General features: G+C 41.8%; 3 protein-coding genes across 3 annotated transcripts; 2 read left to right on the top strand and 1 right to left on the bottom strand.

Moving 5' to 3' along the window:
* Positions 1-2,658: 2,658 nt before the first annotated feature.
* Positions 2,659-11,979, bottom strand: mthfs (5,10-methenyltetrahydrofolate synthetase (5-formyltetrahydrofolate cyclo-ligase)). The gene is made up of 3 exons (XM_080729459.1): positions 11,700-11,979; positions 9,683-9,953; positions 2,659-3,244 (listed from the first exon to the last, which is right to left on the bottom strand). Exons 1-3 carry the CDS (start codon positions 11,808-11,810, stop codon positions 3,018-3,020), a joined length of 609 nt encoding a protein of 202 aa, XP_080585585.1. The 5' UTR covers positions 11,811-11,979; the 3' UTR covers positions 2,659-3,017.
* A 5,653-nt stretch (positions 11,980-17,632) lies between these two features.
* Positions 17,633-33,133, top strand: zfand6 (zinc finger, AN1-type domain 6). The gene is made up of 6 exons (XM_080729291.1): positions 17,633-17,677; positions 21,278-21,435; positions 23,796-23,916; positions 27,171-27,253; positions 29,702-29,818; positions 31,734-33,133. Exons 2-6 carry the CDS (start codon positions 21,285-21,287, stop codon positions 31,880-31,882), a joined length of 621 nt encoding a protein of 206 aa, XP_080585417.1. The 5' UTR covers positions 17,633-17,677; positions 21,278-21,284; the 3' UTR covers positions 31,883-33,133.
* A 922-nt stretch (positions 33,134-34,055) lies between these two features.
* On the top strand, positions 34,056-70,916 carry fah (fumarylacetoacetate hydrolase (fumarylacetoacetase)). The gene is made up of 14 exons (XM_080730518.1): positions 34,056-34,243; positions 34,889-34,999; positions 36,451-36,572; positions 37,139-37,188; positions 38,298-38,388; positions 40,351-40,448; positions 41,461-41,513; positions 43,657-43,756; positions 52,786-52,916; positions 55,611-55,686; positions 57,888-57,934; positions 63,220-63,321; positions 64,054-64,171; positions 66,695-70,916. Exons 1-14 carry the CDS (start codon positions 34,079-34,081, stop codon positions 66,769-66,771), a joined length of 1,341 nt encoding a protein of 446 aa, XP_080586644.1. The 5' UTR covers positions 34,056-34,078; the 3' UTR covers positions 66,772-70,916.
* Positions 70,917-72,089: the final 1,173 nt, after the last annotated feature.

Raw genomic sequence — 72,089 nt, 5'->3', positions numbered from 1 at the left:
TTAGGGTTAGAATGAGGGTTAGTTTTAGTGTCGAATACCGGCCCGTCGGCACACTGATGCGGACCCTGTACGCACATGCATGTAACTGTGCATGTATGCAATAACATCAATGTCAGGGCTTTTGACGTTTCCTATCAAGAAAATGAAAGCTAAACGTACAGGGTATGAAATTAGATGATCGCTGAAACTGATTGCTTTCTATCAATTTCCCCCTTTCCTTGTTTAGTGACAGAGAATGACAAGCAACTTGGCCTGGCAGTCTAGTGCAAGTGGGGTCCATGTGGGGGGCACCAAGCACAATTAGTTGATATAGCCTCCCAATCATTTTAACCACTTCAGACATATTTTTACTTTGGCTATTAAAAAATAGCAGATATACAAACTCGTAAAAATAAAAAACATCAGATCTACAAGCTCATAGCGTGTCATTCGTGCCGTGCTATGAGCTTGTAGATCTTCTAATTTAAAAAAAAGTGTGAAATTCTTTTAACATATATAAGCATATTCTTTAAGACAACATTTTCAGCTCAAGTCTTTGCTTCTGGAGGTCCCTGACTCCCTGGCACACAAAATAGTTTTGAGATGGTTCTCTAAATGACGTCAGGACACCTCTCCAACAATGGAGAGGTGTCCTTACTGTATCCACCTGTTTACGCAGGAGTTTACTGGAGATTATTTGTACCATACTTCCGGTTTAACAGCAGACATACAAGCTCACGTCGCGTCGCAGATGCAGCCCGTTGTGAGCTTGTAGATCACACTCGGCTGCGGCGCCGGAAGCTCGGTACAACGTCTGCGCAATGCACTATGGGGCGTTGGAAACCCGTGGATATGTTGGATAGGTTTTAACAACACAAACATGAGTTGGCGGGAACCTACTGTATAAAAAGCCATTCCACTATCACCTGTGAGCCAAGTAGGGCATTCACCAAATATTCGAATATCAAAGTCACTATTCGACATTGTTCACCGAAGTCGAATATTCGCTTATATTATTTTATTGTTTTCTCTTTAACCCTATAAGTGCCTATCCCGAACAAGTTCGGCTTTATTTCAATCCAATACAATATTTTATTTGCTATTTTACTTACCCCGAGCTGCTTGGAGCAACGTGGGTGGTCCTTGCTCGTCCAGCGCTAGCCAACGAGAGACGCTAGATGGTCCGACGATTTATTCCATTGAAAATGGTTTAAAATAAAGTTTAGAGCCCCCCAAAAAAAACTCAATATATACTGTCGGCGGCGCGACGTATTCCAGGGTGCCTATCCCGAACTAGTTCGGGATATTTAATAAAATGAATTATTTAATCGGAGGCCTCAACGAAGCCCCGGTCTAAACGTCCATCCATGGTCCAGGCCAACACTCGGCCATACACGGGCCGTAGTCGCGCTAACGGCCGCATCGCGCCGCCCACTCCAATAATAAATCACATCTTTAGACAGGATTTTCTCCGGATTGTGTTCCCAGACCCAAAGAATTTTTTTTTTGCGACTGAAATAGCTTCTAAATGGGTTAGCATTTTGGCTACGTGTCAGCTAGCTTCCTCCTCTCGTCACCCATAGCATTGGCTGGAGTGAAATCCCAAGGCACTTGGGACAGTGTCGACGGAAGCTAGAGCGAAGGTCTATAGAGAAATTTCTGGCACTCTCTTTCTGTGCCCCTTGTGGCCGGCGGCACTGTATGAGTTAAAAAATATATCGTTTATAAAACTTGGCTAGATAGGAAGTCATAAAAATTAGTTGTCAATGCCCCTGGTGGATGAATTTGTTAACGCTCTATACCAGGGGTTCTCAAACCTTTTTAGGCCGTGACCCCCAAAATAAACATATTTGAACTGGGGAGTGGGGACCCCCCCACCCTGACAAAGCACTTGGCATTGTAGGTATTACATTTAATGTGACTAGTTTCCGCAGAAATATATTGTGAAAATAGCAGATCTACGAGGCGTTGTGAGCATGTAGATAGGCTATTTTCACAATGTTCGCCTCTTGCTTAGTTAATATTTAACAGTTTGGCCAGTCCTGTCGAATATTCGACTATTCAAAGACTTTGAGGTTGAATAATTTGAATACTAAGAATCACTATTCGTGAATGCCCTAGAGCCAAGATGACAATTTGAGCAAGTTTCCAGTTTTGTTTATGACCTTCAACATAAACAGTAAGTAAATACAGAGTCTTTGTATAGATACAGACTACCAGACAACCACATCATGCATGGTGACATGACGTCCCTATTTCACATCTTTGGCAGTACAGTACGTGGATGCCAACGTGTTACAGTAGGTTAGACCATAAATGAGACCATTACACCACAAATGTAACTATAATGTGCACAAAAATGGAAACGCAGACTATACCGTTCGAGTGTGGGCATGGCACAGCACACATATATAGGAAATTAAAAATACATGAAAGCATCCTCAGGGTCAATTTATACTATAAAGTGTTAGGGATTGACTGCTTCTTGTGATAAAAAGTAGGACTGAGAATTTTAGATAATTTTCCCATCACTTGCTATACTTTCCAGACCTGCAAAGGAAAACTGTTTGAAGAGCAGAATTAAGACACAATTTTGCCAAAGCTTACTTGAAAGGGTTTGGAAGATTAACACAAGTTGTCACAGTCAGTAATACTTTACTCATGAATTACAGTCGAAACTTGTCATGTTCTCACTGTATTTATTTTTCATATTAATGAAAATGAAACCAGGGCTAGAGTAATCTTGTAGGAACACTGACATGTCAATGGCAAGCTTTCTCTTTCAGCAAAACACAATAACTGTACGGCAATCATTTGTACTCACAGTACTAGTAGTAGCCCATTGATACTTTGTCCTTAAGGATTCAGACTTGGACTTTGAACTTCATATGTCCAAATTCCTAAACTTTGTCAACAGGCACTTGTAGATCTTTGGAAGCCCAGAATAAGGCCCCAATGATGAGGCAAAGGATTGATTCTGCCCAGCAAAATCCTGGAAAAAACAGACCTGTCAAATTCACCACCTCTGGGAGAGCCAACTACACCAGGTCCTCATACAAGACTTCGTCTATGAGCACATCATTGTCATCCACGGGGATATCCTGGCACAGCTGCTCTTTGAAGGCCAGGGCGATGGTGTAAGGCTTTCCTTTAGAGTGTCTGATGCAGCGTTCTAGGTATGTGTCATAGAAGCCCTTCCCTCGTCCCAGACGATTCCCGGCACTGTCGAAACCCAGGCCTGGCATCAGGATCAGGTCCAGGCCTCCTGAGGGGGTGCAGAGAGAGAGAGAGAGAGAGACAGTTAGGGCTGTCACAATTATTACATAATAATCGGCTAATCGTGATTTTTTGACATAATCGTGATTATTTTTCATAATCGTCATAATCGTTTCCATGTTGAAAAATGTTCATATATTTAAAAAAAAAAGGTCAAAAACAGTGGAAATAGCAGATCTACAAGCTCACTTGTAGATCGGCTATTTCCACTATCAATGTTCTTTTCTAAGTAAGAATTTCTTTGTATATTTAGGCTCCTGGCTGGGATTGAATCCCATTTTTTTTCCGCCAACCACGGACAATTTTATTTGCCGATAAAAGTAGAGTTCGCTTGAGACTGCACACCGTCTCAAGCGAACTTGAGCCATGTGAGGCCCTGCTGAGTGCGCTATAGCGAGCAAGTCACTAGGCCGAGTCTTACAAAGTTCGCTTGAGTGCCATTTGAGTTGCATCCTGATAGGGACAGAATAGTAATTGTTGTGGGTACTGGGTGCAAGGGGTTGGACTCTGCATGTCTGGCTGCCAGGGTGATATCTCCTGCATGCAATGCAGACAGGGTATGACATATATATATATAATACAATAGTTCCCCCGTCACGGACACCACACATGGTTGTTATCAGGGTTCCCACACATTTTTACCAATTCATTTCCAAAACTTTTCCAGAATATTTAACCCAATTTCCAGGACTATCTAACAATAATTCAGCTCAATAACAGGTCGCTTACTCCTATGCGCAATGCCCAAAGACAGGTAGTGTATGCCAGTGGTTCTCAACCTTTTCAGGCCGTGACCCCCGAAATATTCATGTTTTAACTGGGGACCCGGCACCCTGACGAGCACTGAGAGTTGAGGAATTTTGTATAACACGGTTCTATTGTGAAAATAGCCGATCTACATGCTCACAACGCCTCGCGTTGCGAGGCGTTGTGAGCATGTAGATCGGCTATTTTCACAATTTCTGCCTCTATATATTTGACAATTTGGTCCATGTTTAATTTGTCATTTCAGAGGTATTAACAAAATTAATAACCAAAGACAATGCATAGCTATTTTTCCCAGGACCTTCCAGGACCCTTGATAAATTCCAAAACTTTTCCAATACTGGAAAAATATTTTTCTAATTTCAAAATATTTCCAGGAATTTCATGAACGTGGGAACCCTGTGTTATGATTTCACCACGTTGGGATTTGTGTTGAAATGTAAACATACATATTCATAGATAATGAAATATTAAATGAGGGCGAAGACAGAGCAAAAAAAATAAAAAAAGATACTGTCAAGCTACTTTAGGGATGTTTATTTGGGGAGTGAAAATACTTGTATTTATTGAACAGGTATGATTTTTGTAACCACACCAGGGGACATGTGGACAGGGAATTTAACACGGAGTGCATAGTCTGCATACAAATGGCAAAAAAAGATCACTGAGAATTTTACTATGCATCAGATGTTTCAGCTATGTTAGTGTTGGGATGCAGTGTTTTATTGTAGCTGTAAAGAAAAAAAGCAAAGAAAAGAAAAATAAACTCAACTGGTTTGAGACTTAAAGCCTCGAACAGAGTCGGGTCCGCGGTGTAGTGTGGTGTAGTCTTTTTGAGTCATAAAACTACAACGTTAACGCTCAAAAAGACTACACCGCACTACACCGCGGACCCGACTCTGTTCGAGGCTTTAGGGTCCAAAGCTGGAGAACACAGGCTCATTAATAAAGTAAAGGAAATGTAACATTAGAAGTACAATCCTTTTACAACCGTTATCAATAGGGAGCAACTTTGAATGTCAAGGCTGAAATATGAATAATTTAACATGCCAGTGCCAATTCTTCTTTCTTTTTTTTCATTTACTGGCACTAGGTCCCTCTATGATACATACATTCATTAAAACTCTGTCAAGTGTACAAGTTCCATTTGAGGCATACAAAGACCAGGCCTGTCCATATAACACAGAGCCCATTGATTCATTTCTAATAGGAAATTAATGACTTTTTTTTAAGAACTTTGTGGATTTACATAACAGACTAAGGTGTAGGGTGTAGGCCATACAGTCCAACCATATGCTAGGATAGTGACTAGGCTATCAGTTCAAGGTGCCATTTGAAATACATGAATCTAATACTCGTGGCTTTCTAAGAACACCTCAAATATTAGGCCTAATCTCTACCTCTTAAAGGACAACTCCGCACTAAATAACATCTAGGCTCACTGTCTGATCCCAAATGACTGTCCATGGGGACAGTAAATGCCCCTGTCAACCATCATTACCCAGCAGAACCCAGCAGCATAAGCATAAGTCCCGGAAAAGAAGCGCTGTGATTGGCCAGTACAGTCACTTTGATTGGCAGTTGTGCCGAATGCTCACCCCAAAACATGATTTATGAGACTGTGACGACTTGTGTGGGACAACCAAGGATGTGTTTATAATGACAACTAGTAACACATTCATGGGAGGCAAAAAAAAGCACTTTTGACCGCAACAAATAGTGTAAAAGCGATGGGCTTATGGGCTCCACTCCATGCTATGCGGGCTGCTGGGTTCTGCTGGGGAACTGGACAACAGGGGCATTTCTGCCTAATAGACCCCATGGACATGTCTGCAGTCATTTGGGATCAATAAAAGTAGGAAAATGAGCCTAGATGTTATTTAGTCTGAAGTTGTCCTTTAAGAAAATCACTCTCCCCTTTCCTTTGCATGCCTTAGGTTACTTATTAATGAGTAATGTAGATTAAAGCATGACATTATGCATACATTTCACAGCATCAATACATCAACAGACTGGCCGTGCCATTCAGCCATCTCCAAAGTGCAGAGTACAATACATTATTCATTATTAATGCAGACATAAAGCTCCATGGTGTATACTATCAATTCTGCCCAGAATTGTAATTAGTCTTCAAGGCATCATCGTGGTGTAGCTAACTACACCCTCAACAGCTCTTCTCTTAACACAGACTGATTCATTGTCTCTGCCCGACTATGTTTTTTAGGTTTCATGTTGTTCTGTCTGGGTGATTGTCTGCGGTTAATCTCGCAATCTTCTACGTCATTCACATCAGCATCATGTTTCTTGTAAGTCAATAATAATTGTTATTTTTGTGAATTAATATCCTCATACACAACATCCCTCCAGGCTATGGTGTACGTGTCCGTGAGGCTATGGAGCGTAAGATTTTTCTTCATGACCGGTACAATTGGAGTTGCCTGGCTGACATGAACCAGCACCCCGCTCTTGATCAAAGGTACCACCAACACTGCTTCGTCTTTTGGCCTTATTGCATAGGGAACTGGTCTGGCTTTGAGGAATCTTGGTCTACTCTCAGGCTTAGACATATGCTGCTTACTATTTTACATAATATTTGACATCCTTTTATCCGAAAAATATAATGATCTAATGCCTGGCTAACCATTGTGCAGCCCACTGAGGTCAGCTGGTTGCGCAGAGAAACGCAATTCAATCAGGCTGTCTGGAAAACTAGTATTCATGAATGACATTAAGTGACGTGTACGTGTCATTCCTCAAATGATATTTTGCCAACCTGAGCAGCACCCAAGTTATTACTATGTCCTTCACTGAAAATAAACCCCAAATCATGGACTTTATTTTAATCAAAGTTCCCCCGAGTTTCTAACACCTTTCAGATGGGGGACGGTCGACGCTCCCTAGTAATTCATTTTCACCGATTATTTGGTTGAGGCGCAGAGAGGTGAGCGGGCGCGGTCCCGTGAAATTCTCGCACGCATGCTCGTTCATGCATGTGCTCGTGGCCGGCAAGAGCTGGATTGTGGTCATCTTTGTAAATATCGCCCGCCGTTTACTCGCGTAGTGATTGTGGCTGACATGAACCAGCATGCATCTTGATCAAAGATACCAACACTGCTTCATCTTTTGGCCTTATTTCATAGGGAACTGGTCTGGCTTTGAGGAAAATCAAAGCCTGTGCTGTATAAAGGTCATGTCAGAGATAGTATTCTTTCAAACATCAAAATGTATAAATGCAGTATGAAACCGTATGTCACCAAAATGGACATATGTACATTATCGTCCTATACTGTAGGGACTATAGCACATAACAACGGACATCATGTCGTATTATAGCACACAATGGCCCCTTAATTATAAACCATTAACGAGTTTTGGTTAATGGTTATGAAAAACGTTCAAAATGGTCATCCTGGTACCACCCATCCAAGATTGTTTAATGTTATAATTGTTTTATATATATATATAGATATAAATGAACGCAAACTTGATACAGGCATTTCCCCACACCAGTCTACTCTTATACATTCATGAATTATACAATTCATGTTGTCAGGCAGGCAGCTAAGACTCTTTCTTTAGAGGTGGGACATCTACTGGTCAAACAGTGTACTAACATCCCTGGAATGACACATGGGCGTGTCAATTTAAACACAGAATAAAGTCAAGATTTTTGTGGTTAGTGTGAGAGAGAGTGTATATATTTGTGTGTGAGTGCGTGTGTGCGCCCGTGTGTGCATGTTTCCATCCACTAATAAAATGCCAGGCTACTTTAGATAAACATAATATGCTGCATACTATTTGACATGCATTAATATTTGATATCCTTTTATCCGAAAATATAATGATCTACTGCCTGGTTAACCATTGTGCATTGAGCAGCACCCATTATATTACTATAATGTCCTTGACTGAAAATAAACCCCCAAATCGTGGACTTTATTTTTTATATTATTTTAATCAAAGTTCCACCGAGTTTCTAACACCTTTCAGACAGGAGGCGGTCGACGCGCCCGAGTAATTCATTTTCATTGAGAGGCGGGCGATTGTCTGGTTGAGGTGCAGAGAGGCGAGCGGGCGTGGTCCCGTGAAATTCTCGCGCGCGTGCTCGTTCATGCAGGTGCGTGTGGGCGGCAAGAGCTGGATTGTGGTCATCTTTGTAAATATCGCCCGCCGTTTACTCACGGAGTGATTGTGTTTGTGTCTCCAGCGCGGTGCGACCCCCGCTGATCCAAGCGAGAACGCCGGCGTTAATAGTCCCCCATCTGAAAGCCGCTAAAGATGGATAGTTATTAACATCACAGAGTGCATCTTTTAGTCCAACTCGTAGCGACTGGCAAGACTACACTTCTCCAGCATTTAAATAGGGATTAGGGAAACAAACAGGGGAGACCAAAACAAAGCGACGCCGCTTCTTCTGTCTGTTTCTAGTTTAGGCCACGCCTAGACCAAATCACACGGCCCGTTTAATACAAACACCAGGCTTTCCTCCGAGGTGGAAAGTCTGGTGACGCGAGGTTAATATGATGAGAGATGATCTTATGATTAAAATCTTACATTAAAGTGTAGTTTATAGAATGTTCAATGTGTCCACGAAATTACAGCATTCGTTAGGCTAATTTTATCTCTATGTGGCTATTACTTATGAATAATAACTACTAGAATATAGCACTAACTTCGGGTGCGTGGCTGTACCCAGTAGAGTTATGGACAGAAGTAGTATTTGTTTGAATTCGTAATTGTGTAGCCTACATAAAGCGAGTTAAGTGGTTGTTTTTGAGAAGATGGTGTCATTAGTGAAGTGTTTTGCTTACATAGATGTGTTTGGGTAAATCACTTTGCAACGAACCTGCAAGGGCTTCTGTGTGTTGTCTTGTGTTGCTGCTTGTTTTCTCCCACTATTTTAGATTTTTTTTACTTTTTAAATGTATGAAAATTTTTAACATGGAAATGACTATGACGATCATGCAAAAAAATAACCATGTTTATCTCAATTGCAATTAGGCGACTATGTAATAACTGTGACAGTGTGTGTGTGTGTGTGTGTGTGTGTGTGTGTGTGTGTGTGTGTGTGTGTGTGTGTGTGTGTGTGTGTGTGTTAGGGCATTCACCAAATATTCGAATATTCGAATATCAAACTATTCAACGTTGTTCAGCGTAGTCGAATATTCGCTTTTTTATTTTTTTATTGTTTTCTCTTTAAAAAATATATAGTTTATAAAGCTTGGCTAGATAGGAAGTCATAAGAATGAGTTGTCAATGCCCCTGGTGGATGAATTTGTTAATGCTCTATACCAGGGGTTCTCAAACCTTTTTAGGCCGTGACCCCCAAAATAAACATATTTGAACTGGGGACCCCCACCCTGACAAGCACTTGGAATTGTAGGTATTAATGTGACTCTGTTCCACAGATAAATATTGTGAAAATAGCAGATCTACATGCTCACAACGCCTCGCAACGCGAGGCGTTGTGAGCATGTAGATCTGCTATTTTCACAATGTTCGCCTCTTGCTGACTTAATATTTGACAGTTTGACCAGTCCTGTCGAATATTCGACTATTCGAATACTAGAAGGTAGAATAATTCAAATACTAAAAATCACTATTTGTGAATGCCCTAGTGTGTGTGTGTGTGTGCGTGCGTGCTCTGGTGCTAAGTGCTAACCAGTGTCCAGCGCCTCCTCTCTGCTGGTGTCCTCGTCGGCAGGCTGTCTGATGTTCCAGGAGGTGAGCGGCAGAGCCTCCATGTCCTGCATGCTGCTCAGCCTCACCATGTCCATGTGGTTGCTGTCGTTGCTGGTCAGATACTTGGGGATGAAGCACGCCTTGCCGTCCTTGAACACGCGCAGGAGGATCTCCTCCGTGCGCACCTCGTCGTGCATGCTGAGGAACACGGCGATCCGCTGAGAGGCCACGTACTCGGGGTGTTTGAAAAGCTGAAAGAGACGGCGGGACGTTTGTGTTGTTGATTGTCGTGCGGTCAAGTGTTGTTGTTTTTCTACTCCCTGTATACAGGGTTCCCACACATCTTTACCAATTAATTTCTAAAACTTTTCCAGAATATTTAACCCGATTTCCAGGACTATATAACAATAATTCAGCTCAATAACGAGTCGCTTACTCCTATGCGCAATGCCCAAAGACAGGTAGTGTATGCCAGTGGTTCTCAACCTTTTCAGGCCGTGACCCCCGAAATAATCATATTTGAAGAGAGTTGAGGAATTTTGTATAACCCGGTTTTATTGTGAAAATAGACGATCTACATGCTCACAACGCCTCGCATTGCGAGGCGTTGTGAGCATGTAGATCGGCTATTTTCACAATGTCTGACTCTAATATTTGATAATTTAGCCAATGTTTAATTTGTCATTTCAGTATTAACAAAATCAATAACGAAAGACAATGCATAGTCATTTTTTCCAGGACCTTCCAGGACCCTTGATCAATTCCAAAACTTTTCCAGTACTGGAAAAATATTTGGATGACCTACTTTGAGCAATTGTTCAACAATGCAGTGTTGTCAGCTTGTATGCAAAGAGGAATACATTGTCTGCATCATGTGTTGTGTTAGGCGGCTAGTTTGTTGTAGTTTAGCCCTACAATGTCTGTTATCATTTACAATTTTTTTCATGTATTCTAAATACAGTACACAGCCATAGATCGGTCCTATCCGCTCATGGTTAGCGGACTGATCACTGCAGCAAGAAAGTGCTCCACACTGCATGTGTACTCACCAAAGAATAAATTCCTAAGACTTGGGAGTCAGATGTTGTCCTTTAGTTTCATATCCATTTGAAGGTTCTGGCAGAAAATGTGTGTTTAGTCAAATATCTCAAATATTCCACGAGCTTCACACAGACGACATTCTCTCTGGGCGAAGGGATCAGAATGGGTGCAGGACTGAATCAAAACTTCCTTTGGGAAGCACAAATGTATTAATTACCCCACACCAATCGCAACGCTGCTTTCAACTGTGTGCCCCATACGTTTGTGCTTCCCTAATATCGTCTGTTGAAGTTCCCAAAGGAGGTTTTCATATGTTCAGTCCAGCTGTCATTTAAGGTCCGGCCTCGTCGCCCTGAGAGAATGATGTCTGTGTGCAGCTTGTGAAAAAGTGGAGATATTTCACTAAACACACGTTTTCTGCCAGAACTTTCAAATGGATATGAAATGAAACTAGAGGACAATATTTGACCCCAAGTCGTACAAATTAATTATTGGGTGAGTACATGCCCAGTGCAGAGCACTTCATTGCCACAGAGATCAGTCTGTTGGCTGTGTATCTGGAATACATGAAATGTATGTAAGATCATAGACATTCTAGGGCTAGTTGTAGATCTGCTATTTCCGTTGCATAAAAATCCTATGATGGAGGCTGAAGCATAATCAAAGCATTATGGAGATTATTTGCAGACAGCTGTTGTGAAGAGCTTCCTCCCTCTAGTCTTATTTCTTTGCCATCTACAGCTTCTTTCAGAAGAGTTGGCCATACAAGACTGCACGTTCCCCTGCGTCACCAGCAGATGGCACCCATGCACAATATGGGGCATGACCATGGGCAAGACTGTTGTTTAGTTTGGTAAATCAATACAATTACACAAGTAGTTATCGCCAAAGACAACGTTGTCACAATCTGATGTATTGACAAATCCAAGTATTTGCATTAATGTACCACCACTCACCTTTTGTGAAATCACCTGAGACTGTCGCTGTTTCTCGTTGACAGATAACTCTGCAACCCGTCTTTTAATTTCTTTTCTCAGAGCTTGCTTAGCGGCACGCAAGGCTGCCATCCTGGAAGAAGAAAGTGGAGCTCAGCTTCAGCTAAAATAATAACAAATATATAATGATCTGTCTTTGGTCGGTTCAGATTCAGAACTGGGGTAGCGGTTCAGAGACGTAGCAGATTGCTGCCTTGGTCTTGTACAGAGCTGTTTTCAGCATTTGACCTGAACACCAGCAGCCAAACGATGACTGAGCAGTTAATCATTTATAGTTACATTGACCCAGTAGATCGGTGTTTTCTCTGTCCGAGGACATTTGGCATTTAACCAACCGTAGAAAATTGTACACATGGCTGGTGTGACGTCACGCCAGCAGTAGCCTACAGTGAGGCGCTGGGGTCAAACCGAGCGAAATGCACTTGTTACAGACAATAAATAAACAGAGGTAGAAAGAGGCAACAGACGCAGTAATCATAATCTAGATAGAAAGTAACAAGTAATAACTAAAGTGGTCAAATACATTTAGTGGGGAAAAAAGCCTCTGGGAGTAGAAGTAAGTATAAGTATCGGAAGTTGGAAATACTCAAGTACAAATATTTTCAAGAACAAATAGGGTACTTCAAAATTGCACTTAATTTACACCACTGGACAATTGAGCCAAGCATTAAATATCTGCCTGCATGGTTTTCTCTTACCAAATATCAGACGTATGTTACGTCTCAAAGAATAAGATAGTAGTGGGGTTCCGTGTACATGTCATTTTAGGTTTTCATTTTACATTTGTGTGAAAGTTTATTTTTCACTTCCAAGTTGTAGATTATGGTCTATAGAACAATTTTGGTTCGAGTGTCAAGACAGTAGATTGAAGAAAAATATATTTTTTGCCCTATTTCCAAAATGACCAAAATCAGAATTGTGTTTTTTGAACAGTGTCTTAGTTTTCCCACAATTGCTGTGTAATATATATATTTTATTGCTATATGAAGTCAATACTGTGTGAGGAATCAATTGGAGTCAAATGTTTGTTTTGAATATTATGGTATTATATGATATTTCACACAATGAGACAATAACATGGTTATTACACTCATACAATACAAAACAATACAGTTACATCTTTTTCCTGTACCACAATATAGTGCCATTGGCTTTAACAACTACTAGAACAATATTTTAACAAAGACAAAAAAAAAATCTAACACCTATATACAGTCTGCTCTGGTCTAGCTAGTTCTCACAAGTAGGCCTACATTTGCACAGATCTGTGCATTTCAACTTTTCTTTCATGTAACTGCAACGAGTGCAGGTTGGCATACAAGCACTTTTACAAGTGCACTTCACACTTTAATATATCCTTGGCAAGGGGCAGAGTGGTCCAAATGGGACCACTAATCCCATAATCAGTGGGACTGTGGACGGGCATCATGGACCTGAATGAACCAGTAAGACTCCCTAATCGGGAGATAAGCGACCATCATGTTGCATACACAAACTTTAGAAGGCAAAGGTAGCCAATCAGGAGGGAATATGGGAAATGGGACTGATCTATGTTGATGACATGACTATAGAGATACTGTGTACCGCTTTGTGTGATTTTAGCATCAGTTGGGGGTGGAATTCTTTCCACATTCCTAGTTTTCTGTGAGAATTGTGTCATTCGAACACGATCAACATCATTGCCCTCATTTGAGTCATCAGGGTACAGCCTACACACAAAGTTTGTCGCCAGTTTTTGTAGCCTTGGAGATGCTTATGTTGGAGTGTCGGCGATGGTTACAGATTCCTCCATGAGGGATGGCACTTTGCACATCACCTTGCAGCAGGATCGCTTACCCTTGAATTTGAATGACGATGTGCTGTCTGAGCCAGTGAATGCATGGAAGAGAGCCATGCCCTTGCATGTTGTCATGCCCAGGTTTGTGGCGATGGTATACAAGGAGATCATTCTAGTAGTCTTTACAGCTTTGAAGGAGATCCAGATTTCCACAGCTGATACTAAACTGGATTCGGCATGACATCGACCCTCACCTGAGGGAAAACCCAGATCTTGGCCTTGAGGAGACTAATCGAGGAGGTGAAGAAGAACAACCTGACGGCTGTATTGTGCTTTATTGACTTCAAAAAGGCTTTTGACTCAATACACAGAGGCACCATGATGAAGATCCTGAAGGCCTACGGTGTGCCCAACCTACTCCGGGCAATAGAGACCATGTATGCAGGAACACGGACCAAGGTGGTGACCCCAGATGGCAACAGTGAGGAGTTTGACATCAGAGCCTGGATATGATGAAAATTACACAGAAGCACTACAACAACATCTGTGTCTCCAGTATGCACCATCCCAAGTGATGATGTTTGGAGGGCATAGAGAAGATGTAGGCCTATTAGGACACGAGTGTCAGCTTCCTCATGGTTGCATTGATCCATTGGTGGACTGTTTCCAACGTGGTGGACTTGATCACCTGCAGTAACGTAGACATCCTTGTCATCTGGAAACTGTGTATCTGTTAACAACTTACTTGAAAGGAATGAGTACAGCTCCTTCTTACTTAACAGCTCCTTCTTGTTGTCAATGTTTGCCAGAAACGTTTGCATTTCCATGATGCCCGTCCACAGTCCCACTGATTATGGGATTAGTGGTCCCATTTGGACCACTCTGCCCATTGCCAAGGATATATTAAAGTGTGAAGTGCATTGTAAACGTGCTTGTAAGCCAACCTGCACTAGTTCTCACAAATGTACTTGTGAGAACTAGCTAGACCAGAGCAGTATATATGTGTTAGATTTTTTTTTCTTTGTTAAAATATTGTTCTAGTAGTTGTTAAATCCAGTGGCACTATATTGTGGTACAGAGGGGAAAAAAGTGTAACTGTATTGTTGTGTATGATTTGTCTCATTTGTGTGAAATATCATACAATACCAGAATATTCAAAACAAACACTTGACTCCAATTGATTCCTCACACAGTATTGACTTGATATAGCAATAAAAAATATATATTACACAGCAATTGTGGGAAAACTAAGACATTGTTCAAAAAACACAATTCCGATTTTGGTCATTTTGGAAATAGGGCAAAAAATATATTTTTCTTCAATCTACTGTCTTGACACTCGAACCAAAATTGTTCTATGGGGAACGTGCGTATGACGTTTTGTAGGCCGATTTGGAGTTATCGGCCTACAAAACCAGCGCCATTGCTGAGGGGGACCAGTCCAAAAAAAAAAACATTTTCCATTGACTAAATATAAAATAGCCTACAATTTAAAAAAGTGTCCCCATTATGCAAGTAAACAACATTCGATTGTGGTTTAATAAATAGGCTTAGGCCTAAAGAGATTATATTTTAATTGGCAATGCAACACAGGTCCCGTCTTACTCACAATACAAAGTGGAGCTCACTCGACCATTTCTCTCTCTCTCTTTCTCTCTCTTTCTAGCCTACAACTATTACAAACAAACGGAAGATGACTTACCTCTATAGAAAATAGCCTAAAAGCTTTCCTTTCTCCCTGGCTTTTGTTTCAATGTTAATATTATAGATTCCTAGGCAACCAACCAGCAGCATTGGACAATAATAAGTCTACATTATTACATGATTTACACCGCTCTGACTTCTGACAGTGCCTGTCAATCAGTTCACACAGCTGCAGACAGTATGTTAGATTGAGTAGACCTCACCACATGAAAGGCAGAGGCACGCATGGACTTTTAATAGCCTAATCATAAGCTAAATGCTCGGGTCTCTCTGAACCTCGGAAATAAAGGATTTCAGGACAATGTCACAGGTCTCAACAAAAAAAAAAAAAAAAGGAATCAGAACGGGACGGAACTGGACAAGACAATTACGGGGCCACTCGGGTTTGGTTTTGTAATTTGGCATAACACATGTATTTCTATTTAATATATTATAGGCTTGAGCATTTCTCTCTCTCTCTCTCTCTTCTGTTGGATAATTAGAGAAAGCGCACCTCTCTCTCTCTGAATAAAAAGTGATCCTTGCTTGACCACAATGTTCTCTCTCAGATGATCTGCGTAAAGTGGCAGAGTTGACTTAAGTGTATAGGCTAATACACATTACAGGAGGTTGAGGCCAGTAAATCTGTCATAAAAATATATTATAGGATATAGCCTACAATGAGATTGAGCAAACAGTTTTGTTTAAAGACAAAATATGAACAAGGCTGTCTGTCTGTCAGACAGACCCATGATGTTTACCAGGATAAGAAATAACACTAGAAAAGTTGTTATTTTGAGAGAGAAATGTCCTGCACACTTTGATATGGTTTATTTTGATGATAACTGTTGTAGCCTACAACAATCTATCTCAATACATACAGTAATAGGATCGTCATGGAGGTTGTGTAAACGTTGTAGTGCACTTATTATTATTATAAGTGACGTTTTTTTTTTTTTTTTAATTATAAGTGACGTCCCTCGAGGATGGCGACGGGAAATACGTCATCTGGAGCGAAACTCCTCCCTAACTCCGCCTTACGCTCGAATTCTATAGACCATAATCTACAACTTGGAAGTGAAAAATAAACTTTCACACAAATTTAAAATGACTGGGTGTCCAGGCACCCCACTATAGGTGGCTGATGGCCATATATAACCTCTGTGAAGTTGGCACAAACTATCTTAGACGCCCATGGCATCCAGATGTCGACGACTGATTGTTGACTGAGAGCAGAGGATAAGATTTAAGGCCCATTCCCACTGGGCCAGATAACAGATATCTGGAGATATTTCTCCAGATATTTCTCCATGCAAAGTGGATGGTAGATACAGATAAAAAAAAAAATTGCCACATAAAAGTATCTGTGGCAAATATCTGTGGTATATATATTTTTTATCTGTATCTACCATCCACTTTGAATGGAAAAATATCTGGAGAAATATCTCCAGATATCTGTTATCTGGCCCAGTGGGAATGGGCCTTAAGATTGATAAACTCAACACTGACTGAACAATGATAGTGCAGTCAGCATGCAGTGGACCAGAGTTCATAGGTATCTTCTTCGTCGGTAAACATCAGTGGTGTAAAGTATAAGTAGACCTATTTAGTCCTACTTATTTACTGTACTACACTTTTGAGGTATTTTTGTACTTTAGTTGAATATTTCCAATATTTGTATAGCCTAGTCCACGAGTCCACCTTGGATCCAAATATTGTAGCCTACTTTTACTCCACTATTTGAAAACTTTAGTTACACGTTTCTTTGTAGATTGCGTCACACATGCTACACATTATTTCAATACATTTTGAAAACCTGAAATGGGACGTTTCTGCATATTGAGTAGGATACGTTTACTTTTGGTAGGTCCTACTTACATTCATTTGATGCCAAATTTGCCAAACCCTACTTTTGTACTTTTACTCCAGTACATTTTGAATTCCGGACTTTTACTTTTAGAATATTTCTACATTGCAGTATTGATACTTTTATTTAAGTAAATAATATTAGTACTTTTTCAACTGCTGACTGTTGGCTCGGCTGGCCTAATTAAACACCATAATGTTGTTTTCATGTCAGCTGTCAGCATGGAGCAGGCCTACTTTCCCCCTTCCCCCAACCAGCTGTTTACCAACGGCGTCGATGACTGACGTCCCGTCTGGCCAATGACTGCGTTGACGTGGGCGTGGCTCGCGCAGGAGCTAAGCCAATGACAGCGGGCGCCTGTGCTACTACGCCTCGCAGATAGTTGCGCGGCAGTGTCGCGCCGCGAAAAGGGCAGATCTACAAGCTCGCTGTTCTACGCGACGGGACGCCTTTCGGAGCTTTTAGATCTGCCATTTGCGCAGGCGACGTAGGCGCGCAACGGTGTGAGGTTTTCTTTTTTGGATTGAGGATCCTTATCTGTGTGTGTGAGTGTGTGTGTGGAAACGATAAAGAGAGAGGAGCGGTGAGAGGGGATTTGGGACGATTATTGAGGTTTGTCGAACAACACACGAGTTTAATTTACCACAAAGAGAGAACCCGTGTAGACATTTGTTCTGCGGAACGTCCGCGTTATTTATTGTCAATGACTCGAACTTATTTTTTTCAGAATGATAGTGCTTTTATCAGAACAAAAGGGTCTGTTGGAAGCAGGAAATGAAATGATGTGTGCTCACTGTGCTGCCTGGGATTGGGAATTGGCATTGTGTAGAATAAATATGTTGAAACACCAGTTTGTTTCAAAGTAATTTAGAATGATAATCATGCTAGTAGGCCTACCATCATGTTTGTATCAAGTCAAGTGTGCTTTAGGGGAAAGGGAGGTTGATTGTTTGCTGTTTGCATTCATTGTAACGGTATGCATTGCAAAATCTATGAATAATTTTTTGAAAACATCTGGCAAGAAGATTGTTACCTTGATTGATTGATTGATTGATCGATTGAATACTTTATTTGAAGTTCGCGTAGGAAAGGCACAACACAGACAGTACAGTACAAGTCTAATAGGATTTAAACATAAGAAAGCATATGGCTTGTTTACAATGGGGTCCCTTTGGACTCAATTCATATGGAGGTTTTGGTAGCACTAAAAAAAAATAACAGTTTGCTCACCAATAGCTTACATGAGCTTTATGTCTCGTACTAATGTACCAAAAACGATCTACCAGTATGTTATCCTAATACTACACTGTTTCTTCAAGTTGTGAAGCTCCTATTTTGTTCACATGGCTTTATTGGCAGTTTTAAACAAGTAGGCTAGCTATATGAAGTCATTTGATCATTCCAACAACCTCATTGAATGTTCATAGTAAAAGAAGAGCCTTAAACGACACATGGCTATTGTGGTCCTGTTGAGGCAAGTCTGTTATTGTTTTAAACTAGATTGGTGTTGAGTTATTCAACATGGAGGCAAGAGCCAACAAAACATAATGCTTACTGTAACAATAGAATTCCTCTGATACCAAACCTAATTCCAATTGGCTTTGACATAATGGTTGTTATGAAGTTGTTACACACCAGTTTTGAGATTGGATATCATCATGTTTGGTGTTTGCTTTCTGATCTGGGGAGGGGGAAAACGGTATCTTTAGAGCCACTGCCATTAATTGAGGCATTATTTATCACAGTGAGAAGCCATAGGCTTCTGCTGTGCTGTACATATCGCACACAGGTTGAGAATTCACTGAGGTAATTACACATAGCCTGTGAGAACTCTTCATCTTCGAGGAGTTTAGCAACAGTGAGACAATGGGGGAACACTATCACTAATGTTTTGCGTCTCAGGCATCACAGCAACGCATAGGCTACCACATTAACAGCTTTCTGCTGTGTCTATATACTGTAGGCCTTCCACCAGATTACATATATTCCAGATTAACACTGGATTGGGCTAACCCGGTTAAAGTGGAAGATCTAGCTCAGAATTACACCAGATCCGTGATAATTCCAATGCTCTCACTTTGAGCTTCTGGGCTTCTCAAAATGTGCTCAGTCTCTCTTCACTGCAAAACATTTGAGTGTCAATTTAATTATTGAAAAAAATAATTGTAAAAAAATAAAATAATAATACAAATGTTTTTGACCACCAGTAGCAGTGTAACCCACTGGATCCACATGTGGTGATAGAAATGAATGATTGGGTTCATTTGCAGGGTCTACCTTTTCCTGTTAGAGATCATTGAAGAGACACTGATAACCATTATAAAACAGTATGACATCATGTTATTAACACTTGTGTTTCCATGTAACTGTTAGTAACCTGCCTAGATGTGGACTGACTGTTAGGCTCCATTTGAATAAATACAGAATAAGCATAGGAGTAGGTCTATAATCAAACACTGGCCCACTAGAGTTGGCCCTCCTGCTCTCTCCCCTGGCTCTCATGGAGAAAATGCCTGTAAAAAAGCAGCACCAGATGTCCCTCTGAACAAATACACTGTTACATCACCAGACAGACCAGTATTATATTCGAGGAGGCACAAGGATATATATTATACACCAGAATCCTCAAATTTCATCTGTGTTTAACTGCTTCGGTGGTAGTGTCTACTTGGTAACAACCACAGAGCGATACATGATCAAAGAGGGATGGTCAAGTTGGGTTCACTTGATATATGAACCTAGCTGGGCCTAGTACATTATACAGGCCCTTTGCAGCCTAACACTTTTGTCCCAAGAAGCCGAAGTCTTACGTGACACATTAGGAGGAAACAGACAAGGCCTGTCAATGAGCTGGATTTCATATTTTCCATTCCGTAGACTAGTCCAGAGAAGCAGAAGTGAGAAAGGCCAAGTATTTGGCAGAGCAAGAGTTGTCCTTTTATTGATACATAATTAATGCAGCTACTGAGGAAGGCAGAAGCCAAAACCTTTGGCTGCTTTGCAAGTGGGCTACACCATGGTATTGTAAGGGATGAAAAAAGATGATCCGCCACCCCGAGTGCAGTTCATTTAGAATTATATGGTGTCATTATGATGCCATGCCACTTCAACGGAGCTTATAATTCATTATGACCAGCACTTACAATACATCATAAACCTTGTTATAAGTTGTTATGCATAATTATAAACATTTATATCAAGTGTTACAATGTCTTATAAGTGCATTATTATGCATTATTATAACCTTAATACACAGTCGTTACAAATTTGTGTATACTGTATATTAGTAGTAGCCTAGCCGCGATAAAGCCAATGCTGCAACTTTTTGTCCTGAAAATAACATCTAAATGAAGCAAAAACAATTGTCACTGAACATACTAAACATGAGTAATAATACTAAACACTGATTAGTATTTTATTTATTCTGAATCCTTCGTTTTTATGGGCACCTGCCAATTGTATTTGGTTCCTCGATACCCAATCCTAGCCATGTCAATAGCCAGACGGGCGATTGTTCCAAAGTACCATTGGTCCGACGGGCGGAGCACGTTATAAAGCCTAACCCTAACCTCACACAGTCACAGTCACACTGATTTTTGATATTGCACTATTAGGTTGTGTTAGTAGTTTCAGAGTATTCTGCTTTGTATAACAATGACAGTGAGATACTTGTTAGTTGCACTAACTAGCATTGACTGCTATGGTCTCTTTGGACTCTGGATCTCCGTGGACACTGTACTATTTTGATATTTGTGCCCTAAGACACTTTATGTATATATATATTTATATATTATTCGCCCCCCTCCTCTTGATGCACCTTCTCTTTACTGTTACAGTACTGTTCTTGTTTCTTCCTACCTTTTTCTTACTTCTCTGTAACTTTGTATATAACTGTATACTGCTGTGCTACCACTGGGCAACTGAGTTTCCCCCTTAGGATAAGAAAGGTATCTATCTACACTACCTAACATTTTTTCAGACTATTGTTGGGACGTCAGATTAGTGGGCAGACCCTTTTGCATCGCTATCTTTACTATTACTATCTTGTTGCCACCCATAGCTGTATGTTTCCCCTTTTCTTCTGTATCTGTTTCTTGCTGCTGTACTGCAGTTGGCAACTGAATTTCCCCAGTGGGATCAATAAAGGTCTATCTGAGTGTCTGTCTAGTTGTGTGAATTTGATATTGACCTTTACCCACCTTGCTCCTTTAGGAGGGATATGGCACAAGAGACCAACCAGAGCCAAGGACCCCTGGTCTGTACGACTGGCTGTGGTTTCTATGGGAACCCACGGAACAATGGCATGTGCTCTGTGTGCTACAAAGATTTCCTCCAGAAACAGAACAGCAGTGGGCGACTTAGTTCACCAGGTGAGAGAGCAGGAATAATATTCACTATGTCGTATGTCATTTGTCATATTGGTGTTAAGAGGGGTCAAATGCAACAGTTGTTCCAATGTCTCATGCTTGCATGTGAAACGGATATACAGTATCCTACCATCCTTCCTATACCTTTCAAATTATATTTTGTGACCAAGTTCTTCTTGCACACATATTCCACTTAATACTATAGACCAGGGGTCTTCAACAGGGGGTCCGGGAACCCTAGGGGGTCCTCAGAGTTACTACAGGGGGTCCTCCAAATCTTTGTGTGATCGAAACTATTTTTCTTCTTTTTTTATATTAACCAATTGAACCCTAGTGTCCTTATTCTGAGAACCTCAGCCAAAAATAGCAGATATACAAGCTCACAACGCCTCGCACTGCGAGGCGTTGTGAGCTTGTAGATCGGCTATTTTTGGCAAAGAACTTTGGTGTAGAGGGGGAAAAGTGCAGCCTAATTACACGGTGAAAGGCTATTTTTGGCAAAGAACTTTGGTGTAGAGGGGGAAAAGTGCAGCCTAATTACACGGTGAAAGGTCAAGTTTATTAAGTGTTGATGGTTCAAGTGGTTAAATATCTGAAAACACAAATTGACATGAATCCAAAATACACTGATGATTGTGCTGTCAAACAATGAAACTGGAATGGAATCTATGAAAAGGTTGTGGGGGTCCCTGCTTCATTTCTGGCTCAACTAAGGGGTCCTTGGCCTGAAACCTTTGAAGACCCCTGCTATAGACAATCCAATTATCTCCATCTTCCCTTCAGCCATACCACTCATAGCCAGTTCTTTAAACCCAGAGATTCTTTACTCTGGACTACTCACATTTCTTTTGCCACCTCCTCATCTTGCCTATCCACTTGCTTCTAATCTAAAGGAAAACCTAAAGGATCCCAACCCTAAGTATCGGCCATGCACTTCCGTTTGAATTTCTCTTATTTCAATGTAGATTGTTTAGGTGAGCAGAGAGCTTTGGTTTCACCCGTGTCTCCTGACATCATTATATCACGTTATCAATAGATGTTAAACTTGTGGTGCTTCACTTCATGCATGACATGTTTTTGTTGCTTGGAAAGCATTCTGTGCTCTTTTGACGATAGCACTGTGCTTTGTGCCGGGTGCAACATGTTTTTAAAGGTCATGGCACCCGACACGCTGATTGGTTTTATTAACGTAATGCCCAAGACTAGGGATACAATAATACGATATTTTCCCAAGCTGTATCACGATACACGATCTTAACTCATTTTGTGCCCGCGATTTTCGGTCGCAATGATGTCCAGAGTGCCTCACGCAGGCTCCATCCGCTTGCACTCTCTTATTTTGAAAGCCAGAAGTGCCACAGCGTGATCACTTCCGGTCTGACGTCATCGGGTCGTGCGCCGGAACCGATCATTGTTTACGTGGTGCCATGCTGGATTGCAATGGAGCGTTTATACATGTGTTATATAAGCGAGCATCTGCCTCCATCTTCGCTTCTAAAGTGTTGTTTTGAGATAATGGACATTAAAGATGAGATCGGCCGTCCACCTCAATGTTATGGGATGACTATTGTGTGCTCGTGGAGCCGTGATGATGACAAATCAGCGCGGATTTTCGTCTCCGGACATCCGGCCATTCTACTCGGTAATGTACTCAACGTTACAGTAATTTATTACTTTTTGCGCGACATCACGCATTCGGCACTGTAAGTACTCTAGTACTTATTGCGTGACATCACGCAAACGGCACTAGATGAGTTAATACGATTCCTTTTCACATAGTTTTTTATGGTTATTTTTCAAGTTACTTGACAAAAACTAGACTCTCTGGGTTCCTTTTGGGAGGTCTAAATTGAACTTTACAAGTATGTAACTCTGACAGTATACAAATGAAACCAAATGGACCCTTACGGGTCCATTTGGTTTCATTTGTATACTGTCAGAGTTAACTGGAGATGTTGACATTTTTAAAGTTTGAGAACTACTGATTTAGACCAAAATGCAGGTTTAAATTGAATTCTGCAATGAATCTCTGTATTAACGATTAAACAGGATTCATTGTTTACAAGGCTCTCTCAATTGTATCACGATATATATGATACCTCTGAAAAGGCATATGGTGGAGACATTCTATCGTCTCAACGATAATTATCACCATATCGCCCACCCCTACCCAAGACACACCCAGGACTAACTCATTCAGAGCTGTGTTAGCGCAATGGCCATTTTAGCGTAGTGTAAATAGCAACATTGCACTGGACACATCCACACGGAATATGTTAAGACCTTAATTAGTGTAGTGAAAATGTAGCCGTCAATGTGCATTTGTGGATAGAGGGGTTGAGATGTGTTCTGGTTTGTTTCAGAGTCATCAACTACGGTCAGCAGTATTGGAGAGTCTCTCCTAGCACAGTGCTCTGAGACTTCAACTGTACCCGTGACAACATCCACCTCACACAAGGATGACACAACATCCGAACATAACAGGTACCAACGTCTTCCCACGTGTCCTTCATTTAACGCTAAATCATTCAGACTTGCTCTAACCCAGTCCCCTTACTGCCATGTTTATCCAGTAATAGCCTCTTAATTTAAAGACCCAATGAAATGACTATTTTGGGTATTTTATTTTGAAGTTTCAGTTTGAAAAGGAAGCCTGTGTGTTTCTGAACCAATCCGAGGGGACCAGCCCTTCGGGCGATGGGATTTAAAATCTGAGTAATGGGAGTAATGGGAGCCAGCAATGGGAAACAAACAGGTGAATGTAATCAAAGGTTCATTTATATGCAAGCGGACCTGTCAATGTCATCACTTTTTGAATTTCTGTTCACAGGAAATAATTAAGAGTGGCCTATTTAGGGACCTTTGATATAAATATACACAAAAAATGTTGGCATCTAGTGTCAGGAATGCCCATATGATTACCACGGATAAGCTCTAAAAGTGTGAAAAACGTATTTTTCATTTCACTGGGTCTTTAACTCTTGAGTGTACCAATGGGTGATCCCTTACTGGTCCACTTGGTTACATTAGTAAACTATCTTGAGTTACAAATGGATAAATTAGTGCTAAGGAGTTTGGACAGATTGTTGCTTGAACCAAACGTCCACCTTTGGAGAAGTGTGTCAAATGGCAATGTTCCACTATCCCGGGAAGTTGCGTCATGCCCTTTTGTGTTATCCCCACCAGAATGCTTTGTTTGTATGTGTTCTGTCGTGTGTGTGTGTGTGTGTCTATTTATCTTTGTAGTGTGTGTGAGACGTCATGTAGCCTGAGGCCTGTGTGTGTGTGTGTGTGTGTGTGTGTGTGTGTGTGTGTGTGTGTGTGTGTGTGTGTGTGTGTGTGTGTGTGTGTGTGTGTGTGTGTGTGTGTGTGTGTGTGTGTGTGTGTGTGTGTGTGTGTGTGTGTGTGTGTGTGTGTGTGTGTGTGTGTGTGTGTGTGTGTGTGTGTGTGTTGTGTGTGTGTGTGTGTGTGTGTTGTGTGTGTGTGTGTGTGAACCAGTGGCATGACATTTCTTCCTGGCTAAATTGCGTGTTAGAAGACGCTGTCAGTGTAAGCGGAGATAATGGGTATGATGATGAGATGGTAATTCCTAGGATTTGGAAAGAATCCTTGCTCTCCTGCCACTGTCTGCCTTTCTTCACACACAATAAACAGGAAGAGGAAACGTTCTTCAGTTGATACAGAAGATTGGCAAAATAAAAATATATGAAAAGAAACTCATTTCTCGATTAATTACCAATTTAGACAAAGGTCCTTTTCATGTAGTGTTGTCTTTGGTGGTCTTTAGAAGAAAAAGACAAATGTTCATCAGATGCTTTATTTTCTACTGGCAAGATTGAACATGATCTGACATGATTTGTATGCAAAGTATTATTCTTTAACATAACAGCAACTAATATGAGCTTGTTTGCTATTTGCATGATGAGTAATGGAGTATTAGTGGTTCTGTAAGTACACTTTTGACAACATTCCAGTAAATTAAGAGAACGGTTTTAGCTGCTAGATGGCAGCCAAGTGATGGGAGCAAACTGGCTAATTGTAATTGGGTGGACTGTGTTGTTGACATTTCTCCATGAATAAAGGCTGATAAACAAATTGCTCCCTCTGACAATTTCTGCGTAGTGTATAATGCTAATAGGACTGCTGTCTTAATGTGGGGTTGCATCAGGCTTTGTGCAATCCCTGTCTCATTTGTGTCAAAGCTTAGAAATTTGGCTTAGCCCTCATCTACGCTTAGCCCTCATCTACGCTTAGCCCTCATCTACATCTCCTGACATTTATGTTATTTTTAACTAGGGGTGGGCGATATGGTGATAATTATCGTTGAGACGATACAATGTCTCCACGATATGCCTTTGCAGAGGTATCGTATATATCGTGATACAATTGAGAGAGCCTTATAAGAAATCCTGTTTAATCGTTAATACAGAGATTCATTGCAGAATTCAATTTAAACCTGCATTTTGGTCTAAATCAGTAGTTCTCAAACTTTAAAACGTCAAGGTCTCCCCTTAACTCTGACAGTATACAAATGAAACCAAATGGACCCGTAAGGGTCCATTTGGTTTCATTTGTATACTGTCAGAGTTACATACTTGTAAAGGTCAATTTAGACCTCACAAAAGGAACCCAGAGAGTAAAGGTCCATTTGGTTTCATTAGTATACTGTCAGAGTTACATACTTGTAAAGTTCAATTTAGACCTCCCAAAAGGAACCCAGAGAGTCTAGTTTTTGTGAAAAATAACCATAAAAACCAACGTGAAAAAGAATCGTGATAATATCGTGTATCGTGATACAGCTTGGGAAAATATTGTGATATTGTATTTTTCCATATCGCCCAGCCCTATTTTTAACCACATCAGAGCTTGACACTAATGTCTCACAAAACACGTACAGGACATGTTCTACTTGCCCAAATATTGTGTTCACTTGCCCGACATTTTTAAATTGTGCATATGTGTGTACACAGTAAAGCTCTGCTCCCTTCACGTCTGCTAGTTTTTACTTTACTCTTTACAGTGAGTTTTTACTTTACTCTTTTTTTGGAAGAACCCAGGGCTGTAATCGGTGTAGCTCGGCTATTTTCCACAAAGAGATTTGATGTAGAGTGAGAGAAATACAGACGGACGTCATCCACGTTCAATCCACCTCTTGTTTTTAATTATACAATGTTTTATTGCGACCTTCAGGTCGCAGTTACTATCAAAACCTCCACTGGCTGACAGTCTGTCTGTCTGTCTGTCTGTCTGTCCGCCACACATCACGTCACACTTTTGCCCTACTGATATCTCCGCCACCGTTGCCCCTATCCATGCACACACACTCCTTGGCTTCCAAACCACAACCTCCACCCCTCATTTCTCACATGGCCCTCTTCTAGCACCACCTTGGGGCCGATTCTTGCAAAACACATTTTTGGACACTGCTCCTAAAGATTTTGCCCTAAAATCACGCAAAGCAGTACACAGTATCTCTAAAGTCATGTCATCAACATGGATCTGTCCCATTTCCCCTATTCCCTCCTGATTGGCTACCATTGCCTTCTAAAGTTTATGTATGTAGCGGTCGCTTATCTCCCGATTAGGGAGTCTTCAAGGTTCAAGTTTATTAGTCTCCCTCAGGAGAAATTTGTCTTGGAGACAGAGCCACATCTGCATTGTATATAAAAAAAAAACTGGTAATAATTCAATGTTTGTATTTATTCAACACAGTGTATCGTTCTTGTGATGTTTTTCAGTGATGCAACAGCCTTGGCAACTATAACGAAAGAAGAGAGCACCTCGGAAGCTGAAGTCAGCGTGAAAACCGAGGAGTTACAGAGTATGGCTCAAGTTCTCGTCTCTCTCTCTCTCTCTGTCATGTTACTGTGCAACCTCCTCTGCTGTGGTGGATTCCCTGAGAGAGGGCATGGTCACACTGTCATAGAAACATGTAGTCACACTTTGAGCTGAAAGAACTCACACCCAGAACTCGGGTGAAGTTTCCTTATTTATAAAAAGTGTATATTAAGGTATTACTTAACAGTAAATCCAGTATCACTTGTAAGTACATGGTGGATGTACTTACAAGTACATCAAGCCGCCTCATGCTACTGAAACAGGAGTTAGGCTCCTGCCCTATGGGCCATACTGTATGGCTCAGGAACTGTTGGTTTCCAAGGTTTACCACTAACTTATACAGGGTTCCCACGGGTACCCACGGTCATGAAATTCCTGGAAATATTTTGAAATTAGAAAAATATTTTTCCAATGGAATAAATAGCTATGCATTGTCTTTGGTTATTGATTTTGTTAATACCTCTGAAATGACAAATTAAACATGGGCCAAATTGTCAAATATTAGAGGCAGAAATTGTGAAAATAGCCGATCTACATGCTCACAACGCCCCCCAACGCGAGGCGTTTTGAGCATGTAGATCTGCTATTTTCACAATAGAACCGTGTTATGCAAAATTCCTCAACTCTTAGTGCTCGTCGGGGTGGGGGGTTCCCAGTTAAAACATGATTATTTTGGGGGTCACAGCCTGAAAAGGTTGAGAACCACTGGCATACACTACCTGTCTTTGGGCATTGCGCATAGGAGTAAGCGTTATTGAGCTGAATTATTGTTATATAGTCCTGGAAATTGGGTTAAATATTCTGGAAAAGCTTTGGAAAGGTTTTGGAAATTAATTGGTAAAAATGTGTGGGAACCCTGCTTATAGTTTGTCAGGGGGGTATATTTTGGGCTGTTTGACCAGCTTCCCATCTGTGAAGATGGCCATTTGTGTTTGTTGGAGCGCCCTAACCCTAACATTTTAAACTCCACCCCCCCCCCCACCTCCTCCTCCTACATAGATTAGACCTGATATTGATCATCTTTTCACATTGCATAAGTTATCTACTATTATGAACGTTACCTTATTGTTGAGATAATTGCCAACGGGAAAGGGATTTTAGATTTTCTCAGGCATATCGGCCATCAGTAACTGTATGTTGCACTGAATGGCCAGCAGTATTACGCTCATTGTGTATAGATTACCACTCATCTGTACAAAGGTGTTCTACAGTATTAACCCATTTAGGCCTGAACACAATATGACGCAATATTTTATGCTTTAAATATAAAAAAATAGCAGATATACAAGCTCACAGCGCGGCACCGAGTGCCGCGCTGCGAGCTTGTAGATCTGCTATTTTTGAAAAATCGTGAAGAATTGAATTTTGACACGATTCTATAAGTGTCTTTTGAATCCTTCTAAGATTTTTTGAAAAAACCCTATGTTTCTATGTCAGCAATCTGGCCAGCCATCGTCAAAGAAAAGCTCCTTTTCACTTAACTGGAGCTCAGTTAGGCTGTTCTTGAGAGACTACTATGTCAGTGGATCTCAAACCTTTTTCATGTGAAGGACCCCCAAAATGATATTTATTTGGCCACGGACCCCCATTTCAAAATATCTAGTTCCAGGGACCACGCAGAAGCAAAATTTGAGTTAAGAAACGTTCGCTTTGAAAATACATATATTCAAAGATTTGCACACATTTTCATGACTTTTTCAAAAATAGCAGATCTACAAGCTCGCAGCGCGGCACTCGGTGCCGCGCTGTGAGCTTGTATATCTGCTATTTTTCACTGGTTAAAGCATTCAATCATTTCTAGGCCCTAAATGGGTTAAACTGGAGCGGCTCTGACAAAAGGGATGGTTATTTATACCAGAGAGAAAGATGAGATATGATAAGCTTGTCTTCTCAGACCTCTCCCTATCTAGGGCAGGAGAAACCAGTGGTGTTGCTGTTGTTCTAGGCAAACATCTACAAATATTTCTTTGTCTACAAGGAAATAATGAGGGCACTAGAAGCTGTTAAATGACTATATATGAGGTCACAAAATGACATTTCCATGTGCAAATACACTGGTCAACAAAGTGGTTAAAATGCTCGAATTCTGACAGTTCTTGTGTAAACGGCGTAGGAAATAAGAAAACAAAATCCTCAAACCAGTTAAACCAGCAGTGTAGTCCGCCTGGGACGGGCACACTAGGCTGCATTGTCAGCCTGACAGCGTGTCGCGGGTTCGAATCCCAATCCCGACGACCTTTGCTGCGCGTCACTCCCCATCTCTCTCCCCATTTCCTGTCAGTCTACTGTCCTGTCAATAAAGGCATAAAAGCAAAAAAAGAACAGCAGTGTAGTGACATATTGTTCAATATGTGACGCTTTAGTCCAAATATAGAATACTGCTCAGCTTTTCAACAGATATTTTCTGATTGCCCCCTGTGTTCTGTTTCAGCATCGGTAGATTCGGTACCACAGGACTCCCCCCAGGTAGCAGTGGAGGAGACTGAGGACAAACCCAAAGCTAAGAAGAACCGCTGCTTCGCCTGCCGCAAGAAAGTAGGCCTCACAGGTAAAACATAGCACACAACGTGACATGAGGAAGCGAGGCTTATTTATAAGGCCCACTGAAGGATTTTACTCCTGTAAACCTGATATGGGATGTAACAGAGAAAAAAATATGAATTTTAAATCTTGACCCTCACAGACAGCACACTGCCCCAGGACCGTATAAAATGAAATCAAAACACATACAAGCCTTCCAGATCGGCCCATATCCTTGAACCTGAACACATCTAATGTTATGCTTCTCCAAAAATTGTTAGTTCTGGCCAGGAAATGCATCCTTTTTAATTGGATTATGGATAAACCACCAACAGTGGCACAGTGGTACCAAGATATATATAATATCTTACCCATGGAAAGAATGAGTGCTAGATCTAAAGGCAATCAGAACATCTTTACCAAAATATGGAAACCACTACTTGATCACTTACCATCTGATACAGTTGCCCCCCTCCCGACAGATAGTGACTGAAGTGACATGTCTGACAACCTATGTTGGCTGGGGCAGTAGTGGCGTTTCCATAAAGCCACTTTTTGCGCATTAACAGCTTAGTCGCAAAATGTTTTTATGGAAACACTTCAAAATGCGAATAAACTTTCATTATCCGCAAAAAAGATTATCCGCTTGGAGGAGGAGGATTTTGAGGCTTAATCGAATAAACTAAATGCGCAAAAGTGAATGGAAACGGGTCAGACAATACATTCGAATAAAGTATGACGTTCTAGGTCCATTTCCCCTGCCACTTTGTCCATGGTATAGCGTTAGCCCACAAAACAAACCTGTTGTTTGTTACACACGGAGTGACACGGACCATGTGTAAATTCCTCCCGTTTTCACCTCAAGCCATCGGTGGCGAGCGAACCCTTCCTCATCCCACGGTGTTGCGTGCCTGAAGTGCCCAATCTACAAGCTCACAGGCACAGCAGCTGCAGCTCGCATCCACGTCTCCGCGCCGCGTTGTGAGCTTGCAGATCGGCCACCTGACCTTCCAGAGGACGCTGAAACTTCCACTGTGCAGCGACGTGACTGCGGTTTTCCCGGTGAATCGGTAGCTTTATGTATTGAGAGGAACTCTTGCCAATTTCGTAAGAGACTCGTCGCCAATTGTAATATATTTAAAAGTTATTTGGGGCCATGATGATGACGACTGATAATCCCTTCTTCCCACTACTAGACAGCGACCGAGTGACAGCAGTCAGACGTGCAGACGGTGCAGTGCTCAGGTTCGGTCTGAAAAAAATCAGCCCGATCAACTCTTGCGACGACGCTAATTCGAATGACACCCGCAAATGGAAACATGCTAAATTCGCTTTGTCTTAATGCGTATTTATGATAATTCGCTTCCCTAATTCGATTAAGTTTATGGAAACGCCACTAATGATTCACTGCCACACCAGGAGGGAAAACTAGACATGTCTGTGGACTGTTGTAGCTGATGTGACCCCTTTCTTTCTTTTTTTGTGACCTCTTTTTGTTTTGTTTTGCTTCATTTATTTTAGTATTTGTTTTTATTGCATGTATATCTTGTTGCATTTGTTTTATGTCGTGTCCAGCTCTGTCTTATGTGTAGATGGTGTTTGTTGGAAAAAAAGAGAAAAAAATGGGGACACAGGGACTAAATTATATATTGAAACCCTAAATCAATGCATGTACATGTAACCTGTTGTACCCAAATAAATAAATATATATAAAACACCACACTTGCAACCACACTTGCATTAGTTGCAATTTCCCAAAATGGCGAATTTTCTAGTTATTTTATTAATTGATTTAAAGTGTTTCTACTGCATTCAGTCCAATGCACCAACCTCACCAAGAAAAAATCCTTGTATGCACAAAACTACAGTATCTGAAAAGAATTGTTCTGACTGTGATTGCATTGACAAGCAAGGTTTCACCCTTCACCCCTCTTGTGTCCCAGGCTTCGATTGCAGATGCGGAAATGTGTTCTGCGGCGTTCACCGATACTCGGACATGCACAACTGCACCTTTGACTACAAAGCCGACGCGGCGGAAAAGATCAGGAAAGCGAATCCCGTCTGTGTCGGAGAGAAGATCCAGAAGATCTAAAGGGCGTTCATAGCAGACCTCACCACAAGCCTACGATTCTCAACATCAAACATTTCTTTCCGTCGCAGTTCTGCTCCTGACAAGTTGCTGTTGCTTTAACCCATTTAGAACGGGTACACATTTTGTGTATCATTATTCTATGCTTTAACTATTGAAAAATAGCAGATATACAAGCTCACAGCGCGGCACTTAGCTTGTAGATCTGCTATTTTTGAAAAATCGTGAAAATTAGAATTTTGACCCGATTCTATAAGTGTCTTTTGAATCCTTCTAAGATTTTTGGAAAAAACCTATGTTTCTATATGTCAGCAATCTGGCCAGCCATCGTCAAAGAAAAGGTCCTTTTCACTTGACTGGAGCTCAGTTAGTCTGTTCTGGCCACGGACCCGCATCTCAAAATATTTAGTTCCAGGGACCACCCAGAAGCAAAATGTGAGTTACAAACGTTCGCTTTGAAAATACATATATTCAAAGATTTGCACACATTTTCACGACTTTTTCAAAAATAGCAGATATACAATCTCGCAGCGCGGCACTCGGTGCCGCGCTGTGAGCTTGTATATCTGCTATTTTTCACTGGTTAAAGCATTCAATAATTCTAGGCCTAAATGCTTTAAGCAACCTTTCTGTCTACTCGGACCCTTAAATTATACACGCAGAACTGTTCTTGACCTTTTCTTTCTGCAACCGATTGCTTTATTACAATCCTTAGTTTTAACTTTGAACGTTTATGGTTTGTGAATTCTTAAATAGACAAAGGTTTTTTGTTTTTATTTTTCCGTTACTAATAGGGCTTTGATTATTATATTTTAATTTGGGGCTACTTGAAGGGCTGTGCTTTGATTGCATAATCTAAAAAATGCATGTAAAACCCATCAAAGAATTTTCCTTTCCTGACTATTTTGTACTGTATGTAGCATTGTTTAATAATAACCGAATGTATTGGGGGGGGGGGAAACACCAGACGTTTTTACAGCATATTGCATACATTTGCTCACCTTTAGTATAATTTATAGTCATTTAACATGTGTGATGATCTGCCATATAGACGTGTGTATGTGTCCTTAATGTCTCTAACCCAAGTCATTATGAATAGCTTGTATGCACATTGTTGCTGGTTGTGAGTGGGAATACCGTTCATTTATGGGTGCACAAGAGAAGAATGAACAGGAATTATTGTGACGTATTTATGTTGGTTTATTCACTGTTAAGATTTTAATCATGATTACAATAAAAATCACACCTAGTGTGAAGTGATCTGTGCTATTTCGGAGTTAATTTCATTAACGCTTCAGTATACTTATAAGCTCAGACATTTTACACAACAAACTTTGAGCGGCTTGTGCCAAGATGTAGGCAACAAGTAACCTCGCCCGCCTGGTGATCGTTAACAACGGGCGGTTTGATCCGGTCTAGGCGGAAACCACAAGCTGCAAAGCGGCGTCGCTTTGTTTTGGCTCCCTCCGTTTGTTTCCCCGATCCCTATTACAATGCTCGAGTAGGCTAAGTATAGTCTTGCCAGTCGCTACGAGTTGGAATAAAAGATGCATATCCAAACAATTTTTTCAAAAGCAAAACTACGCCGCATCAAGGAGTTTATTAGGTAGGCCCTAAAAGTATGTCCCTGAGCGCAGGGGAATTATTTTGGGTTAAAACTGAATCCGGTTTGATAGTTCCGGCAAATTGTAGTCCTTTGAGTACTACAATATGACGGTGGTTTCCTCTCCCGTCCGGATCAAACCTCTAAAAGTGAAGTGATCCCAGACTAGGCAACAATAGTTTACTTATTCCCCAGACATTTCAAATCCACCCCTCACTTCAAACTGGGTTTGATTTTTTTAACACGTTTTTCCCATTGGTTTTTGACCGGACAAAGTCAAATGTTGTAGCTATAGCACCGCTCAAAATGTAAAAAGTTATAATATACAACCGTGGAGATCATAATGTATACACTAAAGTAGGCCTAACCACCGCCAAATATGGGATGATTATTAGAAAGAACGCCTAGACAGCTAGACCGTCCATACAGTCAATGAAGCAGGCCATTTATTCCTGACCTAGGAGGTACCATGATGATTTTGCTTAGTCATTCCCCCAAACCTTTTGGATTATTTACCCAAGTGGTAGGGTAGGGTGGATATAAGAGCCAGTGTCTGATTGGCTGCCTGGCCATCCAGACGGAGGCGGGCCTGTCCAATGGCTGCGGTCAACATCTGGAAGCGGTTACTCACGCTGCTTCTAACTCTGAGAAGTATCCCCGAGCACAACTGCAATCTGAAAATGTCCTTCATAAAAGTTGACGAAAAGTCCGACTTCTCCTATCACAATCTACCTTATGGAGTGTTTTCCACGCCGGATAACGTAAGTAGGCTACCGTGTTGATTGTGCATGAAAGAAAGTGGACTTTGGTTTTACACACAGTGACGGAATGTTCCATTGACTGGACACACAAATGTATCTGTATTTGAAACAAGAACAAATGTGGCTAATGTCCAGTGGTGGAAATAGTACTCACATGTTTTAGGCTACTATAAGTAAAAGTATCAATACTAGAATATAGAAATCCAGAATTCAAAATGTACTTGCGAGTAAAAGACAGTAGGCTACAAAAGTATTGGTATCAAAATGTACTTAAAGTACCAAAAGTAAAAGTACAAAATGTTTGAAAATAATAGAAGATCTACAAACTCGCAGCGTGATGCGACACGTTGTGAGCTTGTAGATCTGCTATTTTCAAATAGCCTAGCTATAAAATAGGGCTAAATTCGTTTATGTATGTTTTATAATAATATAATTTATATCTACAAAGTAAAAACTTTAGTTACTAGTTTCAAATAATTGTAGTGGAGTATAAAAGCACAATATTTAGGATCCGAGTTTTAGTGGAGTAGAAGTAAAAGTATTGGAAATTGGAAATACTCAAGTAAAGTAAAAAAAAAATACCTCAAAGTACTTAGTTACTTTACACCACTGACGGAAGTGTTTGTTTTTTCTTGATTCTCTCAGCCCAGACACCGGATTGGGGTTGCTATTGGAGATCATATACTGGACCTGACTGCGATAAAGACATTGTTCAGAGGACCAGTGCTTTCTGGACATCAAGATGTCTTTGACCAGGTATTGTTCATGGATTTGTATGACCACCACGTTACATTGCGTTTTCTTCCTTTAATAACCCATTTAGGTCTAGAATTATTGAATGCTTTAACCAGTGAAAAATAGTAGATATACAAGCTCACAGCGCGGCACCGAGTGCCGCGCTGCGAGCTTGTAGATCTGCTATTTTTGAAAAAGTTGTGAAAATGTGTGCAACTCTTTGACTATCCTGCATGTACGGTATTTTCAAAGCGAACGTATGTAACTCAAATCTTGCTCCTGGGTGGTCCCTGGAACTAAATATTTTGAGATGGGTGTCCATGGCCAAATAAATATCATGTTGGGGGTCCTTCACATGAAAAGGTTTGAGAACCACTGACATAGTAGTCTCTCAAGAACAGACTAACTGAGCTCCAGTTATGTGAAGAGGACCTTTCTTTGACGATGGCTGGCCAGATTGCTGACACAGAAACATAGGTTTTTCAAAACATCTTAGAAGGATTCAAAAGACACTTATAGAATCGGGTCAAAATTGAAATTTCCACGATTTTTCAAAAATAGCAGATCTACAAGCTCGCAGCGTGGCACTCTGTATATCTGCTATTTTTTAAGAGTTAAAACATAAAATAATGATACACAATAATGTGTACCCGTTCTAAATGGGATGTCATACTGTGAGTAATATATGCCTACTCCCAGTATTGTGGACACAATTTGTACAGCCAGCCTATTTGGCTTCCATAGTGAATTATAGGCTACAAAAGGGTGCAGGACTTGTCTGAGAGCCTGTGTCTATTCCATTCATCCCCCAAATATTATGGAACCAACCATTTGATATAGAGGTGCCTATGGAGGGAGCCAGACAAAATTCTTCTCCCATAGGCTTACACCATGCATGGGCAACTGGCGGCCCGGGGGCTACATGCGGCCCCCCACCTTCACTTAGTGCGGCCCTCCGGTTAATACCGGAATACTGATATATTATTGATTTCAGCTGTTACAATTCCAAACATGACCTGCTTTAATTCCCTCAGTCTATATTAGTAGCTTAATGACTAGTATAGTAGTATTAAAATAGTATTAATATGTCCAATGTATTTGTATTTAGGTTCATGAAGTTAACATGAGTATATAACTAAATGCGTTTGAAATTGAATCAAAATGTTACATTTCAGGATTCCAAATAAAAAATAACAAAAAATAATTCAGGATTCCAATTCAAAAGAGGCAAAAATAGCCGATCTACAAGCTCAAAACGCATCGCAGTATGAGCACGTAGCAATATGCAATGTGGCCCTCTGGAGTGAAGGTGGAAATATAGTGGCCCTCGCCATCATCAAAGTTGCCCACCCCTGGCTTACACTCATCAAGACGATGGTAGATGTTGACCACACTATCTTGCAACACATATAATCTTCTACAAATACATTCTAGAATCAACACTAACATTGTTCCCCTCTGCTTGCTACCAGCCTACCTTGAATGCGTTCATGGCTCTGGGTTACGAGGCATGGAGAGAGGCCAGGAGAACCGTACAGCTCCTGCTGTCAGCCAATGAGACCACGCTGCGGGATGATGTCAGCATGCGCAGCAGGTCAGTCAGTCCACTGACTCACACTGTCTTCTGCTAGTAGGCCAGGTGGGGTTACGGGGACCCCCAGGGGTCCTTGAGGTGGTTCCAGGGGGGTCCCCCCAGCCAAATGATTGATAGTGGGAAGCTGGGAACCAGTGGAACCAGATTTGGAAATGGAACCAAATCGAGTCGACCCTTACCAGTCCATTTGCTTCCATTTCTCTCAGAATCATGGGGGCCTGTGGCCAAACGTTTGATAACCAATGCTGTAGTCCAGGGGTTCTCAAAGCAGGGTCCCTGAGGGGGTCCCTAGCAAAACAAGGAACAGTTCAATTTCATTATAATTTCACCCACTAGAAGTTGGATAGAGGTAAAGTAAAAGAATGGCTATTCAGATCATAGGTTTCACTCTTTGGCTCGTCAACTGTTTGACTTAATCGTCGATTGCCTGGCTGTTACGCTGGTTGGTTAATTGACTCTGGGTGAGTTATTGACCAGTTTTATGAATCGTTCCTGCGAGACGGTACGTACTATGAATACTCAAAAGTTTATTACTTTACTAAAGTTATGTATTTGTCCCCCCCTAGAGCATTTGTCCATCAGGCTTCAGCCATGATGCATCTTCCAGCAGAAATTGGTGAGTGTCTCTTGCAGCTTGACCCCATAACTTATGTTGTCAGTACTGTGACTGTCTATCATACTGTAAAATAAATCACTGTCACTGACTGTCGGCAAGTCATAGTCACTGACCCAAGCACTACCACCGGCACCTCTCACTCAATGGAGACATACACTGTAAAATCCTGAGTTTAATTTAACTCAGCGAGTGTACAAATGTGACTTGTGTACACTCTCTCTCATAGCTACAAATGGATAAATGAACACCTTTTTACTGTGTAAGCTTCACTTAAATTCAGCGCTGCATATGGAAATTGATAATTTCCTGAGCAATTCTTTGGGGTCTTTCAGCTGTGTTTAAGTTAGGAGAGACTTCACTTTCACTTGTGTGTGACCATGCATGTCCTACCCTTCAATATAATCCAAACAAAGCCAGGTTCATGCAGTTCATGCTATTAAAGTCAGGGGGAGATAAAGTTCTGGCTGTTCAGCACACGGGGGCGCTGTTCAACAGCAATAATCGCAAGAGCTCCATTTCTGGCTGTAGTTTTAGTCTCAGTTTTGGTATGTGATTTTAGTATCAGACGGGTGATAACAAACTACAAACTATCTGTAACAAACTGAAACGTTTTCAGAACACTAAATATTTAAAAATCAAACCTCGGTTTGAAGTGAAGCGGTGAACTTTTATTCTATGTGTTCTAGAGTTATGAACTCTGTGATCTATACATTCTTTATATTCTAAATGAATGAATGATTTTATCTGGAGAGCCGAATTGTCATGTGAAGCTTGACCAATCCTCAAAGTATCCAATCATCAGACCGGGACGGACACTACACACATATTCTGGACGTACGGGACAGATAAAACCTGTTAATTCTGGACTGAAATGACCATATATGGACATGAGGTGACAGACATTTTGTTTTTGATAAAACCTGTTAATTCTGGACTGAAATGACCATATATGAACATGGGACACACATTTTGTTTTTGATAAAACCTGTTCATTCTGGACTGAAATGACCATATATGGACATGGGACACACAAAGCCACTCCTTGGAAGCAGCTTTCACCGCTTCAAAAAGCAGACAGTTTTTTTAATGTCAGTGTACTTTTTCCACAGGTGACTACACCGATTTCTACTCGTCCAGGGATCACGCCACCAACGTTGGCATCATGTTCAGGGGGAAGGAGAACGCCTTGATGCCAAACTGGTATGGCATCAAACAAACGGGAAAAAACCTAAACAAGAAAAACGGTTACGACCGAGTGACAGCAAAGCAGACAAATGAACAGAATGAACAGGGCAGGCTGTAAACCTATATGGCACACATGGGCAACTGGCGGCCCGGGGGCCACATGCGGCCCCCACCTTCACATAATGCGGCCCTCAGCAGGTTAATATTGGAATACCAATTATTATTGATTCCAGCTGTTACAATTCCATACATGCAAACATGACCCGCTTTAATTACTTCAGTCTATTAGTAGCTTAATGACTAGTTTTAAATTGTATTGTCTTTTTTTTTATGTCCAATATATTTGTATTTAAGTTGAAAGTATAACTAAATGCATTTGAAATTAAATTAAAAACAATGCTTTTCATAATTCCACTTAAAAAATTATTCAGGATTCCAATTAAAAAATAGCAAAAATAGCCGATATACAAGCTCAAAACGCTTCGCAGTGCGACGCGCTTTGAGCTTGTATATCGGCCATTTTTGCTACTTTTGTGTGACATAGAATGACAAAGTAGGGCATTAATTACGGAAATTTAGTGGCCCTCTCCATCATCAAAGTTGCCCACCCCTGCTATATGGAATACCGTAATTCATCTCTACTGCTCACCTACACATTGAGAGCTAAACACCAACACATTGTCCCAGCCTTTGTGTGAGCAGTGATACCAGTAAGACTCCCTAATCGGGAGATAAGCGACCGTTATCTCCACAAATAGGGCAAAAATTTGTTTTTCCAAAATCTTCCTGATCCATGTTGATGACATGAGTGTAGACATGCTGTGTAGTGATTTAAGTGATATAAAGCAAGGAGGTGGGTAGACACAGTGCTACAAGGTTTCTTTAATTGATTTGGGCCTCAGAGCATCAGTCTGCATTTAAAACCTGCACCATCCCCCTCGGAGCATTTTCTCCGGCATACCTCAGTCACACAGCACATCCAGGCCTCATTTATTCCTTGCCCTCTCATGGGAGGAATGCTAAGGTGAGAAAGGGCATCATTCTTTCACTCCCCTCTCGCACACTCTTCCTCTCTGTGAGTCTGACAAGCAGAATATTTTTCTACGCCGGTGATTGGCAGGAGATAGTGCTTGAGGCATGGCAGTTGTGCTGAGCTGTTTTGTGCCCGTGTGGTGTGTGCCAGAGTTGATATTGCCAGCTTTCTTTTTTAAATTTTTTTTTTACTTTTTTACTAGTCATAGTCTTTTGAATAAAATGTCATTTAGTTTTAGTCATATTTTAGCCTGGTTTTCGAATAAATATCATTGGATTTTAGTCCACTAAATCTACAGTTGATTTTGTCTACTAAAATGTATTTTGGCAAGCCTTGATGGCATTGTAATGGTTGCATCTGTAGATCTGCTGTTTTCAGAGCGCAACACCCAAGCGCAACCAAACATAAACTGACTTGTCTTTTAGCTCTACTGGATCTCTACTCCACTAGTTCCTCTGTAACATTTTAGTCTAGTTTTTATTTGTTGATGAAATTGTAAATATAGTCAGTCTTAGTTTTAGTCATCATTTAGTCATCATAGCTTAGCTTTTTATTTAGTTTTCGTCAGTGAAAAAGGGTAGTCGAGAGCATTTTTCTTCATAGTTTTAGTCGAGGAAATGAACACTGGTGTTGTCAGGCACGTGCACACATAGACACCTAAGGGGGCTTTAGCCCCTGCCCTTTTACCTGTCTGTAAAAAGTGCCCTCTCCAGACCATGAATAAGTACAGAAAATAGCTGACTTTGTGAGCTTGGAGGTGTGCTATTTTCAATATTTCAGCCCCTGCCTCTCTAACATTCTCTGCATGTCCCTGGGTGTGGTGTGTGTGTGTGTGTGTGTGTGTGTGTGTGTGTGTGTGTGTGTGTGTGTGTGTGTGTGTGTGTGTGTGTGTGTGTGTGTGTGTGTGTGCGTGTGCGTGTGTGTGTGTGTGTGTGTGTACACAGGTTGAGGCTACCAGTGGGGTATCATGGCAGAGCATCCTCTGTGGTGGTGTCCGGAACGCCCATCCGCAGACCCTCAGGCCAGATGAGACCTGACCCCAGTAAGAACCTGCTACCTGAACCCAGGGGCGTCACACCAAATTCTGGGCCCTGGGTACAAGGATTCACTGTGGGCCCCCCACCATGAATGTTAACTATTGAAAAATAGCAGATATACAAGCTCACAGCGCGGCACCGAGTGCCGCGCTGCGAGCTTGTAGATCTGCTATTTTCGAAAAATTGTGAAAATGTGTGCAAGAAACCTATGTTTCCATGTCAGTGACGCTCAAACTTTTTCATGTGAAGGACCCCCAAAATTATATGTATTTGGCCACGGACCCCCATCTCAAAATATTTAGTTCCAGGGACACCCCAGAAGCAAAATTTGAGTTACAAATGTTCGCTTAAAAAATACATATATTCAAAGATTTGCACACATTTTCACGACTTTTCAAAAATAGCAGATCTACATGCTCGCAGCGTGGCACTCGGTGCCACGCTGTGAGCTTGTAGATCTGCTATTTTTCAATAGCTAAAGTTACTAGGGCCCCTCCACCTTGGGCCCTGGTGACTCAGTCCCACTTTCCTACCCCTTGTGACGCCCCTGCCTGACCCATTATTATTCACTCACATGTAGTGCTGGGCAATATATCCATGATATTATATTGATACTGTCGTATGAGAACTAGATATTGTCTGGGATTTTTGATATCGGAATATTGTGATATGAAGTGTAGAACAGCAAGGTTACATAGTGCTGCTTTAAGACAAATTTTATATTTTCATCACATATTGTCAGTCTACACAACAGCTTGTAGATCTGTTATTTTTGAAAATGTAAAACAAAAGAAGATATTTTCCACAACATGATATTATTGTTGCAATATCATATCGAGGTATTTGGTAAAAAAAAATATGATTATGTTACATTGTATCCCTATCGCCCAGCCCTACTCACACACATCTGTAGACACGCACGCACGCACGCACGCACGCACGCACACACAGACACACACACACACACACACACACTGAGCTGAGGGAAGAACATGTTTCTTTTGTCTCTTCTCCTAGCCCTGCCTCCCGTGTTTGGACCATCAAAACAACTGGACATTGAGTTGGAAATGGTGAATACAGCATTTATCTAACCTAACCACCTGAGGTCATGTTAACCAGTTTGTATTGTCTGAGGGTGGCACCTCGGAAGGGTCCTGAAATGCCTTTCTGAAGATATACAACATTTTAATTAAATGACGCTTCACTAACCATATATAGTACAGTACTGTATGGTGGAGTACTGTGTCTAACACTGTAGTTTAGTGCAGTGGTTCCCAAACCTTTTAGCTCGAGACCCAAAAAGGAATTTGATTTCTCCCCAGGGAAAATAGTCGAGATGTGACGTGTTGTGGGCTGTTTTCATTACATCTTAAATTAATTGTTTCCCCCTCGAATACATGGATTTGGGTTTTATTATGACATATTTTTTATTTTGAAAAACTCTATTGATATAGTTTTTTTTTTACTTTTAAAAAGAGCATGTAGGCAGTGAAAAAAATGAAAAAGGTGACGTTAGTATATCAGTGGTGCTCAAAAACGGTTTTGACTTCTGTAACCCTTTCCCTGCTTTCTGAATCCATGTACCCCTTTATCAGACTACTGAATTTTACATTGACAATATCGACATAAAAAAGGTTGAAGTAAATATGTTCAAAATGAAACAGCTTAAGGGCAAATAATACTACTTTCTACTCAGTAACAGTTCTGCTAGTCAAGTTATTGATTTCATTTGGTTTAAAACTTCACAGATCAGCAAAGCATGGTTCACACAGAGTTTCTTGATGTTTCATTATTTAACGCAACAGTAAAAGTTGTTTTCATTTTCCACTTTCTCTCGCTTACCGTACCCCCTGTAGTACCTCCGAGTATCCCTAGGACGGGGTCGGCAACCCAAAATGTTAAAAGAGCCATATTGGACCAAAAAAAACCAAAACAAATCTGTCTGGAGCCGCAAAAAAATTATAAAAGCCTTATATATCGTCGTTGTCGGCTGGAAACCTTTTATGTCCAAAACTTCGTTTTGTATTTATCATTAAAAAATGAATTAAACTAGTGAAAACAGCCAATCTACAAGCACACAACGCCTCGCACCGCGAGGCGTTGTGTGCTTGTAGATTGGCTGTTTTCACTACTTTTGTGCGTCAGTCTTGTATGATGAAGCAGGGCTTTACTTTGGAGATACAAGGTTTCTGCCCGACAGTGACGATAAAAAAATCGCTAAAACATTTTTTTTTTTTTTTTTCATTTTCATGCATTTTTGTAAAAGCTCCAGGGAGCCACTAGGGCGGCACTAAAGAGCCGCATGCGGCTCTAGAACCACGGGTTGCTGACCCCCGCATACATATATATTATCATCTCTTTTGTTGTTTTTAAACTATACACAGTAAAATCCTCACTATATATATTTTTTTTCAACTGTAACTACAGGTCCATTTGGTTACATGTGTACACTAAATTAAAACACAATTTTACACAATTTTACAGTGCATCTGAGGACATTACTACAAACTAGGGCTAGGGCATTCACCAAATATTCGAATATTTGAATATTCGAATATCAAAGTCACTATTCGACGTTGTTCACCGAAGTCGAATATTCACATTTTATTTTTTATTTTTTTTCTTTAAAAAATGTATAGTTTATAAAGCTTGGCTAGATAGGAAGTCATAAGAATGAGTTGTCAATGCCCCTGGTTAATGAATTTGTTAATGCTCTATACCAGGGGTTCTCAAACCTTTTTAGGCTGTGACCCCCAAAATAAACATATTTGAACTGGGGACCCCCACCCTGACAAGCACTTTGAATTGTAGGTATTACATTTAATGTGACTCGGTTCCACAGATAAATATTGTGAAAATAGCTGATCTACATGCTCACAACGCCTCGTAACGCCTCTGACGATTTGGCCAGTCCTGACGAATATTCGACTATTCGAATACTTTGAGGTAGAATAATTTGAATACTAAAAATCACTATTCGTGAATGCCCTACTACAGACCACAATGGAAACAAGACCCCCGGACGTTTTTGTATTATCCTAAATTATCCCACTTTAGCCCAAGTGTTTTTCTGTACTTCCGTGCTGTCTAAATTTAGACTAATAAAGTATTCAATCAATCAATCAATCAATCAAACTAAATGTCCAACAATGTACTGAGGAGAAATGCATTCAAAAACAAACTTTCACTCATATGTATTTTTTGTCCTGCTAGGCCTTCTTTGTAGGAGACGGCAACCGCCTCGGAGAGCCCATCCCCATAGAGAAAGCCCATGAACACATCTTTGGCATGGTGATGATGAATGACTGGAGTGGTAAGGCCTCTCGACACAACAAACACCGTCCATTTCAGAATGTGTTTGTGGCTGCCTAGTCTCGCGTAGCCAGACAACTATTCCACAATCTCCGAATGCTATATATAGTCTGGAACGGCAGCTCCCGAACGGCGAGTATCGGAAGTAGCCAGTGCTGCACTGAACTGTAGTCCCATTGGAAACATAACAGAAACACAATAGCTCAGACAAAGTCATTCGAGCGGCCTATTCTTGTTATGGGTGTATAGTTTAAGAAAACGTTTGAAAACATCATGGAAGTAACACCAATAACACCAGAGAAAGACGAAATAACGCCCCAAAAAATATTGAAAGGAGACATAACGCTTCCAGTAGGACGTTATTGCTACTGCACCAAGGGAGCGGTTGCGTCACATCCGCTTTATCTCGCACTCATCGTTTCTATTTCCGTTTGCCAGACTGTATGCCGGGAGCTTTGCTCAAATCGCGGAGGCAACAGTCTGGCCACGCGAGACTAGTGGCTGCCTAGTTCTCTCTGGGCCAAAGGAAGTCCAAAACCATGCAAGTTGGGAATGCATACCTGTTGTGTTTACCAATTAATTTCCAAAACTTTTCCAAAACTTTTCCAGAATATTTAACCCGATTTCCAGGACTATATAACAATAATTCGGCTCAATAACGAGTCGCTTACTCCTATGTGGAGTGACCCACGAAATAATCATATTTGAACTGGGGACCCAGGCACCCTGACGAGCACTAAGAGTAGAGGAATTTTGTATAACACGGTTTTATTGTGAAAATAGCCGATCTACATGCTCAAAACGCCTCGCAACGCGAGGCGTTGTGAGCATGTAGATCTGCTATTTTCTCAATTTCTGCCTCTAATCTATCTATAAATGCGACAAATCTCTGTGTGTATGTAATCCGCGTATCTCGAGAACCGTTCGTCCCACCGGCTTCAGATTCGGCACGCGCGTTCCCCGCCGCGGCGCGGAGTGCAGTGCCGGGCCTCGGCCCGACTCGGCATGCGGTTTTCCCGAAGCGGCGCGAAACGTTCGGAATCTCCTTACGCGGAGCTGATTGTTGACATCAGGCTGTTCCTGAGGAAATCGGCACAATCGCTGACTCATTGTGACATCACTTCATAAAAGGCTCTGACATCACGTACGCCGCATGAGTCAACAAAAAATCTCTGTGAATGTGTATGTATGTATGTGAATCTCGAGAACCGTTCTTCCCACCGGCACGCGCGTTCTCCAGATATGGGCATAAAATGAATCCCCGAATGGGGAGCTGATGTCTGACATCAGAGTTTTCCGCAACCGGTACTGTGTGTGCAGAGATCTCCATATATGGGCATAAGGGGACAAAGGCAAACAGATGGTCAAAACGGGTCCTATGACAACAGGTATATTGGGGTTTGCATTAAAGGGTGGGGACAAAGGCTAACAGATGGTCAAAACGGGTCCTATGACAACAGGTATATTGGGGTTTGCATTAAAGGGTGGGGCATTCATGGGGTCCGCTCCAAAAAAGAAAATAAAAGAGACAAAGACAAACATAAGACAAGCGACAAAGCGTGGGACTGGGAGGATGACTTGAATGATGCAGATTTAAGCAGGCTGTGTATTCTGCTTAAAGAAGAAACAAACAAAAAGCGACAGAGATCTCATATATGGGCATAAAATGGACGCAGATAAACAGATATCTCCATATACGGGCATAAAGGGACACAGACAGACAGATACAGAGATCTCCATATATGGGCATAAATAAGCAGGCTGTGTATTCTGCTTAAAGAAGAAACAAACAAACAAAAAGCGACAGAGATCTCATATATGGGCATAAAATGGACGCAGATAAACAGATATCTCCATATACGGGCATAAAGGGACACAGACAGACAGATACAGAGATCTCCATATATGGGCATAAAATGGACGCAAATAGACAGATATCTCCATATATGGGCATAAAATGGACCCAGAACTATATCTGCAGTGATCTCCATATATGGACATAAAATGGACGCCGACAGACAGACAGATACAGATATCTCCATATATGGGCATAAATGGACACAGGCAAACAGATGGTCAAAACGGGTCCTATGACAACAGGTATAATGGGGTTTGCATTAAAGGGCGGGGCATTCATTCCCTATTTACATCGTTCCCGAGTTGGCCAGGTCGCCGACTAGACGCTGGGCCGCCCGAAGGGCGGCCCAGCTTCTAGTATTTGACAATTTGGCCAATGTTTAATTTGTCATTTCAGAGGTATTAACAAAATCAATAACCAAAGACAATGCATAGCTATTTTTTCCAGGACCTTCCAGGACCCTTGATCAATTCCAAAACTTTTCCAGTACTGGAAAAATATTTTTCAAATTTCAAAATATTTCCAGGAATTTCATGACCGTGGGAACCCTGCTACTACCATACGACGATCAACTAAATCTTGAGATACAGGGATCCTTGGTGTCATAAACAACTGTTGACGTTGTGATGATGACGTACGTGGGCATAAAGCGGTGACAGACAGACCCGCAGACAGACAGATACCAGGCACGTGCACACATAGACATCAAAGGGGGCTTGAGCCCCTGCCCTTTTACCCGCTTCTAAAAAGTGCCCTCTCAAGACCATGAATGCAGTTTTTGCCATGGTGAAAGAAATGCAAATTTGCCTCTCTTTCCATGCCATACCTGAAGGCAGCATTCAAGAGAATTGCCTCGACCAAACTCTCCTGAACTTGAAACGCAGCATCTTATGTTGAAAGAATTGCCCTCTGTGTAGAAATCCCTGCCGTATGCCACATCTCCAGTATTGACTTGATTATGCTTAGTTCAGTGTGAAAAGGCTCACGATGCATTGTGAGCTTGGAGGTCTGCTATTTTCGATATTTTCACCAAAAGGCCCTTTTAGAAATGTCAGCCCCTGCCTCTCTAACATTCTCTGCATGTCCCTGACAGATACAGACAGACATTTCTTGTATTTCTCTGTAAAGGATAGGAGTTCTGTTGTGCACACTACCACTTATACTGCATTGGTGCAGACACACAAACATGACACATTGCTTGGCCAGTCTGTGAGGCCGATGTTGTTGTCTTGTCTTGTCGATCAGGGAATCCGATGCCTACACCCTACTGTACTGTATTTTTTGCAAAACATTGGCAGTATGTGAGGCTGAAACATAAAAAAAAAAATACCGGTATGGTCCTTTCATTTGGTTTTCCATGATGGATGATTGATTGATTGATTGATTGATTGATAGATAGATTCAGGGGCGGCCTTAGTAATCTGGAGGCCCGTTTCAAGAGCTATTGATGAGGCCCCCCCACACCACCGCCAGCACACCCAGGCCACAGTAGCCACGCAACAATCACACACAGAAGTTGACTTATAGTCAATGACTGCCTGCTATTTATATATTATTATTATATCACTACATAATGTTATAGCTTTGACCTAAATGGCGTTATATTAACAAGGTTATATGATTATTAAAAAGTGTTATACGTGTGTTGCAAGTTGAACAAGGCTTGCTGGCTAGCTCTTGGAGGCCCCCTGGTGGCTGAGCCCCATTTCAATTGAAACTGGTGAAACATAGCTAAGGCCTCCCCTGGATAGCTTGCTACAGCTGCCTTATAGTAAATGGCAAGTAAAGCTCCCCACTGAATGTCTGGGAATATACGTGATTGATTTCACCAGCAAACATCTAGAGGAGGCAAACCTTCAGTAATCTCTCGCTTTCATTCATTCACTCCTATTCCGCCTTTACCCAAACCCTCCTATTCGGGTCTGGTCCACACTCACCGCTTCTTCTTTTCCCTTCATCCTTCTCTCATGCCTTCCCTTAACGGTTAAGGTCTGAATACACATTATTGTGTATCATTATTTTATGCTTTAACTATTGAAAAATAGCAGATATACAAGCTCACAGCGCGGCACCGAGTGCTTGTAGATCTGCTATTTTTGAAAAATCGTGAAAATTAGTGTGTCTTTTGAATCCTTCTAAGTCTAAGATTTTTTGAAAAACCTATGTTTCTATGTCAGCAATCTGGCCAGCCATCGTCAAAGAAAAGGTCCTTTTCACTTCAACTGGAGCTCAGTTAGTCTGTTCTTGAGAGACTACTATGTCAGTGGTTCTCAAACCTTTTCATGTGAAGGACCCCCAAAATGATATTTATCTGGCCACGGACCCCCATCTCAACATATCTAGTTCCAGGGACCACCCCAGAAGCAAAACGTCGAGTTACAAACGTTTGCTTTAAAAATACATATATTCAAAGATTTGCACAAATTTTCACGACTTTTTCAAAAAATAGCAGATCTACAAGCTCGCAGCGCGGCACTCGGTGCCGCGCTGTGAGCTTGTATATCTGCTATTTTTCAATAGTTAAAGCATTCAATAATTCTAGGCCTAAATTTAACTGCCGGTCATCTAAAGCCAGGGATTGTTTTTGTATTAAAAAAAAAGATGAATGTGGGCCAGTCATTTAAAGCATTGTTACACTTTAAGGTCTATTTAAACAGCTCTCTGCAGTCTGCATTGAAGGCCCCTCTGCTTTAGATCTCTCTCTGGTCTGATAATCACCCTGCCTGCCAGAGTGAATGCCCTCCTACGAGGCTGTTCCACCAGAGAGCTGCTCCAGTTCACAGACCTTCGTGCCCTTGTCCTCCTGTCTCACCCGACAATCACCTGGCTTCAGTTCCCAAATGCTCACCGTGTGGAGTTTTAATCGAACAACGTGTTATTAGGGCTGTGTCACGGTTATGACATTTTACACGACGATTCATTGTCACTGAAATAATTGCGATTAACAATTTAATTGTGTTTTTGTCATTGAAAATTACAAAAACACACAGTCGAAATTACATTTCTGTTTGGCTTTTAGGCTTTCAAGTTGCACATGGTAGATATGACACATAACCTAAATATACAAAGAAGTTATTGACATATTCGACAACTTTACACTTAAAAAAGAACATTGATAGTGGAAATAGCCGATCTACAAGCTCACAACGCGTCGCGATGCGACGTGTTGTGAGCTTGTAGATCTGCTATTTCCACTATTTTTTACTTAAAAAAAGATATATGAACATTTTTCAACATGGACACGATTATGACGATTATGAAAAATAATCGCGATTATGTCAAATAATTGCGATTAGACGATTATGTAATAATTGTGTCAGCCCTATGTGTTATTCAAATAGCTTTAATTTGGCCCCTGCATGAGGCAGACGACATACGGGGGAAAGATGGACTCTTGATTCCCAGTTCATTTGAGGATGAGTGATGACCGAAGAGCTAGTTTGGCAGTACATTACTGTATATGTCATCAGCAATCGGGGGGAGAAGAATCAGGGCATAGGGATAAGACCTGAGTATCTGTAGTGTCAGGCCTACATTTCCCTAAAGGTAGTTCTTCATTGTAGAATCGTTACATTCCTGAGAGCTAAGTGGCTCTCAGCCAAGGGCTAAGAGAGGCGGCTGAGTTGGAGCAAAATGCTATCTTGGTGTTATTGTTGCAACACTGCCTCCGAAAGCCCCTCCTCCCCTCCGCTTAGTTAAATATTGAAGAAATCTCTAATCTGTTAACTGCCTGCACCTCTCATGGCACGCCAGCGCCTAGCCGGGTTGTGATTTAGGAACATTTCTTAAGGGGGTATATAGCAAGCGGCATTTCAGCACTACAACGGTCTTCTATTTTTTATATTCTTTTATTTTCATTCCATTGGCAGGAACCACAGTATTCTGTGGAGCGTGGCAGTGGCTATTACTTTTTTATGGCGCTTGGCAAGCCGAGGTGTGAAGAGAAGATAGAAGCACTGCCCCTCTCTCACAGAGGCCCGGGCACAATTACTGCATATAATATTACAAGTCACATGACTGGCACTGTGTGCTGCATGCACAGTATACCGTGGTATGAAGCAGTTGTGGTGAAATTTAGTAGGAAGCATTGTTGTTCTATTGTGAAATCCTGAAATGCCATGTCTAAGGACTTCAAGAGAAATAGCTCCTCTTCTGCAAAAGGAGACCAGGTTTTCTTTTCTTTTTTTGGGACTAGAAATCAAATTGTGTCCTGCACTGTAAGCAAACCACCCTCCAGACAAGGGCCATTTATTTGAAGAAAAGCCCAGCATCATTTGCTCAGATGCTCGAGTAAGCCTCAGTATTCTCAGGAAGCATATCGTCGTTGTCGGGCGGAAACCTCGTATCTCCAAGTTTCAAATTTGTACGTTCTTTCGCAAAGTAAATCCCTGCTTCATCGTACAAGGCCGTCACACAAAAGTAGTGAAAACAGCAGATCTACAAGCACACAACGCCTCGCGGTGCGAGGCGTTGTGTGCTTGTAGATCGGCTGTTTTCACTAGTTTAAATCATTTTTAAAATGATAAATGCAAAACGAACGGTTTTGGACATACACGTTTTTCACCCGACAACGACGATATTGGCTGCCTCTGTGTCATATGCTGAATGCACAGCTGCGGGGAAATAATTCACAAGAGTGCCATTTTGCGCTTGACTGCTGAAGCAGTCGTGTGACTATTGAACTACTCCATCAAACACACCAGTCTATGAATGGTTTCAATCCACAGTTTCTAACATAGTACTGTAATTTATTATAACATAATGCACTCTCCTCACCTCACCTCACCTGACCTCACCTCACCTCATATCTCTTGCCTCTCTCCTCTCCATTCCCCTCTCGTCTCTTCTCATTAACGTTGACTTAATTGAAAACTCATTCTTAAATGTTCCCAGTGGATGTGAGAATGACTGTGGGCCAATGAGCCATCCCTCTGTGGGTTGACACAGAGCTAGAGAGTTATAGCGGACCCAGATTAGAACAGTTAAGGCCAACCGCTGCCTCATTAGTTACACAGCCGAGATACTCCTGCAAAATGCTGGGGTTTATTGAGCCAAAGAGAATTTCAGAGGATGATGTTACTGTTGGAATGTACTCATATGCTGTAATATAGGCTATGTCATCACTATGATGTTTCAGTTTATGCCTATATATATATATATTCAACAACAATTCTACACAAGTGTCTTTAAAGACCAGCTTACATATCGTGATGTATTTTCTAGTGAAACAGTGGCCTGCCTGTTTGGGCCGAAGCGCAACAGAGCAGGCAACCCCCGTACGTTGACTGTCTGAGGGTATTTTAACCCAGCTATGAGGTCTGATTTGGGCATTGGCAAGTAGCATGACATGTCTCAATATCACGTCGGTCCACAAAGTAAAACAAATATCTACATGGTAGAAGCAAGTTTCTTTTACTGCATTGCCTATTTCTCACTTCAAATGTTTTCAGAAACCAATTTTATCACTGTTCAGCATGAGAATTGTTGTTTCGTTTTGCAACACGGTCTGCCAAGTTTCTAATGAACAGAATCTAGTGTCTAGCTGTAGAACTGTTGATGACATGATGACCACCTATTCATTTAAATGAAACTTGGTGTCTAGCATAATGAATCACTGCATGTTATGATTTTATTGGTTAAAATTGTTTAGTGTGATTACAGTGTCTGTGTTTGTTAATTAAGATTGGACAGACTTTTGATATGAAGATTAAAAGAGGCCCCCCATTGTCTTTGCACCTATTGTTAACTATGTCCCCATTATGGCCATGGATGATATGCTCGCCTAACATTATTTTTCATCTCAGCTGGTCTTTAAACATCTTTGTTTTGTATTTTCCACGTTTGTCAAGAGTTAGCATCCCTACCGTGTCACCGGTCCCCAACAGGTACATCTGTCACGGTCACGGCAGACAGGAACAGCAGATGACAGGAACACAGACGCTGTCTGCACGGCTCATTGATCCAGCATGCCACTGACTGACTGATGGCTCATGCCTCGGTCCTGCTGAGAATACTGGTTCAGACAGATGTAGATGAAACTCGGGGTGAGAGTAGAGAGAGTCATGAGAGAATGGAGAAGCAATGAGAATTGAAAATGAGATTTTCTGATGACTGCCGTGCATTATTATTATAACTCCAGAGAGCATATTTTCCCCGTGCAAACTACCACACATACGAATGTGGACTCATCGGTTGCATGGAGGGCAGTTGAAGCTATAATCTGGGACTTACATTAAATGTGCTGTAAGTGATATTTTTGGGTTCAAACCAAAGGTGTTTTGTTTAACACAACGGAAGCCAAGGTTTCTAACATTTCTAGCTGTTGCTGCTGCCGTCGTTCACTTACGCTTTATTTTGAAGAGCCTCGGAAGCTTCGTGCGTGTGCACGTGAGTGTCCACTGACGATTGAGGAAGATAATCCATTTGTTTACAAACAATCCAAAACCGGGGCCGACCATCGCAGTAAAGTGTCGCCGTGAAAACAGGCAGATCTCTGCTTCCCTGGCGTTCTTTGCACCTTATTCATAGATAAAGCTGTTTTTATGTTTCAGCAATAGAATGGAAGTGTATGCAGCCTAGATCCTCCATTTTGTTTCTGTGCGAGCCACGGTATGACGTATGGACCAGGGTCTTTCACAGGGCACATAGCATGCGCGCAGCTGCACGCTGCACAGTTAACCCTTTATGTCGTTCCTCAACGGGATAACTGATTTTTGGCACAGCGACCTCCAGTGGCCTTATCTCATTACTGAACGTGTTTGGCTCCGTGGGTGTTAAAATGGTATAGCTCTATCTATTCTCATAATAATACTTTATATAGAGTGTTTTTCAAGTAACAGGTGTCTCCCCATTCCTCCAGCTCTTTAGTAAACACCAAATAGATTTTCAGGTGGGACACCAATTTCTCGACCATGATGTTGGACTGGTTGACAATATCAAAGTTATTTGAAGTAGAAGACGTGCCGGACTCTAGATGTGCCACCATCTTTACAATGTTGGTGTGTGTGTGTGTGTGTGTGTGTGTGTGTGTGTGTGTGTGTGTGTGTGTGTGTGTGTGTGTGTGTGTGTGTGTGCGTGCGTGCGTGCGTGCGTGCGTGCGTGCGTGCGTGCGTGCGTGCGTGCGTGCGTGCGTGCGTGCGTGAGTGCGTGCGTGCGTGTGTGTTTTGTTCCAGCGCGGGATATCCAAGCTTGGGAGTACGTTCCACTGGGTCCATTCCTGGGGAAGAACTTTGGGACCACCATCTCTCCCTGGGTGGTCCCCATGGAGGCCCTGATGCCCTTTGCTGTGCCCAACGCCGTCCAGGTCAGACCTGCACTCATCAATGCAGATGTGCATTTTTCACCTATTTGTACTGGGGGAACCAACACATGGGTGCCCACACGTACCTACAGTATATAATATCACCTCCAGGGCTAATATTCAATACCACAAAGAGTGGTATCACATGTAATGGCAATCATAGATATACGATTTCTGACCATTTTTACTTTTTTCAATATAACAACGTCTTTCCAGTAGAGAAGAACTATGAACTGATCTAAGTCAGTGTTAATTGCGACCGAAGGTCGCATATACTCTGAAGAACCGTGTCACTTGAGTGTCCTTCCTTCCTTCCGTATCCTCGTGACCGTCCGTATCCTCTGTGATGTCAGTGTGATGTCAGCGAGTTGTGACATCACTTCCTGTACAGGGCGGCTACACGAAATGTGGATAACACTATATATGGAGATAGTCCAGTCCATCATGTCATATGGGACTACCGTCATAGAAAGTAGCCATTGTTAGGCCGGAGTCATTGGCTGTCTAAACATGGAGATGTGGATAACACTATATATGGAGATAGTCTAGTCCAATATGTCATATGGGACTACCGTCATAGACAGTAGCCATTGTTAATCCGGAGTCAATGGCTGACTGTCTGTACAGGAAGTGATGTCACATGACATCCTTTTTATGCCCATATATGAGTCCTAACATGGAGGTGTGGATAACACTATATATGGAGATAGTCTAGTCCAATATGTCATATGGAACTACCGTCATAGACAGTAGCTATTGTTAGGTCGGAGTCAATGGCTGTCTGTCTGACTGTCTGTACAGGAAGTGATGTCACATGACATACTTTTTATGCCCATATATGAGTCCTTCTGTACCACATCTCCATGTTTAGGCAAACTCCACACAGAAAAGCCCTATCTCCAACCCAACCTAGGGTGTGAGCGATAGGGCCTTTCTGTGTGGAGTTTGCATGTTCTCCCCGTGTCTCCTAGGGTTGTTACCCTCACAAAAACATGAACAAACTCCCCCCAGAATGACAACAACTAGAATCGTCAGAGAAACGCTGTGGTTGGCCAGATGGTCAAGAATTGGCGCGACCTCGCCCTTTAGGGCGAGGTCATTTGGACCTATACATGGAGAAATGGAGCAAACCTGTTTGGCCTAAACATGGAGATGTGGTACAGAATGACTCATATATGGGCATAAAAAGTATGTCATGTGACATCACTTCCTGTACAGACAGTCAGACAGACAGCCATTGACTCCGGCCTAACAATGGCTACTGTCTATGACGGTAGTCCCATATGACATGATGGACTGGACTATCTTCATATATAGTGTTCTCCACATCTCCATGTTTAGGCCCTATCGCTCACACCCTAGGTGGGGTTGGCGATAGGGCCTTTCTGTGTGGAGTTTGCATGTTCTCCCCGTGTCTCCTAGGGTTGATACCCTCACAAAAACATGAACAAACTCCCCCCAGAATGATAACAACTAGAATCGTCAGAGAAACGCTGTGGTTGGCCAGATAGTCAAGAATTGGCGCGACCTCGCCCTTTAGGGCGAGGTCGCATGTCACCCTGAGGTCGCATTCCACCCTCAGGTGTCTTACTAGTTAGTACACACAACGGACTACATTAGTGCTATTTTAAACATTTGTGTTAAAGGACAACTTTTTACAACAAGGGTTCATATTTTAGATTGTAATTAGAGAAAATAAAAAGTGAGTGTTAAAATGTTTTAACTCATATAGTGCCAATCCCGAGAAGACTCGTGAAAAATACTTGAGTATCACATGGTGCCAATCCCGAGTATACTCGTGAAAAGTAATATATTACTGTAACGGCGGATACATTACCGAGAACAATGGCCGGAGGTCCGGAGACGAAATCCGTCGCTGATTTCGCATCATCACGGCTCCACGAGCACAAAATAGTCCCATCCATAACATTGAGGTGGACGGGGGATCTCATCTTTAATGTCCATTATCTCAAAACTACACTTTAGAAGCTAGGATGGAGGCAGATGCTCGCTTATGTTATACATGTATAAAAGCTCCCGGTCCGCCATTACACAACTCCACGTGGACAAGGATCGGTTCCGGCGCAGGACCCGATGACGTCAGACCGGAAGTGATTGCACTGTGGACTTCTGGCCTTCAAAATAAGATAACGGTGGTGATGCCAGCCTGAAGGTGGCATCGTGGACTTTATAATCCGTTAATTTCAGGGGCACTAAATGAGTTAATTTGCTTCGTTCTATTGTTTTATCGCGTTTACCATGCTAAAATGTGGGGCATGCGTACGCATGGGGGCATGCGTACAAGTGGTATTTAAATATGTACTAAATATGTATTTTTAGACACAGTAAGCCAGCAGTTTCTTTATTGCTATTTACAGTAACACTTCTAGCCCCCATAAGTCACATCCAACCATGAAAGGTTGTGTTGTATCTTGGGAATGGGCTTATTATGTGTAAAATGACATATTTAGCCATTTGTACGCATGCCCCCAACCACTGAAATAAGAATCTCTAAAACAATAGAAAGAAGTAAATGAAACAATTTTAACACCCATCTTTTATATTCTTTAATTACAATCTAAAATATGAACCCTTGTTGTAAAAAACCAAAGTTGTCCTTTAAACATTCACTGTTGAAGCACTGTATTTCTAGAGTTCGTGCTCAATGTACTGCCTGTTTTCCCTCTTCCTGTCCAGGACCCCAAGCCACTGCCTTACCTGTGCCATGACGATGCTTTTACCTTCAACATCAATCTGTTTGTGTCACTGAAAGGTACATCCATGCATGCACAAGTAAAACTACAGGCGCACAAACATACACATGAACAGTTGACGCACGCGCACGCACACACACACACACACACACACACACACACACACACACACACACACACACACACACACACACACACACCTCCCCCATGGAACGATGTGACCTTTCAGGTGTAAAGGTCTCAGCCTGCTCCCTGGACCCACTCCCCACCACCGTACCCACAAGTCATTAAAACTATAAACTCCCCCCTTTCCTCTGCTCATGTCTCTCCTCCCAAAACCTTGGCGCTGTCACACCCTTACTCAAAAACCCGGCTATTACCATAACAATTACCATCTCCAGCTCCAACTCTGTTCTGTCAAATGTGGAACATGTCGTTCCAAGCCAAACCACCACCATACCTGGAAACAAATGACCTCTGCGAACAATTTCAATGCATTTTCCGCTCCAAACATAGCACAGAGAGTGCCCTCAAAAAAGTGACTAATGACGCTCTGCTTTCCTTTGACACCAGCTCACTCAACATCCTCATTCTTTACCTCAGTGCTGCCTTTGATACCATTAACCATTCCACACTCATCTCACGCGTCACTGACAATGGCCTCTCCTAGTTCTAATCTTACCTCTCTGACACGCACGCACGCGCGCGCACGCACGCACGCACGCACGCACGCACGCACGCACACACACACACACACACACACACACACACAAGTGAAGGCCCTGAGGCCTTCTAGGATAATGAGTTACTATTAATGCCGTTTATGTCTGAGAGCTTAATCTAATAATGTGCCCTCTCTTTCTCTCTATCCATATCAATCTCTCTCCGTTTCGTTCTCTACGGTGTTCAATAGTTTACCACCTATACTTTCCCTGGGGTGAGATTTAAGTTGACAGGCTGTATTTCACTCCTCCTCCCACACACTGTATTATGCTTTCACTTATCGAATTATCTCTCTCTCTCTCTCTCTCTCTCTCTCTCTCTCTCTCTCTCTCTCTCTCTCTCTCTCTCTCTCTCTCTCTCTCTCTCTCTCTCTCTCTCTCTCTCACACACACATACAAGCGTGCGCACACACACACAGCCATTCAGTTGTGTGGTATTGAACAAGTAGTTATACAGCTTATCAATGTGTAAGTCTAGTGTTCTAAAGACTTTTCTCTGTTAGTGGAAATGATTGTTTACATTGTTTCAATTTTTAATGGGTCACAACCAGGCCTGGAATTTCGTCATTTTAGGGGCAAGGCCACTTGGCCTTTGGGGTTGTCAATTTTTTGAGGGCACAAAGGCCAAATGCCAGGGCAGGAAGGCCATCAAATAAAACAAGATTTTAGTCCATTGAAAGAATTTGTTGAATTTAAGGGTTAGGGATGATCACCTAATCTGCTGTGAAAATCCGATCAGCCCTGCACCAATCAAAGTCCCTGGATTGGTTTAAAGATGGGGACTCGGGAGTTACGATTTCAGAATCTCAACAAAAAAAACACTGGTGTCTACATGACAAGAAAGAGACAGAGGAGAAGTGGTACAGTTAACTGGGGCATTAAGGCCACTGTGGCCTCAGGTCATGCCATTGGGTTTGAGGGGCAAACTGAGGGGGCAAACTGAGGGGCAACGGCAGCCATGGCCTCCATGAAATTCCTGCCCTGGTCACAACTCCAGTAAAAATGATATAGATAAAAAAGATTTTTAATTTATTTATTGATTTTAAAACAAAAAACAAACAGATCTAAGAAATTCCATAAATTTTAGGTCCCTGGCAAACATGTAATCTCTCTTGCGGGTCTCTCGACCTGAAAGGTTTGGGAACCACTGGTCTACAGCAGTGGTTCTCAACCTGTGGGTCGGGACCCCCAGGGGGGTCGCCACATTATTTGGGGGGTCCCCAGATGATTAACTTAATGTGCAACATTGTTTTCTCACTCGACAGTAAACAAACCAACATAAAGTTTAAGTGTATAGAGGGTATCTGCGTATTTCTAAAGTGACAAATTGTCAAATATATAGAGGCAGAAATTGTTGTGAGCATGTAGATCTGCTATTTTCACAATAGAACCGTGTTATACAAAATGTAATGCCTCAACTCTTAGTGCTCGTCAGGGTGGGGGTCCCCAGTTAAAATATGATTATTTTGGGGGTTGCGGCCTGAAAAGGTTGAGAATCACTGGTCTACAGTACATAATTATGTTGTCTGTTTTTCTAGGGGAAGACATGACAGAGGCATCTACCATATGCAAGTCTAACTTCAAGGTAAGAATGTCATACTGCATGATTAACATGAGACATGTGGACATATGGAATGCAGGTCTGCTCTGCGTTTACCCGCTGGTCAACTGAAAGTGGATAACTTTAGTTTGAGTTACGGTACCAGCCAGTACGCTGTACCATTCTGTGAATCACTCTTTGTCACATTTTATACGGTATAGTTTGTTCTCTGTTTTGTTGTGCGTTAGTGAGGCCGTGTGGAATTCATGACCTTGAGGTTTATTTGGCCTTATCACCACCAGGCCCGAAGGCCAGGGACAGAGATTGTGGGCCCGATTTTGCTCCCAAGTCACGCTGCCCACTATTTGGGGATTTAATAATAACTAATAATAAAACTTTATTTGTATAGCACCTTTCATGACATGAAATGCAGCTCAAAGTGCTTTACAGAGCATAACATGAAGCACAAGTGCTTAACAGAGAAAGAGTAAAATAAAATAAAAAATACATAAAAAAGAAATAATTAAAATGATTACAATAAAGCAAGAAAAAATAAAAGCCTAGAACATTGAAGAACAATTTCAGAGCAGTGCGGACGTCAATAGCAGCACAGGGATTACAAAATTCAGCTAAAAGCAAGAGTAAAGAAATAGGTCTTGAGCTGTGCTTTAAAGCTATCCACCGAGGCTGCCTGTCTTAGGTGTAGTGGGAGTTTATTCCAAGCTGTCGGTCCATAGAAGCAGAAAGCTGCTTCACCATATTTTTTATATGTCATTGTTGGCGCCTCAAGTAGGTCTGCACTAGAGGACCTGAGTGGGCGGGTTGGAACGTATCTATGCAGGCAGTCATAGAGGTACGAAGGTGCCAGACCATTTAGATCACGCAAGGGTCGTTCCTGTGGACGAGTTGCTATCTTGCGACACCAGCCTTATCCCTAAAACACCTGTGCTACCAGTTACATTATACATAGGTGTGTTTTGGGCATTACATTAATACAAAACTATCAACATGCCCAGGTGCCATTGCCTCTAATAGCAGGCTGTGCAAACCGTTGTGCCAAGTCCTACACTCTCCCCCTGTCTGCCCATGGAAGAGAGAAGAGGCAGTCCAACATTGATTACCACGACATTGATTGTAACATACAATGTTTCGTCCCTTAAACAGCACCTGTATTTTTTTTTAATATATTTTTATTGGTTTTTGAAGATTTCTTTTAAGTATAGTACATAAAGACAAAGACATTCACACTCACACACGTTCACACACATACCACCTGCACATGCCTATTTAAAGTAATATTGATAATAATACATAGTTCCCATACATTATTTACAAAGATATTCTTTAACCATATATATATATATATATATATATATTACATTAGGTAGTTATTTCCATGTCATTCATATACATCTCCCACAGCTGTTCCAAATCACTCTGTCTACCCCACACTTTATATGTCAACCTCTCCAGCCCGATAGAATTCATGAGTTCCCAATGCCACATCCTGAATGTTGGGGCTTCAACACTTTTCCAGCATAATGCCACAGCTCTTCTAGCTTGCAGAAGACCAAAGTCTAAGATTTTAGCTAGCTTCGCTGACTGTGTAAAGTTCTTTGGATGAATTCCGAGTATACAGAGTTTAGCACTTAGTGGAACTGTGATTTTAAAGATTCCTGACAGACATTTCATGACATCATTCCAAAAAAATTGCATCTTAGAACACTCCCACATAGAGTGAAATAAAGCACCTGTAATTACCCTAACCCTAATTACCCAATGTGCTAGAGGTGCCTGTGCATTTGGCAGAGCCACTCATGTCTCCTCCCCCCAGATGTCTCCTAGACCTAGACCAGGCTGCCTTGCCACAGTAACTCAGAAGGGCACATTCACAAAGAATGCATTGCGCCTGTTATTTGCTTAAATGTCCGATTCACAAAAGATATTGTGCTAATGATATACGCAAACAGGCCCATAACCTTTTGCAGCTGAGTTCAGTTTTTCCCTGGTTTTGTGTCTGATTGCAATTATCCATCTGTGTAAATGGTGGCTTTGCACCACACTATTTATTTGTGCAAGCCTGCTGATGCCTCTTTGATTGAGTTTGTGGAGCTGGTGCTGAGGCGTAGCAAAAGCCTAAAAATGCACAATGCAAGTGCTGCAATCCAAACAGTTAATTTTATTAGAGAAAGTAGACTCGACCATCAGCAATATGATAGTCTTGTCTGAAAATAATATTTGAGCAGAAGGGCTGTGCTCGAACGTTAGGCTACTGTACAGGATTTTAAAACCCATTTAGAACGTTATTATTATTTTATGCTTTAACTATATGCTTTAACTATTGAAAAATAGCAGATATACAAGCTCACAGCGCGGCACGCGAGCTTGTAGATCTGCTATTTTTGAAAAATATTGAAAAAATTGAAATTTGAAACCGATTCTATAAGTGTCTTTTGAATCCTTCTAAGATTTTTTGAAAAACCTATGTTTCTATGTCAGCAATCTGGCTGGCCATTGTCAAAGAAAAGGTCCTTTTCACTTAACACATCGAGTGCCCGGATGTATGACGTGTGTGTGTTGCTGGTGCCCATGGCAACGCGTCATTCTACCTACCGGCGAGAGTACTGGCGAGAAAAGTAATCCGAGTAAATGTAATCGGAGTATGTCCTGTTTATTTCGCGAAAATCTTTTCTTTCAGTCAGGACCGTTTTTTATCATTTCTAAGCCACATTGTTTGTGTTATGGCAGGTAGAAGAGGCTGCCGTTTTGAAATGAAAGTGATTTAAAAGCTAGATTAGGAGAAAACCACGTTTTTGTGCAGCCGTTAGACAGGAAGTCAACGAGACACACAGCGCGTCCGGGTGACGTAATTGCGCGCTGCATGTTGGGAAATGGAGTTTGTGTCATCACCGCGGCAGCCAAGTGCAGTAGCTACAGTACAGTATAGTTTACTGTACAACGCGTCAAACGCGTCGTGGGCCTCCAGCGACATCAAAGAGATTGGCTTGTAGACACCACGTGGGCACCCGATGTGTTAACTGGAGCTCAGTTAGTCTGTTCTTGAGAGACTACTATGTCAGTGGTTCTCCAACCTTTTCATGTCAAGGACCCCCAAAATGATATGTATTTGGCCACAGACCCCCATCTCAAAATATCTAGTTCCAGGGACCACCCAGAAGCAAAATTTGAGTTACAAACGTTCGCTTTGAAAATACATATATTTAAAGATTTGCACACATTTTCACAACTTTTTCAAAAATAGCAGATCTACAAGCTCGCAGCGCGGCACTCGGTGCCGCGCTGTGAGCTTGTAGATCTGCTATTTTTTACTGGTTAAAGCATTCTAGGCCTAAATGGGTTAAATAATGACATTGACAGTACATTTTCAAGGCTCTATCTATGACCGTGGAGGAAATCCCACACATTTTGACTTCAATTTTGACCAAAATGTCACCAGAGTGTCAAAATTGGATCCAGAGATTAACTGCAACATATGAGACCAAAACACCTTACTACAGAATTAGGAGGGAGTGTTCATGAACGGAGCAACAATGTGCAAATATTCAATCTCATTCGTGAAACGTGAGTAGGCTATTATGATAGGGTTTCAAGTGTGAGTGAGCATGTCCGGGGCGGCATAGCTCAGGGTAGAGAAACCGTTATTAGAGCACGAAGGGTTCCCGAAGGGTTCCCAGTTTGAATCCGGGCTCCCCCTGAGTTAATGTCGTAGAGAACTTGAGCAAGACTCTGAACCCCTAGTTGCTCCCGGTGAGTAGGTTGGTGCCTTGCATGGTTTTCTCTGCCACCGGTGTATGAATGTGTGCGTGAATGGGTGAATGTAATGCACAATCTATGTAAAGCGCCTTGGATAAAAGCGCTATATAAATGCACCATTCACCATGTCCATGAACATAGTGGCATTCATCGTTTATATTATCATCTGAATTAGTTGTTTGGCTTTTGGAATCGTTTATGAGGTATTATGCTGACATGGCTTCTACTTGTAATTGTCCTATTCTTTGTGTAAAATCAATAGTTTACAGAGTGCCAGACCTCAAGTGAATTAAAAAACAAATGTGTATGCATAAACTCAATGTGTATGTCATAGAACACTTAAGGTGCTTATAGGCTTGCTGAAAAGCCATTGGATGCTTGAGCACAGTAGGCAGAAAGCTGTACACACATTTAGGGGTGGGCGATATGGTGATAATTATCGTTGTGACGATACAATGTCTCCACGATATGCCTTTTCAGAGGTATCGTATATATCGTGATACAATTGAGGGAGCCTTGTAAGAAATCCTGTTTAATCGTTAATACAGAGATTCATTGCAGAATTCAATTTAAACCTGCATTTTGGTCTAAATCAGTAGTTCTCAAACTTTAAAATGTCAAGGTCTCCACTTAACTCTGACAGTATACAAATGAAAAGTTTCATTTGTATGCTGTCAGAGTTACATACTTGTAAAGTTCAATTTAGACCTCCCAAAAGGAACCCAGAGAGTCTAGTTTTTGTCAAGTAACTTGGAAAAATAACCATAAAAACAAAGGTGAAAAAGAATCGTGATAAAATCGTGTATCGTGATACAGCTTGGGAAAATATCGTGATATTGTATTTTTCCATATCGCCCACCCCTACACACATGTATTAAGTATGAATGCAAATAATAGATATGCAGAATTACAGATATCGTTTAGTGGGTCGAAATGAGCTCTCATGAGCATGCCTGGCATGACCATGTCTTCGCCTGGCTACAATCACAAATCAAAATCTGGACGCGTCACCCCTTATGAATGCGCTTCAGTTACCAGCAGCCCTCTGAAGACTGGCTAACAACTTTCACTTGAACTGTGTGTGGCCATTAGCACTGGTGTTTGTGAATTGGATGTAGTTTTCGCAATGAGGCTCATTTGCATAGAAAGGGGAGAATTGTGACCCACATTTATGCATATTGAATTATTTAAATACATACAAAGCACTGAGATGCGCTTGGTGGGAGTGCAGTTAGGGTTGCATTTCACTCTTTGAAGTTGCTTTGAGAATTAGACAGATCTTTTTTTTTGCTATTTCTGCAAGGGTTTAGTGGGTGCACTGCTGAAGCCACACAATGCGAATTAGTCCTCCCACAGCTAAATGAATACAGATGGTTTTACAGGGTGGACTCTCCTTTCGAATGCCTCTTACTGATGAGAAGCAGAATGTTGTCCGACAAACAACCTCCTTTCCTCCATTTCTCTCTCTCGCACTTTTACTCCCTTCATCTGTTTGTTTTTCTCTGTGCCTCTCTCTCTCTCTCTCTCTCTCTCTCTCTCTCTCTCTCTCTCTCTAGTATATGTACTGGACTATGAAGCAACAACTTACTCATCACACGGTCAACGGTTGCAATGTCAGGCCTGGAGACCTGCTGGCCTCTGGCACCATCAGTGGGCCTGTGAGTATGTGTGTGTATGGCGTGAATCAAAACAGCAACGCGGTTTCGACAATGGAACAAGGGGGGAGCGATTGTTTTTGGTGGAGATGACGGAGGCACGCCAGCGTTATATTATAAACACAATCTGATCCAGCAATCATGACATAGGCTATTTATTATAATCACTAATTCACTATGTAGTGTCTTTAATTATAATTAAAGTAAAAATAGTCAAATAACAAACAAGGACAAATTGTTCTGCCCACAACCTTATCAAACCAAAATGCCTAAACTACTGTAAATGTAGGCCTATTATAACTATGATAATGGTTCTATTAGTCCCAATTATTAAGTATAATACTTGACCTTATAAATATAGAATGTTTATGATTATATATGTCATGAAACATCGCATAGTCGAGCGTTGCGAGTCTGCGATGGTCCCATGAGCTGACTCGGCGCCGTTACCGGGCCGGCTTATGTGCCGTCTGCCGTTATGGACAGAATAGTAAATCTTCATCCCCCCGAATTCCGTCACCTCCGCGCGGTCCAGGCGAACACAACGGAGCGCTCCCTACCTCCGGTTCAGCCAATCACAAGCTTCCACTGGCGATACCGCGTTGCTGTTTTGATACACGCGTGTGTATGCGTGAGTGAGTGCATGTGCGTGTGCGTGAGTGTGCCTCTGCCTGTCTGTCAAGTGTTTTAAGCTTTCCTTCCCTCGTGTGTGTGTGTGTGTGTGTATGTGTGTAGGATCCAGACAGCTTTGGCTCCATGCTGGAGCTGTCATGGAGGGGTTCAAAGACCATTGAGCTTGGTGAAGGACAAACCAGAACCTTTGTCAAGGATGGAGATGAAGTCACCCTCACAGGTACCTTTTACATTCCATATATCAGTCCACCTAAAAATGTTTTACGCACGCACGCACGCACGCACGCACGCACGCACGCACGCACGCACGCACGCACGCACGCACACACACACACACACACACACACACACACACACACACACACACACACACACACACACACACACACACACACACAAAGACCTCTCACTTCCACAACCATGAGAGGTTGATGTTTAAGCTGTTTTAGCTAAGCTACCTTATATATTACCAAATAGTAGCCCAGGGGCAAATAGCCGCCGGGCACCAAATACATTGTCTGACATTGATTAGCGCCTCGACCTACCGAACTGAGGAGAACCATGCAGAACAGACAGGTTTTGATGACAGAGGTTTGCTTATTTATATGTAGGATTGACATTGAAGGTTGGCATTTTTACCAGCTATGCACACATCATCACTAGGGTTCCTTTGTTTGTTCTTTGGCCTTGATCTCATCTTGGCCAGGTTGTCCTGAGTGCTGTCTCCCTTAAAACCCATTCAGAACGGGTACACAGTATTGTGTATCATTATTTTATGCTTTAACTATTGAGAAATAGCAGATATACAAGCTCGCAGCGTGGCACCGAGTGCCGCGCTGTGAGCTTGTAGATCTGCTATTTTTGAAAAGTCGTGAAAATTTGAATTTTGACCCGATTCTATAAGTGTCTATTGAATCCTTATGAGGTTTTTTGAAAAACCTCTGTTTCTATGTCAGCAATCTGGCCAGCCATCGTCAAAGAAAAGGTCCTTTTCACATAACTGGAGCTCAGTTAGTCTGTTCTTGAGAGACTACTATGTCGGTGGTTCTCAAACCTTTTCATGTGAAGGACCCCCAAAATGATATCTATTTGGCCACGGACCCCCATCTCAAAATATTTAGTTCCAGGGACCACCCAGGAGCAAAATCTGAGTTATAAACGTTCGCTTTGAAAATACATATATTCAAAGATTTGCACACATTTTCACGTCTTTTTCAAAAATAGCAGATCTACCAGCTCGCAGCGCGGCACTCGCTGCGAGCTTGTATATCTGCTATTTTTTAATAGTTAAAGCATCCAATAATTTTAGGCCTAAATGGGTTAACTGAAAGGCTGTTGATGCACGGTTTAGCGAGCCAACGGCACAACAACATTTGTCAACCTTTCTGCTCTTTCAGCTATATCTGGGATCCACCAAGATACTAACGCTGCTTTCCGCACCTTGTAAAAGTCTGAAAGCGATGTTTTACACCCCGCGGCAGCGGCAGAGGCCTCTTCCCTGTCTCTGTACAATGTAGCATTAATAATTCATTCTTTACGCTTCTCACTCGCAGTTTGCTGTGTCTCCTTTCTTCCTTTGTACTTGGCTGTCTTCCCTGCTCAGTGGTTCCCTTTACTGTCTGTCATTTTATTTGTCTTTTATTAAAAATAAATGTAAGTTTTATACTCAAAAGGAGGACAAAAAAAGTAGAAAACAAACACCTTCTTCTCTACGAGTAAGAAACCATGGGGTGACTTCATCTTAAAGTACCGTCCAAAAAGAAAGTTTCAACCAGTGTGCAGCAGAACACTGAGTCCCATATGATATACGGTTCAGTTGTGAATAAATAATATAACAAGGATATCAGACCACAGGAGGTTCTGGGGATATGCAGTACACCTAAAAAGGGGCACGTAATGTTCTGCACCATGCAGGACCTCACCACTGAAGCGCAATATCTGCCAACAGTATACCACATTTTATATTTCCGCTTATTTTGAGTGTGTGTGAGTGTGTGACTGTGTGTGTGTGTGTGTGTGTGTGTGTGTGTGTGTGTGTGTGTGTGTGTGTGTGTGTGTGTGTGTGTGTGTGTGTGTGTGTGTGTGTGTGTGTGTGTGTGTACCGTGGCCCTCTAACAATAGTGTTTTTGGTTAAACAAAGCGGGTGGGCCAGGGACCAAAGGCTGCAACACTGCTGATTGAAACCATAGTCAGTTCTTTGTAGTAGTCAAACACACACATATATATATATATTTTTTGAGCTGTGGTAAACCGCTCCATAGAGTGGCTGTGCGTGTGTCTGTAGCCACTTTTCCTCAGCGTTTTGCCATAGCAATGTGTTTTTCCTCAGCGTTTTGCCATAGCAATGTGTGTGTGTGTGTAGCCTGTATTACATCACCAATTACATCCTAGACCTAGTATATCCTAGTCTGAAGATGTTATGCAAGCACGACCACCGCTCACTTCACATTGGGTGTGATTTTTCCTTTCTATTTTGTCAGTAAAAGTTTCAAAACAGCACATATACATGTGCGACCCGTATAAAGGTTTGTTTGGGAAACACTGATGTGTGTGTGTGTGTGTGTGTGTGTGTGTGTGTGTGTGTGTGTGTGTGTGTGTGTGTGTGTGCGTGCGTGCGTGCGTGCGTGCGTGCGTGCGTGCGTGCGTGCGTGCGTGCGTGCGTGCGTGCGTGCGTGCGTGCGTGCGTGCGTGCGTGCGTGCGTGCGTGCGTGCGTGTGTGCGTGTGTGTCCTCTCCATCTGCAGGCTACTGTCAAGGCGATGGCTACAGGGTGGGCTTTGGACCATGCACAGGAACTATTCTCCCTGCCCTGCAACACTGAGAGCTCCACCAACCATCACCACCACCGTTAAAGCTTACACACACACACACACACACACACACACACACACTACAGGGACGTGCTGGGCCCCTGATTCAGCCCGGGAAAAAGAGTTGGAGAGGCCCTCATTGCGTGCTATAGAGAGAGATCTCTCTCTATAGCGCTGCTGCTACTCAAAGATTTGCCATTTCAGATCATGACAAGTGACAAGCCAGTGGGCCAATTACATGAGTTATATTTCGTCGTTGTCGGGTGGAAACCTTGTACACACACACACACAACCTTGTATCCAAAACCGTTTGATTTGTATTTATCATTTTAAAAATGATTTAAACTAGTGAAAACAGACGATCTACAAGCACACAACGGGTGCGAGGCGTTGTGTGCTTGTAGATCTGCAGTTTTCACTAGTTTTGTGCGACGGCCTTGTATGATGAAGCAGGGCTTTGCTTTGCGAAAAAAATTACAAATTTGAAACTTGGAGATCCGAGGTTTCTGCCCGACAGTGACGATTACTTTGTTGGCCGCCCAGCCCCCAAAATGGAACAAAGGACGACATTTTATTTTAATTTTTTTCCTAATGGCCGGCCTGGACCGGCTGGGAATGAACCGGCCGTTTGGGAGTTGTCCCGCTTTTCCCAATGGCCAGCACGTCCCTGCACACACACACACACACACACACACACACACACACACACACACACACACACACACACACACACACACACTCAAACGTGGTCTATTGTGTTAATAATTCGTGACATTTTCTACATATTCTGTTCATACAGTCTCAGAGAATTTGATAGACTTCGTTCATTGTAGCTTTTTGAAGGGACCTTTGTTAAGACGCTGTTACTGAAATCCTCTTGAACATTCCCCTGATCCTAAGTATTCTTCTCTATCAGGTCAGAGTATTGTTGCCAAGGGCAGTGTTACTGTATGTGCATTTCCTGAAATCCTTTTACATACATATCAATGTTTTGTCTCTTTTCTTGATCACACTGTTCTTCACCTTAGGTGTTTGGAAGTCAGTACCCTTTACTTTCTGTGTGGAGTTTGCATGTTCTCCTCCTGTCCCCTAGGGCAGTGGTTCTCAACCTGTGGGTCGGGACCCCCAGGGGGGTCCCCAAATTATTTGGGGGGTCCCCAGATGATTAACTTAATGTGCAATGTTGTTTTCTCACTCAACAGTAAACAAACCAACATAAAGTTTAAGAGTAGAGAGGGTATCTACACATTTCTAAAGAGACAATTTAAGGACTTTTTAATAATTCTAAAATGACAAATTAAATATTGGCCAAATTGTCAAATATTAGAGGCAACAAATTGTGAAAATAGCCGATCTACATGCTCACAACGCCTCGCGTTGCGAGGCGTTGTGAGCATGTAGATCTGCTATTTTCACAATAGAACTGTGTTATACAAAATGTAATGCCTCAACTCTTAGTGCTTGTCAGGGTGGGGGGTCCCCAGTTAAAATATGATTATTTTGGGGGTCACAGCCTAAAAAGGTTGAGAACCACTGCCCTATGGTAGGTACCCACCCAAAAAACATGCAGTAATCCTGGTCTTTATACTGCCTCCCCCTGGCCAGCCGGGGCGCCTGATGAAGGGGAAATGAACTGGTTGGAATAACGTGTTCCTTCCATGCGCTACATCCTACCGTGGAAACTCCCCCTGTCAGGTGAAAAGAAGTTGCTTGGACTCCTCGTGCCTTGAAGGAAGCATGAGGTCAGTCCGTTGCTCTAACCCACATTGGCAGAGGGAGAGTAGCACCCATGATTACAGCTTAGGCAATTGGCACTGGGTGAAAAATGGGTTACAAAATCACAATAATATGTCAGTAATATCTGACAAGTACCTGGGAGATCAACAGGTAAAATGATAATATCATGACATGTACCTGTCAATTTCCCAGTCTTGCACCTGGATTTTGCACCCATTTTTTGAAAATTGGACTGATACATTATGGATGTTCAGGCAGACAGTGGATGAAAGTAAGGCCATGGCTACACAGAGCTGGATATTTCTGAAGCTAGACATTTTTTGGTGCTTTTGGGGCTTGCAGCCACATGAAGCTGGATATTTCGGCCGCGAAGCTGGATATTTTTTAAACCGGATAAATAAGTGAAGACATTGAAAAATATCCGATTCACTGGATCCGTGTAGATATGGAACCCGGATATCTCTGAAGACTTAACTGTGTGTGTGCTTGTTAGATCTAGATATCTTTGTCGTGTGGACCTAGATATTTTTCTATGTGGATATCTGAAAAACCGGGATATATGAAATATCCAGCTCTGTGTAGCCATGGCCTATGTTACAGGCCGATGTATCCTTAAATTTTAAACACTGCAACAACCAATCATTGTAATTACTCCATGTATACTAGGATAGGCATTCATAACCTTTCAGCTTCAGCCTATTCCTTTTGATCACCTGTGACAATGAATAAGTGGATGTATGACCTGATAAATGTATGTGAGTGATCAAATAAACTAAACTAAACTACAGTACTCACTGTGGACTTTGGCACACCCCAAGGTTGGGAAACACTGCACTGAAATACTTTCTGAAAACAGTTTAGAAAAGAAATAGGCAATGCAGTAACAGAAGCTTGATTCAGCTCTACCTTGTTTGATATTTTGTTTTATTTGTGGACCGATATGACATCCATCAGGTCCTCATAGTACTCTCCATAGGCATAACTGGATACAAGACATTCATTTGCACACTAGATAGATAGATAGATTACCACAAGTAGTCCATGGGCCATACGAGATGTCGGTATCCAAAAGGTGGCAAAGGTTACCATGCATTTTTGAAAAGCTCTATGTCTGTAGATTATATTTTGGTATGATAACTTTTTCTGAGAGACAGCTAATTTGGTGTTATCAGCCGCTAGAGTCCCATTAACTTTACTATACAGAGGGAAAAAAAGCTAAAAACTGATATATATATATATATGAGGGGTCAAACTAGGGTTTTTTCATAATTTTGAATCCATTGCAAGCATTTGTTTTGCACGAAAAACATTCCTTGGGCTAAAACGGCCCCCACAAAAGTGTGAAAAGTGATGACTCACTTTTCATTACTAAACCATTGTCTTATGGGGCAGTTTTTAGCCCAAGGAATGTTTTTCGTGCAAAACAGATGCTTGCAATGGATTCAGAATCATGAAAAAAACCCTAGTTTGACCCTTTATATGCTACTTAAAGCAGATACATTTTTTGCTTCTTTTTCCTGTATAGTAAAGTTAATGGGACACAAACTCTTGCGGCTGATAACAACAATTTAGCTGTGTCTCAGAAAGGGTTATCATACCAAATTATAATCTACAGATATAGAGCATTTAAAAAATGCATGGTAACCTTTGCCACCTTTCGGATACCGACATCTCGTATGGCCCATGGACTAAAGGGGGTAAATCAGTCGCCCAGAGGCGGCACAGCAGTTAAAGGGCCACTTCACCTCTGGGACAACCAGATCTTATTTTATTGTTGTTTGGGACACGATCAACACAATCCTGCGTTATTTTTTGTGTTCAATATGTTTTTTGAGATATTTTAGTATTTCAGCATGTACTAGTGATGCGTTTTGCATCATATGATGCAAAACGCATCGTGATGCGTGATGCGTTTTGCATCATATGATGCAAAACGCATCACTGATGATGCAAAATGCATCACTAGTACATGCTGAAATACAAAAATATCTAAAAACACATGTTAAACACAAAAAATAATTCAGGATTGTGTTGATCGTGTCCCAAACAACAATAAAATAAGATTGGGTTGTCCCAGAGGTGAAATCACCCTTTAAGGTTACTCAGTTAACTCGGTACAACTATTGTTCCATTTAAGTTAGGTTACAGTTGTCCTTGCCAAGCGACCGTTGTGTGTCTCATTGTATAACTTGAGAGCAACCTGCACAAATGGCTTTCCCAGTCCCTCACACACACCTCCGTCCTGGGTAGTTTCCTCTCTTACTCCAGTATCCGAAGGTGGAGGGGGTGTCCGTCCATAGCTGGTTGGAAGCTCCAGTGGTTCAACCCTGTCCCCGTCTCTGTGATTGGCTGGGATACGCCCAGCCCCTGTTTCACTAGCAAATACGTCATGATATGGAAAATAAATACTTTAAAATAACATTTCATGTCTTCTCCCTTGTCTTTAAGTATCGCATTGCTGAGTTGGAACAATCCGGCGTATTACTTTACAGCTTCTTTTTTTCAAATAGGTAATTAGAGATAGCCTAGACAATGGATCGCATTTTTGTCGTGTCACGCCCTGTCTCGCACTGTCTCGTCACCTGTCACTGTCACCCTCCTTTCTTTGAAGGTGGCAGTGGCTCCGGAGGTGGAGCAGACATCTGGGCGTCGGAATGTTCTTCGTTCATTTGTGCGGTTCGTTGTGGGATTGAACTAGGATTGAATTATCCCCGGGCAGCCAGGACATTCAGCCACCTAGAACCCCAGGTTCTGCCGACCAGTGCTCCAAATAGTCAAATTATTGAATGCTTTAACCAGTGAAAAAATAGCAGATCTACAAGCTCACAGCGCGGCACCGAGTGCCGCGCTGCGAGCTTGTAGATCTGCTATTTTTTGAAAAAGTCGTGAAAATGTGTGCAAATCTTTGACTATATGTATTTTCAAAGCGAACGTTTGTAACTCAAATTTTGCTTCTGGGGGGGGGGGTCCCTGGAACTAAATGTTTTGAGATGGGGGTCCGTGGCCAAATAAATGTCATTTTGGGGGTCCTTCACATGAAAAGGTTTGAGAACCACTGACATAGTAGTCTCTCAAGAACAGACTAACTGAGCTCCAGTTACTGTAAGTGAAAAGGAGCTTTTCTCTGACGATGGCTGGCCAGATTGCTGACATAGAAATATATAGTGTTTCAAAAAATCTTAGAAGGATTCAAAAGACACTTATAGAATCGGGTCAAAATTCTCATTTTCACAATTTTTCAAACATAGCAGATCTACGGCACTCTGTGCCGTGCTGTGAGTTTGTATCTGCTATTTTTCAATAGTTAAAACATAAAATAATGATACACAATACAGTGTACCCGTTCTAAATGGGTTAAGTGCTGTCTCCCTGAACTGAAAGGCTGTTGCATGGCACAACAACATCTGTCAACATTTCTGCTCTTTCAGATATTTTGGATCCAACAAGATAATAACGGATCTATTCTTTTAAAAAAACAGGAACACGGTAGAAAAGTGATCATTGACATTAACCCGCAGTTCTTCTACTTCTATACTTGCATATGACTTTAGATATAAATGTAGGCCCTACCCCTACTCTCTCTTTGGCGTTG

This window comes from Nannobrachium achirus, assembly GCF_963921795.1.
Source record: "Nannobrachium achirus genome assembly, chromosome: 7".
Classification (NCBI taxonomy): Eukaryota; Metazoa; Chordata; class Actinopteri; order Myctophiformes; family Myctophidae; genus Nannobrachium; species Nannobrachium achirus.
Note: the sequence above shows the minus strand (reverse complement) of the source record. Positions and strands in the feature narration are given on the sequence as shown.

Bases quoted from the DNA above. Each gene is read 5' to 3' on its own strand.
- mthfs (XM_080729459.1), bottom strand. From the start codon at position 11,810: ATGGCAGCCTTGCGTGCCGCTAAGCAAGCTCTGAGAAAAGAAATTAAA. The intron at 9,954-11,699 runs GTGAGTGGTGGT...CGTCTCTTTCAG, and splicing joins CTCAGGTGATTTCACAAAAG to CTTTTCAAACACCCCGAGTA. The intron at 3,245-9,682 runs GTTAGCACTTAG...GCACCCCCTCAG, and splicing joins AGAGGAGGCGCTGGACACTG to GAGGCCTGGACCTGATCCTG.
- zfand6 (XM_080729291.1), top strand. From the start codon at position 21,285: ATGGCACAAGAGACCAACCAGAGCCAAGGACCCCTGGTCTGTACGACT. The intron at 23,917-27,170 runs GTACCAACGTCT...GATGTTTTTCAG, and splicing joins ACAACATCCGAACATAACAG to TGATGCAACAGCCTTGGCAA. The intron at 27,254-29,701 runs GTATGGCTCAAG...GTTCTGTTTCAG, and splicing joins GAAAACCGAGGAGTTACAGA to CATCGGTAGATTCGGTACCA.
- fah (XM_080730518.1), top strand. From the start codon at position 34,079: ATGGCTGCGGTCAACATCTGGAAGCGGTTACTCACGCTGCTTCTAACT. The intron at 35,000-36,450 runs GTATTGTTCATG...GCTTGCTACCAG, and splicing joins ATCAAGATGTCTTTGACCAG to CCTACCTTGAATGCGTTCAT. The intron at 38,389-40,350 runs GTATGGCATCAA...GTGTGTACACAG, and splicing joins AACGCCTTGATGCCAAACTG to GTTGAGGCTACCAGTGGGGT.